General features: G+C 42.0%; 3 protein-coding genes and 1 long non-coding RNA gene across 7 annotated transcripts in view; all 4 read left to right on the forward strand.

Annotated features, from left to right (window-relative positions):
* The first annotated feature begins 5,059 nt into the window (after positions 1-5,059).
* LOC106608715 (calpain-5) lies at positions 5,060-28,028 on the forward strand. Its single transcript, XM_045722579.1, has 11 exons — positions 5,060-5,224; positions 7,010-7,141; positions 7,402-7,613; positions 9,281-9,473; positions 10,178-10,380; positions 10,553-10,630; positions 10,760-11,987; positions 12,950-13,072; positions 19,507-19,644; positions 27,577-27,773; positions 28,019-28,028. The coding sequence occupies exons 1-11, from the start codon at positions 5,060-5,062 to the stop codon at positions 28,026-28,028; spliced, it is 2,679 nt and encodes an 892-aa protein (XP_045578535.1).
* Positions 28,029-32,758: 4,730 nt separating this feature from the next.
* LOC106608768 (uncharacterized) lies at positions 32,759-36,991 on the forward strand. 2 transcript variants are annotated; one of them, XR_001329577.2, is made up of 7 exons: positions 32,759-32,888; positions 32,979-33,046; positions 33,383-33,429; positions 33,864-33,914; positions 33,996-34,166; positions 34,669-34,733; positions 36,723-36,991. It is a non-coding gene; the product is annotated as an uncharacterized lncRNA (long non-coding RNA). The 2 variants fall into 2 exon arrangements; XR_001329576.2 differs by lacking the exon at positions 36,723-36,991 and having other exon boundaries at positions 34,669-35,897.
* Positions 36,992-44,608: 7,617 nt separating this feature from the next.
* On the forward strand, positions 44,609-45,810 carry LOC123743746 (transmembrane protein 272). Its single transcript, XM_045721709.1, has 3 exons — positions 44,609-44,755; positions 44,830-45,036; positions 45,564-45,810. The coding sequence occupies exons 2-3, from the start codon at positions 44,835-44,837 to the stop codon at positions 45,770-45,772; spliced, it is 411 nt and encodes a 136-aa protein (XP_045577665.1). The 5' UTR covers positions 44,609-44,755; positions 44,830-44,834; the 3' UTR covers positions 45,773-45,810.
* A 10,133-nt stretch (positions 45,811-55,943) lies between these two features.
* Positions 55,944-57,230, forward strand: part of LOC123743747 (transmembrane protein 272) — a 3,963-nt gene continuing 2,676 nt past the window's right edge. Inside the window, exons 1-5 of one of the 3 annotated variants that reach the window (XM_045721711.1) lie at positions 56,073-56,193; positions 56,323-56,344; positions 56,569-56,652; positions 56,743-56,793; positions 56,940-57,131. In XM_045721711.1, coding sequence (XP_045577667.1) covers positions 56,598-56,652; positions 56,743-56,793; positions 56,940-57,131 — 298 coding nt within the window. In that variant the 5' untranslated portion in view covers positions 56,073-56,193; positions 56,323-56,344; positions 56,569-56,597. Of the gene's footprint in view, positions 56,194-56,294; positions 56,345-56,568; positions 56,653-56,742; positions 56,794-56,939; positions 57,132-57,230 lie in introns of those variants that run through there. The other 2 variants (XM_045721710.1, XM_045721712.1) reach the window with 2 other exon arrangements.

The raw sequence follows: 57,230 nt of genomic DNA on the forward strand, positions 1-57,230 counted from the left end.
GTCAGTAAGTTGCTCAATAAAGAGATAACCAAACAGCACCTTAACGTGTGCACTGTCTGTCTTTGCATGGAATGGCCTTCACAATAACAGTAATAGCCTTGGATGGCCTCAGATCTCAAGTACTTTTGATTGGTTTGTTTGTGTGGGCTCCCCGTGTCCTATGGTCCTTGGACAGCTTGCTAACACACTTGGTCCAGAGGACGAAGTGTTCTTGATGTAATGCACTGAAACAGCATGTCTGAAGTAACCGTGTGGTTTTCCCATACCTCTATGGGTTATCCCCAGTGTGTGAGGCACTGTTGCTAATTGTGTGTTATCGCAAAGAGCGATGGAAGGAGTATCCATTGTCTGTCAAGGGATACGGTTACAGCAGCACACAGCTACACAGGTCTACTGATGTTACCGATGCCCTGTCAATCAAGCCCACTTTAGCTGGACTTAATTGAATAGACACAAAAGAGCAATCCCCGCCCATCTGGCACTCCAGGCAGGCTTAAGCAAACACTGAAAGTATTTAACAGATTTTAAATAGTATTTTAACCCAGGTGTGACACACACACGCATCAGATTAAGTCGTAGGGAAGGCACACATTTTGACACACCCCATCAAGGGTCGTCATAGGTAGAAAATGGACATTATACATACAGAGTGACTCAACTACACTCTGTCACGCATGAACAAACACACTTATATGCTATAAAAAGTCACAAGCGACGTCGCTCGTGTCAAGACTACATACACAAAGCGGTCAGACAGAGGCGGTCACACACAGATACACTCACAGATACACACACACACGGAGAATTAAACTAAATCAAATGAGAACAGCCAGATATTACTAGTCGTCAATCCATGCTGTAATAACAATATGCTGACTAACTGAAATAATCTTTTAATTCACCGATTTCTTTTAATTTAACTTTTATTTCTCTCCTTCCGGAAACAAATTGGATTATCTGACAAGCCATCTAGAACAGGTATGCCTTATAGTTACAGTGCCGTTGGAAAGTATTCAGACCCCATGACTTGTTCGAAATTTTGTTACGTTACAGCCTTATTCTAAAATTTAGTAAATATTTTTTTTCCTCAATCTACACACAATACCCCATAATGATGAAGCAAAAACAGGTGTTGGGAATTTTTTGCTAATTTATTACAAATCAAATTTACATAAATAGTCAAACACTTTTACTCAGTACTTTGTTGAAGCACCTTTTGCAGCGATTACAGCCTCGAGTCTCATTGGGTATGACGCTACAAGCTTGGCACACCTGCATTTGGGGAGTTTCTCCCATTGTTCTCCGCAGATCCTCTCAAGCTCTTTCAGGTTGGATGGGGAGCGTCGCTGCACAGCTATTTTCCGGTCTCTCCAGAGATGTTTCGATCGGGTTCAAGTACAGGCTCTGGCTGGGCCACTCAAGGACATTCAGAGACTTGTCTCGAAGCCACTCCTGCGTTGTCTTGTGCTGTGTGCTTAGGGTCATTGTCCTGTTGGAAGGTGAATCTTTTCCCCAGTCTGAGGTCCTGAGTGCTCTGGAGCAGGTTTTCATCAAGGATCTTTCTGTACTTTGCTCCGTTCATTTTCCTCTCGGTCCTGCATAGTCTTCCAGTCCCTGCCGCTGAAAAACATCCCCACAGCATGATGCTGCCACCACCATGCTTCACCATAGGTGTAGGTTCTCCCATCTCCACAGAGGAACTCTGGAGCTCTGTCACCATCGGTTTCTTGTTCACCTCCCTGACCAAGGCCCTTCTCCCCCGATTGCTCTTGGTGGTTCCAAACTTCTACCATTTAAAAATGATGGAGGCCGCTGTGTTCTTGAGGACCTTCAATGCTACAGAAATGTTTTGGTACCCTTCCCCAGATCTGTGCCTCGACACAATCCTGTCTCGGAGCTTTACAGACAATTCCTTCAAACTCATGGCTTGGTTTTTGCTCTGACATGCACTGTCAACTGTGTGACCTTAGGTAGACAGGAGTGTGTCTTTCCAAATCATGTCCAATCAATTGAATTTACCACAGGTGAACTCCAATCAAGTTGTAGGAACATCTCAAGGATGATCAATGGAAACAGGATGCACCTGAGCTTAATTTCAAGTCTCATAGCAAAGGGTCTGAATACTTATGTAAATAAAGTATTTCTGTTTCTATTTTTAATACATTTACAAAAATGTCTATAAACCTGTTTTTGCGTTGTCATTATGGGGTATTATGTGTAGATTGATGAGGAAAAACATTTATTTAATCAATTTTACAATAAGGCTGTAATGTAACATAATGTGAAAAAAGTCAAGGGGTCTGAATAATTTCCAAATGCACTGTAGTTAGAATACTTTATTATCTGGAAATGATGCTGAATCGTTACAGGTATCATAGAAACATAGTACACATTATATTGCAAAGAAATACTGTCAAAAGGCTTATCTCACTCTTACCTTTGTCATGCACAGAGAATATTTTCAGTTCACAGTCATACTCTCACAGACAGAACCCATGTTAGATCATTTTAGAGCTGTTAATGTGAAGGAGCGCATAGTTCCCCTTAAGATAGGCGTCCCGCTAGCGGGACACCAGTCGACAACATCCGGTGAAATTGGAGGGCGTGCAATTCAAATAAATAATCGTAATATTAAACATTCATGAACATACAAGTATCTTATATCATTTAAAAGCTTAAATTCTTGTTAATCTAACTGCGTTGTCCGATTCACAATAGGCTTTACAGCGAAAGCATACAATTGTCTGAGGACGGAGCCCCACATCAACATATTTTTCAACCAGCACAGGCTTCATAAAATCACAAATAGCAATTAAAGAAATCACTTACTTTCGAAGATCTTCCTCTGTTTGCAATCCCAAGGGTCCCAGCTACAACATGAATGGTTGTTTTGTTAGATAAAATCCTTCTTTATATCCCAAAAAGTCTGTTTAGTTGGCGCCATCGATTTCAGTAATCCACTCGTTCAACATGCAGACAAAGGAGTCCAAAAAGCTACCGCTAAACTTCATCCAAACAAGTCAAACGAAGTTTCTATTTAATCCTCAAGTACTCTAAAATGTAACTAAACTATAATATTTCATACGGAAAATAATATGTTCAATAGTAAAGTAAAATTAGTAAGCACGCGCCCTCTTCCTCGCGCTCTGAAAGACTGATTGTTCCGGTGCTCTCTTCACCAAAACTCCAAATTCTTGCTAGTTTTTCAAGAAAAAAGCCTGAAACCTTGATTAAAGACTGTTGACATCTAGTGGAAGCCATAGGAATTGCAACCTGGGAGCTGGAATTACATAGGACCCATAGCTTTCCATTGTAAGAGCATGGGACCTCAAAAGAAAATCCATTCCGGTTGGTTTTTCTTCAGATTTTCGCCTGCCATATCAATTCTGTTATAGTCTCAGACATTATTTTAACAGTTTTAGAAACTTCAAAGTGTTTTCTATCCAATGCTACCAATTATATGCATATATCTGGGCCTGAGTAACAGGCAGTTTACTTTGGGCACGCTAGTCAGGTGGAAATTCAGGAAACTAGACCCTATCTTAACATGGTGGCCAGAAACGGCAAGCAAGAGGTTTAATTTACTAACGCTGGCGTGTGTGTGTGTGTGTGTGTGTGTGTGTGTGTGTCGGTACACAGCACCACTAGATCCCACAGCCACCTACACCACACACACACACACACACACACACACATTGGCTTCTGGCGTAAACGCTGACACAGAATCGCACCTGGCTAACACACACTGATGCACACACACACACACACACACACACACACTGCTGGCTGGTGTCAGGGCCTCCTTGGCAGTAGCTAGGTCTAATGACCTAAACTGTGTCCCCTGACCCCTATGACCATAACGTTAACCCTTCTAGCTCCACACTTCATGGATACTATGTACAGTGCCTTCAGAAAGTATTCACACCACTTAACTTTTTCCATATTTTTTGTCTTACAAAGTGGGATTAACATGGATCAATTGTCATGCGCAAAAAAAATCTAACATTTAAAAAATGTTTAAAATACTAATATAATCCCCTGAGTCAATACATGTTAGAATCACCTTTGGCAACGATAACAGCTATGAGTCTTTCTGTGTAAGTTTCTAAGAACTTTGCACACCTGAATTGCACAATATTTGCACCTTATTCTTAAAACAATTCGTCAAGCTCTGTCAAGTTGGTTGTTGTTCATTGCTAGACAGCCATTTTCAAATCTTGCCATAGATTAAGTGAAAACTGTAACCAGGCCAATCAGGAACATTCAATGTTGTCTTCGTAAGCAACTCCAGTGTATATTTAGGCTTGTGTTTTAGGCAATTGTCCAGCTGAAAGATACATTTGTCTCCCAACGTCTGTTGGAAAGCAAACTGAACCAAGTTTTCCTCTAGGATTTTGCCTGTTCTTAGCTCTATTGCGTTTATTTTTATCCTAAAGAAACACTCCCTAGTCCTTGCCGAAGACAAGGATACCCATAACAGTATGCAGCCACCACCATGCTTGAAACTATGAAGAGTGGTACTCAGTGATGTGTTGTGTTGGATTTGCCTCAAACACAACACTTTGCATTCATTTTTTTTTTCTCAGTATTACTTTAGTGACTTATTGCGAACAGGATGCATGTTATGGAATATTTTTTATTGTGTACAGGCTTCCTTCTTTTCACTCTGTCATTTATGGCAGTATTGTGGAGTAACTAATGTGTGTTGATCCATATTCAGTTATCTCCTATCACTGCCATTCAACTCTGTAGCTGTTTTAAAATCAACTTTGGCCTATGGTGAAATCCCTGAATGGTTTCCTTCCTCTCCGGCAACTGAGTTAGGATGAGCGCCTGTGTCTTTGTAGTGACTGGGTGTATTGATATACCATCCAAAGTGTAATTATTAACGGAACCATGCTTTCTCTATAGACACCAATAGGATGAGAGGACTTTGTAACATCATGTTCTAACTACTGAAATGAGCAGACATTCTCTTCGCTGTTCCCCCTCTCCTCTCTCAATCCCCATCTTTTTCTCTCTCTATCCCGCTCTCCTCTTCTTCTCTCTCACCTTTAGTATGCCAGAGAGAGTGTGTTGGTTCCAGGGGCAGAGTTACCACAAGCTGAAGAGGGCATGTCTGCAGCGGGGCAAGCTCTTCAAGGACCCCCTCTTTCCCCCATCCGCACTGTCACTCTTCTACAAACGAGCCCCACCCCCTGGACTCACATGGAAGAGACCACGGGTGAGCGGATCGGGGATGGGACGGAGGGGGAAGGTGGAGGAGAGAGAGATGGGGTGAGGCAGTGAATGAGGGTGAGAGATAGGAGAAGTGGAAAACAGAGGTAAAAGAGACAAGCACACTTAGACAAAGGGAGAGAGAGAAGCGGCACCAGAACAGAATTTTCCATCAAAATCAATCATTCGCTTTCTCTCTTCCTCTACAACCACACACACACTTTTGAACCTCTGGACTCCCCTTTATGCCCTTTCCCAGGAGGCACCAGTTTAAGTCCCCAGTCTAATTCTAGTCGTCCACTCAGCAGGTTTTATTCCAGATATAGTTAACTAAAGCCTTTCTAACAGACCAGAGGCGTCAGGACAGTGTAACCCGACACCAACGGGAGTGTGTGTGGTGTGTGTTGCAGATTTGGACCTGAATATGACCAGGGTTTCAGCGTGTGTTAATAAAAGCATGTGTTTGTGATGACGAGTGGAGAAGGGCTGTGTAGTGGTGTAGCTTCAAGGGTTGCTATTTATTGGACATTAGGTTGTGGTTGTAGTCTTTCTTAAGTATACATAGAAGATATACAAAAAACTAAAACAATATGAGGAACGAAATGTTCCTATAGGAGGTCAGATTTTTGTTGTTGATTGCATTGATCGATAGAATACGGGACTGTACAGGTATTCTCTTTGCTCACTGGAGTGTGGGGGGGCTAACCACAAAGGGTTAATGGGATTGTGTTTCTAATGCTCTGCACAGGTCATTTAAGCCTGCATCCAACAGGAGTCGAATGATAGGATGACATCTGTCACCTCACTCTGCAGTGAGACATACGCACTCGGACTCTTGTATACACACAAACACACACACATGCACAGGACGCTCGTATACACACACACACACACACACACACACACACACACACACACACACACACGCACAGGACGCTTGGACACTCTGAACTTCCTTCCTCAGCTATCATAACTGTTATAAAATCCGGTCAGCATCATATTTCATACAGTACTTAGCTTGAACATGATGTCATCTAAGGGGAAATTGAGTTCATAACTTTTCTAGAGTTACTTGTGTACAGGTTATGACCTGTGTGTGTGTGTAGCAGTGTGTATGTGTTTAACTATTCTAAGATTAGGAAACTGGGGACATTTTGTTAGTCACCACAAGGTCAAATGCTATTTCTAGGAGGTTTAGGGTTAAGGTTAGGATTAGTGTTAGCGTTAGAATTACGTTAAGGGTTAGGAGCTAGGGTTAGTGTTATGGTTAGGGTTAGGAGCTAGGGTTAGGTTTCGAGTTAGGTTTAGGGTTAAGATTAGGTTTTTAGTTTAAGGTTAGGGTTAATGTTAGGGTTAGGGTAAGAGTACGGTTAGGTTTAGGATTAGGGGTTAGGGAAAATAGGATTTTAAATGGGACTGAATTGTGTGTGTGTGTGTGTGTGTGTGAGTAGCAGTGTGCTTTAATGTAGTAAGGTGCGTGAATGTGTGTATTAGTGTATGAGTGTATGAGCGTGTGTATCCTTATAACTCTATTGTGACCTGATACTGTCAAAACTAACATCAACAGCTCTATGTGGACAGGATCTCTCTCTTCTACACTGCTCTGACATCACAGTTTAATGAGCATAGGCTGGATTGACACTTGTCCTGACAAAAACACTGGCACCATGTCAAGATAAACTAGATTGAATAGGCTTACTGTACTGTACTGTACTGTATGTTGCACCCAATTTACTGCTGATCTTAGCATATGTTAACAGGTTATATATTTATTTCTCTTTCTCTCTCTCAGGAGCTGTGTAAGGACCCTCGTCTCTTTGTGGATAGGATCAGCACATGGGACCTGCACCAAGGCAGCTTAGGTAACTGCTGGATGGTGGCGGCCACTTCCTGTCTGGCCTCGGAGCCATCGCTGTGGAAGAAGGTGAGGGGTCAAAGGGCAGAGGCCAAATCCCTATAGGTCACCCTCAGTGATTTACTTCCTGGTCACTGATTTCATTTTCATTTCACTGAAGAGGTCTTAATGATATGTTTCTTATAGCTGAATCAGACATGTTAGTGCTGGGCTGGAATAAAAGCCTGCACACTCTGTAGCTCTGAACGACCAGGAAGCTGGCCGCTTCTGTACTAACACATTCAAAGACCCCAAAACCCTTGTTCAATTTGATTGGTCTAAACCACCAGGTGATTCCTGACCATGTGGAACAGGAGTGGAAGCCCAAGCATCCGGACCTGTACGCCGGAATCTTCCACTTCCGCTTCTGGCGGCTTGGCCGCTGGACAGACGTGGTGGTGGACGACCTCCTGCCTGTCAGCGAGGACGGAACGCTGCTCTTCTGCCGCTCAGCCACGCCACGGGAGTTCTGGAGCACCCTGCTGGAGAAGGCCTATGCCAAGTGAGACTTTACACTGTACTAAAGCCAAGACACAGCTGAGAGATTAGATTTCAGGTTGGCTAGGAGGAGGCTTGTTAATCACTCAATCAGTATTAATTTATTGTCCCAATTGCACAGAGGGATTTTAGATATAATGAATACAGTATACACCACACAGTATCCACCACACAGTATCCACCATCACAGTATCCACCACACATTGTACACACCACACAGTACACACCACACAGTACACACCACACAGTACACACCACACAGTATACACCACACAGTATACACCACACAGTATACACCACATAGTATACACCGCACAGTATACACCACACAGTATCCACCACACAGTATCCACCACACAGTATCCACCATCACAGTATACACTACACATTGTACACCACACAGTACACACCACACAGTATACACCACACAGTATACATTACACAGTGTACACCGCACAGTATACACCACACAGTATACACCGCACAGTATACACCGCACAGTATACACCGCACAGTATACACTACACAGTATACACCACACAGTATACACCACACAGTATACACCACACAGTATACACCACACAATAGACACCACACAGTATACACCACAGAGTATACACTACACAGTATCCACCACACAGTATACTGTACACCACACAGTATACAACACACAGTATACACCGCACAGTATACACCACACAGTATACACCACACAGTATACACCGCACAGTATACACCACACAATAGACACCACACAGTATACACCACACAGTATACACCACACAGTATACACCACACAATAGACACCACACAGTATCCACCACACAGTATACTGTACACCGCACAGTATACTGTACACCGCACAGTATACACCGCACAGTATACACCGCACAACATACACCACACAATAGACACCGCACAGTATACACCGCACAGTGTACACCGCACAGTATACACCGCACAGTATACACCACACAGTATACACCACACAGAATACACCACACAATAGACACCACACAGTATACACCACACAGTATACACCACACAGTATTCACTACACAGTATACACCACACAGTATCCACAACACAGTATACACAACACAGTATACACCACACAATATCCACCAAACAGTATCCACCACACAGTGTACACCACACAGTATACACCACACAGTATACACCACATATTATACACCACACATTGTACATCACACAGTATACACCACAGTATACACCACACAGTATACACCACGGTATACACCACACAGTATACACCACACAGTATACACCACACAGTATACACCACAGTATACACCACATAGTATACACCACATAGTATACACCACATAGTATACACCACATAGTATACACCACATAGTATACACCACACAGTATACACCACATAGTATACACCACATATTATACACCACACATTATACACCACACAGTATACACCACACAGTATACACCACAGTATACACCACACAGTATACACCACACAGTATACACCACACAGTATACACCACACAGTATACACCACACAGTATACACCACACAGTGACCACACTTGACAAAATAAACCAGTAGCTAGTCAACATTCTTTCCTTATCCTCACCCATTTAACATTTCCCCAGTCTTCCAACCCTTTCCTCCCCTCTTCCTCTCCCCCAGGTTGAATGGCTGCTATGAGGCACTAGAAGGCGGTAACACGGCAGAGGCCCTCATAGACTTCACAGGGGGGGTATCGGAGCCCCTATGCCTGGACAGGGAGGCCCTCACCCTGCACCCCGATCAGAGGAGGGCGCTGTTCCAGACCCTGGCCAAGGCCCACGGACGCAAAGCCCTCATCACCTGTTCTATACGGGTCAGTGACCAATACACTTTTCCCTGCATAACCACAGATCTAGGATCAGCTTACCCTTCTCTCCACAGCGTAACAGTAACCATGTGTGCGGAAGATTTTCAATTGACCTTAGATCAGTGAATTAGTACTGAAAGATCAGCTTGACAGTTGATCTTCAATCCATGACAATACCAGAGACCATTACTAGAGGCCTCAAAATCTAGGCTTGTGCCCACCTGCCCTAGATGTGATATGACCATGTGCATTCAGGGTGGTAATGAATGGTTTGGAATTGGGCCAGAGAGCTTCTATGAATGTCGTCCTACCAGAGAGGTCACCTCTACCTACTGTACAGTAGGGGGTTATAGAGAGACAGGTGGCTATATAGTGGCTGTGTTGGGCACAGTCCAGCATTAACAATGCTAACGCTTACATTTACTGTATTACAGAATGCCACTGAATGCTATCTATCCTGTCACGCCTCTTTCTGTCCTTTCAATTTCCTGTCCTGTCCTCATAAACACTCCAGCCACATGCCTCTATTGATTAATGATCTGTATTGTTCATTGTGTAGTTATAGTATTGTGCAAGATTCCAATTATACACATCAGGGTGTCTTCATAGAGTGCCTGTGGTGTGTATTGGTATTAGCGTATCTATATTGTGTATCTGTATTGAGTCTCTCTCGCTCCCCCTCCTCCCTCCCTCACTCTCTCTCTCTACAGCCAGCGGAGGGAGAGAGAGTAGAGTCGGTGCTAGACTGTGGTCTGGTGCGGGGCCATGCCTACGGTATCACCGCGGTGAGGAAGGTGCGTCTGGGGGAGTGGTCACTGCTGCCTGGCCGTTGTAGCGGGACGTCCCGTCTCGGCATGGTGCGCATGAGGAACCCCTGGGGTACAGCCGACTGGACCGGGCCCTGGAGTCAGGGGTGAGGGGGGACAGTTACTGCTGTTCTAGTCTATCAGGATACGGTATATTCAACAAAGAACTATAGGCCAAGGGTTGTCCCTTTTGGGTAATGGCAAAAACCAGGAACGGGCTAGAAACAAGGTTGTGTCTATTTGGTCCCTTGACATAGAGCTCCTTTGCGCCCCCTTCAGGTCTCAGCAGTGGCAGCAGGTTGGTCGTGGTGAGAGGGAGAAGATGGGCCTCATTGTCAGAGATGTGGGAGAGTTCTGGTAAAGATATAGTAAAATAAGCATCACTCTTTTGACAGAAAATAATGCTCAATGCACAAGTCACTACAAATACACTGCAATTCCTGTTGAAAAACTGAAAAGATACTTTTTCACCTCCCCTTCCCTCAGGATGGAGTTTGAGGATTTCTGCCGCTACTTCACAGATGTGGTGGTGTGTCGTCCGGTAGAACGAGCCCTGCTGTGGCCCAGCACCCACTGGAGAGAGGTTCGCTGCCATGGGGAGTGGGTCCCAGCCCCCAACACTCCCGGGGCAACCCCTGCCACCCTCCTCCCCGGCCGCCAGGCATCCAACCTCGGGAAGAACACAGCCAAGCGTGGGGAGGTGAACCAGACTCTGAGAGGGGACCGGAAGGAGGCAAGATTGGGGAAGAGACGGAGAGGTCAAGGAGGAGGAGGCGGAGGAGGGAGGGACAAGGTGGCTGTAGCGAAGAAGGAGGGGGCGAAGAAGACAAAGAGGAAGGAGGAGAGTGTGAAGAAGGAAGGAGAGGTGGATGGACGGTGGGATAAACACATGGATAAGAGGAGTAGGTGTGGAGGATGCATCAACCACAAAGACACCTTTCTACACAACCCCCAGGTGAGCTTACCCTATATATTTCTACACAACCCCCAGGTGAGTTTACCCTATATATTTCTACACAACCCCCAGGTGAGCCTACACTATATATTTCTACACAACATCCAGGTGAGCTTACCCTATATATTTCTACACAACCCCCAGGTGAGCTTACCCTATATATTTCTACACAACCCCCAGGTGAGCTTACCCTATATATTTCTACACAACAACCAGGTGAGCTTACCCTATATATTTCTACACAACATCCAGGTGAGCTTACCCTATATATTTCTACACAACATCCAGGTGAGCTTACCCTATATATTTCTACACAACAACCAGGTGAGCTTACCCTATATATTTCTACACAACAACCAGGTGAGTTTACCCTATATATATATTTCTACACAACAACCAGGTGAGTTTACCATATATATTTCCACACAACCCCCAGGTGAGCTTACCCTATATATTTCTACACAACAACCAGGTGAGCTTACCCTATATATTTCTACACAACAACCAGGTGAGCTTACCCTATATATTTCTACACAACCCCCAGGTGAGCTTACCCTATATATTTCTACACAACCCCCAGGTGAGCTTACCCTATATATTTCTACACAACAACCAGGTGAGTTTACATATATATTTCTACACAACAACCAGGTGAGCTTACCCTATATATTTCTACACAACAACCAGGTGAGCTTACCCTATATATTTCTACACAACCCCCAGGTGAGCTTACCCTATATATTTCTACACAACAACCAGGTGAGCTTACCCTATATATTTCTACACAACAACCAGGTGAGCCTACACTATATATTTTTACACAACATCCAGGTGAGCCTACACTATATATTTCTACACAACATCCAGGTGAGCCTACACTATATATTTCTACACAACAACCAGGTGAGCTTACCCTATATATTTCTACACAACCCCCAGGTGAGCTTACCCTATATATTTCTACACAACAACCATGTGAGCTTACCCTATATATTTCTACACAACAACCAGGTGAGCTTACCCTATATATTTCTACACAACAACCAGGTGAGCTTACCCTATATATTTCTACACAACCCCCAGGTGAGCTTACCCTATATATTTCTACACAACATCCAGGTGAGCCTACACTATATATTTCTACACAACAACCAGGTGAGCTTACCCTATATATTTCTACACAACAACCAGGTGAGCCTACACTATATATTTCTACACAACATCCAGGTGAGCCTACACTATATATTTCTACACAACATCCAGGTGAGCCTACACTATAGCTATGTTTATGCCCATAGCAACAGGTTAAATGGTTCCAGGACAAGGTTCAGTCCACTCAGAGTGTGTTTTGTAATGACTCGTAGTTACATTCTGACGGTAGTGATAAACACGTTCTTTATGTTCTAAGGACTACACTCAGTATGCTAGTATAGTATCTCATTATATAGTATGCTTATACCACAAGCATGTAAATCATTTGTGTTGCTATAACTGTAACGACTCAACATGTACTATTTTGGCAACTGCTGCAATCTTAATGGTGTAGAAATAGACCTGTGAAAGCCTATTCAGAGTGGTGCAGTTGTAAAACAACATTGCTAAGCTAAAAACAACATGGCTGACACTAAGCTATATTAGTGTTACTGCTATTCTAGGGACGCTCTGCCTCCCTTCTGTCCCTTCTCCCGCTTCTTTCTCTTCTCCAACCTCTCCCACTACAGTTCATGTTTGAGGTGCAGGGAAAGGAGGATGAGGTGTTGATCTGTCTGCAGCAGGAGGACAGGAGGATAAAGAGGAAGGACGGAGGAGGAGCAAATCTGCCCATTGGCTTTGAGGTGCTGAGGGTGAGTCACAGGCAATGTTCCCTCTAAGCTGCAGAAGAAATATTAGCCCGCGCAGAGAAGCACGAGATTGAACTTCCCTGTTAGTTAACACTATCAACATTTCCCTTTACTTTGGGAATTGTGATCGAATCAATGCAACATTAGCCACTTTCAATGCAACATATCAAAACAAAGCAAACTGTGCAAGATTTAATATGCAAAAATAATTATGGAAGAGATTTTGTTGTAGGCACAACGCATCAGAGTAGGATTCTATTGCATTGACAGGCACGACTCAGGCTCGTACTCTACACAGACCGGTGCACCATAACCAAAGAGCTGCAGTAGGCCTATATGCAAATAGACCACTGCCATATATGGATCTGTACCATTCACATTGAACTGGACTGTTTTTACAGCATGAGCGGTCCTGAGTAGATGCGCTTGTTTTGAGATCAAAGCGAGAGCTACATGTAGCAACGTGTGCACATTTGTACATTTGTTCATATCCTTTGCTAGTTACTGAGTTATTAGCCCAGTTATAGATCCTTTGTAATCAGCAATGGGGCCTGATTGCTTCCTACAAGAGCACAAAACCTCTGTATTTCTAGACATCTTTGAAAAGCAAGTCAGGTAAAGAGCTTTTTTTTTGTCTTAATGGGGCAGTGTCATATTTTGAGATAGTTTTGAATAAGCTAAGTAGCCAATAGGCAGAGGGTAGCATAATTTGTCTAATTCTCTGTAATAATGGTATGGGGATAATGATGCATTTTATTTCATGAAGTGGTTTCTTGCATCAAACAACACAACATTTTCAGTCACCTCCTTGTCTGAAGGACAAGTGGATAAACAGATTAATGTCAAGCCCTGCATGTTTTCTTTAAAAGTCTCATGAAATGTAGCCCTGCATGGAACACCACACATTGGCTTCCACTGTATGCTTAACAAAATGAACAGCTATTTCCATTTTTGTTTTGGATGGTAGGCCACTCTGGTAGGCCTACATTACAATCAAATAGCCACAGCAGCCTACTTGACCACTGTTAAAATTAACTTAAAGTGGGTACAGCCTCAGTGTTCACAGTAAACATGCGGTGGAAGTTTGCGCTCAGCAGACCTGAAATTTGCTCCAAATAATTGAAGGAACATTGGTCACAGGGTTTAAAAGGGCCACCATAGAATGCTGTAGTACACCCAAGGGTGTGTGTGTGTGTGTGTGTGTGTGTGTGTGTGTGTGGACGTGTTTAACTATTCTTGTGGGGACCATATGGATTCTTTAGACATTCAGAATAGTGAAAAAAATGCATGCTGAGGGAAAATAGAACCATTCTACAAAGTATTACTAACCCAAACACAGTGGGGAACAATGAGCCTTCAGAGAAGGGCTAAGGATTTATAAAATAATGATTATATTAGTAATGATAATGATATTATTATTTTCAGTGAAGTTCTGATTTAATCTCTTCAGTTTTTGTTGGAAAAGAAAGGGTTAACACTGAAGGGGGAAAAAAATCCAATCAGGTCTCTAGCTAGCTAAGTCAGGCTTTGGCTAGGTAATCAGAAGCTAGATAAAGGCACCTGCCATTCAACTGTATTAGGGAAAACATTTTGAGTGACAGTGGAATCAACCAATCACATTTTGACTTAATGGGTGGGACCGTTTTTACAAAAACATATGGAAACTTCTGCCTTCTTGAAGGCCAACAGGTCACTGCGCAATAGCGAGCAGAAGTTTTCCCACGGTCTAGCTAGCTAGCTAGCTTTTGTTGTCTGCTAGTTTGCAGCGGCTGCAGCAAGTGTTATCAAAGAGGATGTTGTTGCTAATTTGTTAGCTTCTCCCTTTTCAAGAATACGTTTCAACAAGAAGTTTAAAAAAAATCTGACAAGCAGCCAATTAAATATGGCCATTTTCAATTTTTCATAAATTCTTAGAAATTTTGGAAATTACGTACAGTATACTAAGACATTTGTGAAAATTATATAGTAATATAGAGTGGGAAAGTGGCCTTGCGTTTGAACAATTAATAGACAATGGAGTTAATAAAACCGAATAAAAACATCTGTCTTGTCCAGGACCAGAGTCTACACAGACCGGTGTGCTATAGCCAATTATAGCTACAGTAGGCCTTAATAACAATCCATTTGCCACACGGGCCTGCCATCATTCACTTTGAACTGGACTGTGTGTTTACAGGCAGTTGCACAGCACAAAAGCCACAAAATACACCTGAATGGATTTCTGCAAATATGTAAACACCACGGGAGTCCTCTTACATTTGGGAACTTTACAGTCCTATTGATCAAACAACCATGAAAGGTAGGCTCTCTCTCCATCAGTTATGCACATCAACAACAACAAGATCAACAACTAATGCTAGCCTGAGCAAGATGAGCTAAAATCTAATGAAGGAACTTTAGATAAACCCTCTCAATCTTTTTCAGCTAGTTGGCCGTCAAAATTGCACTGATAAACGATGGGGAATTGTAGCCACCTCGTCCTTCTGCAGCTTGCCTGTCAATGCATGCTTGTCCCAACCAAGCACCCAATCTAACTGGCTAAAGTTAGCTAGCTTGCTAGCTAGCTACTTCTAGACATAAATGAGAAAGAACCTCATTCTGACCATTTTACTCGCCGTAGCAGAGCTGGATGGGCTGTTTACATGTTAACTAGAGCGTTCTTGACTAACTATTACTTTTTTTGCCTACGTTTACTGACGCCGGTCATATTCAGTTTGTGTTGCTCATTTGTAAATTCATCAGTTGTTCTGCGCTCTGGCACACTCAGACGAGAGTGCTCTGAAATTGGAGTAGATAGCCAGAGTGAATTTGCGAACGCAAGAGATATGTTAACTGGATAACAGTTGTTCAAGTTCTTGCTGGCTAACCAAATGGCACCTGCATCTCTAGCTGTGTATAGCCACTGAAAAATGATATGAGGGAAAAAGTCAGTCACTCACCTACTCCTCCAATGGCATGACATGACATCTTCCTAGCACCTAGCTAGCTAGCTAGGCTCCGTGTTTTTAGCATTCCCAGCCTTGGTTACATTCGTCTGTTTTTGTCCAGAAAATGTTGTCATTGCAACTGAAACAGTGCATCCCGAATGGAGGCAGCAAACAATGTACCAGGCCAGCTGTGGTTTACAACCTGATAGCAATATTTTTTAGACTATCAAGAAATGTATTGGTGAATTTGTATTAATCATTCATTGAACTGCATCCATCTTTTCTGCCAACAATGCCTTAGTGTACGTCATGGAATGTTGAGTCAAATATAACCTATTTTTAAAACCTCTTATGAAGTTGGTTTTGTAAACTGGGAATTTGATATTTTTTACTGATGTTATGATTGTCCGTTTGTTTAATATCTGCAAAGTAGTTAAAATGCTGTCAGTTACACTTTAAACTTTAGGTCACTGGTTACTTTGTGTGCTAAACATGAAATTTATTTTGCAATGTGAAGTAATAGTTGTACATTTCGATTGGGAAATGCTTAATGATTGTGTTTTTGGATTCTTATAATTGGGATTTACTGGCTTATTATGTCCGAGTTTATGGACTGCTTATCTTTTAACATCATGCTGTGTGTGACTGCTGTCTTTCCATCGGCCCTATGCAGTGGTGTAGTGGTGCCTGGAGAAGTGGGTATACTCTAATTTTGACAAAAAGTTCCCAAAGGCCCGCCCAGCGTAGGAAAGGCACCATGTGTGAAAAAAATCGATGTTTTCCTACGTTTTTTCAATGAGTTGTCCTGTATCTTTTTCAGATTTTCACTCTCAAAATTACATTTTTTTTGTATAGAACAAAGACAACATTTTGATGGTCTAAGTCCACAACAATGGTTAAACCACATCAATCTAATTGGATGGGCCTGTCAGGGTCTGGCTCCCCAGTGGTTGGGCCTCTGTCCACCCAGGCCCATCCATGTCTATGCCCCTGATGCTAACAGCACATCATGACAATTGCGCATCACAAATAGCCAACTAACCAAGACTTCGGATGAAACTTTTTCAATACCTGGTTTGTATACCCATTGTTGCCTTAGTTAGCATTTACTGGTAGATATCATAAGTTGAAATGTCTTTCCTACCCTACCAGCTATCGATGTCATTCTTTGTGAGCTGCTCCATGCCAAAACCAGTTGGGAACTGCACACTCTTTCTGCTTGCAGATGATATTCCACTGGATCTAGGCTATGTGTGCGGCGGGCATGTGAATATATTTCACGTGCTTTGCGATTGTGTTGACTACTTTGTGCATGATTTCTCCATTGTACTGCATAATTGATAAGTCGTATCCCAGGTAGAAAAAAATGGTTTTATAATAGGGTTTTTTAGGTGTTGGATTGGTTGTCTAAACATTCTGAATGCATTCAGATAAACGTTCAGTTTTGGTTAAAGTGTAGGGGGACAGATTACGTTTTGTAAACATTTGTCATAGGTGTCATCAGCGTTTGGTAAACATTGGCATTAGTGTCATTTACAACGTTGGCTATTAGTTCTCTTTTAAACGTTAATGAACAGCTGTTTAACAAACGTTGGTATTAGGTGTATTTTACTACTTTTAGTAAAGTACTACTTTTACTATTTCCCTAGTATTTCACTAGGGAAATGTCCTCTTTAGTCAAAAAGCATTCAGGTCAACTCCGTGCTTGTGCTCCTTCTCTCTCTTGGGCTTCTGTCTCTTGGGCTTCCGTCTCTCTCCATTATTTCAGGTGCTGTCGTCTGAAACAAAGTAACTTGAGTGTTAAAACTCATCATTGGACTAATAACATTTATTTGAGGGGCACAGTTAACTCGTGCTCTCTCACACCATTTGGGCACACAGATCTCTTTCTGTTTATTGGCGACTCTCTTCTTTGGAGACAGATGTGTCAATTTTGACAAGTAATGTTATAGAAGAAGAAAGTTACTGTCACAAAAGGTGACGTGTTGAAGGGAAGACCAAAATGCAGTGGGTATGTGGATACTCATTCTTTTAATGGAAAAAACGAAAAGCATCCACAGGAAAAACAAAACAATAAACAGTACTCACGACTAGACAGTGTAGCAGGCTCTATAAACGCAGTGCTCACAAACAATTACCCACAAACACACCCTACTAATATAGGACTCCCAATCAAAGGCAACTCAACACACCTGCCTTCAATTGGGAGTCCAATCCCAATTAACTCTACATAGAAAACAAACCTAGAACCTATACCCACAACTAACTAACTAAACCTAGAAATACATAAACACAGAGCAGTGCCCAAAACCCCCGGAATACATAAATAAAACAACCTACTACCTACACCACCACCCCGAACCATATAAAACAAATACCCTCTGCGTCATCCTGACCAAACTACAACAACACATAACCCTTAACTGGTCAGGACGTGACAGTTACCTAGCATTATGGGATAGTGGTGAAGTAAACAAACATGGCTGTACCCATGAAGTGCGTACGTGGCAAACGTTGGAATAAGTTTCAAATATATTTATTTATAAATGTTTATTTTGAAACCTACTGAAAATGTTCATAAACGTTGGCCAAGAGTTACTTCTTGTACGTGTCAAAAAGTATCAAATCCCAACCTATTAGCTACGTTGGAATAGGTTTCAAATACATTTATTTTTAAACATTCATTTTGAAACCTCCTGACAATGTTCAGAAACGTTGGCCAAGAGTTCCCTTTCATACGTGTCAAACAGTACCAAATCGAGGAGCACGTGATGCCGCGGAGCTGAGCAGATGTTGACAAACCAAGCTCTTCAAAGTTATTCCATTATTACCTAAATAACAACGTTGAAACAATATTCTAACATCGGCTGATAAATTGTCAAGTACTTACCTTCCCAAAGAGCCATGGACCTCCGGCCGAGAGGCAAGAAGGACGACCTAAACGTAGTTGATTCCCAAGATAACTCTGTAGTAGCACCAACAGAAACCCCTAAACACCTCCCTGAGCACTCTCGCGACCGCCCCGTGAGAGCCCTCTGTTGCCATGAAATGGTGGGGTCATGAAGAGCTAACCAGGGAAGGCGTAGTACCACAGGAAACGCAGGAGAGTCAATGAGGAAGAGACTGATTCTCTCCTCGTGACCCCCCTGCGTCACCATGCCCAGGGGGATGGTAGCTTCCCTAATTACCCCGGACCCTAATGGTTGACTATCCAGAGCGTGAACTGGGAAAGGCCTAACCACTGGAACAGTAGGGATCCCTAACCTATGGGCGAATGCTCTGTTGATAAAATTCCCAGCTGCGCCTGAATCGACGACCGCCTTATGCTGGGAATGTGGGTAAAACTCAGGAAAGTAAACATGCACATGCACAAACAGGTGTACAACAGAGGGCTCTGGATGAGAGTGGTGCATGCTCACCTGGGGCGACGCCAGAGTGCCCTGCCTGCTGCCTCGATCCCTAGAGGAACCAACCCAGCACCGACCAGCAGTGTGACCTCTGCGGCCACAGATGGTACACGTGAAAGCCCCTCCTCCGGCCTCCATGAGCGCAGCACCTCCCAGCTCCATAGGCACCGGAGCAGTGGTGCTGGGAGAAGGAATCGACAGAGCCCTCTCTGGACGTCCGCGGGTGACCAGCAGGTCGAAGGTGAGGGTGGTATCCTTGCAGGCAAACTCCCGACGGACATCCTTGCGCAGGCTGCAACGGTAGTGGTCGATAAGGGCCCTGTCGTTCCATCCCGCTCCTGCGGCCAGGGTCCGAAATTCCAGGGCAAACTCCTGGGCGCTCCTCATCCCCTGCCACAGGTGGAAAAGACATTCACCCGCCGCTCTACCCTCGGGTGGGTGGTCGAAGACTGCCCGGAAGTGGCGGGTGAACTCCGTGAAGTCGTCCAACATCCGCATCTCCTTCTCCCCACAGGGCGTTAGCCCACTCCAGAGCTCTCCCTGAGATGCACGAGACGAGGGCGGACACCCTCTCCCTTCCCAAGGGAGCCGGGTAAACGGTGCACAGGTATAGGTCCAGCTATAGCAGGAACCCCTGGCACCGTGCCGCCGTCCCATCATACTCCCCGGGAAGGGCGAGACGCATCCCACTGGGACCGGGTACAGGAGGGACGAGTAGTGGGAACCCTTGTTGTGCTGTTGGAGGCGCTGGAGGGACTCCCTGTCTCTCCCAGCGGTCCATGGTCTGGACGACGCGGTCCATCGCGACGCTGAGATGTTGTAGCATCGCCGCGTGTTCTCTGACACGCTCCTCAACTCCTAGAACCGGGGTACCTGCTCCTGCTGACTCCATGGTGAGGTGTGGAATTCTGTAAAGGGGTGCGTAACTGGTGGCAGTGAAGTCAGACGCAGGAGAGCAGAACTAGGTAATAGCCGGAGTAGTTTAATTTCAAAACCAACGGCATAAAGCAATAACCAACATGGGTACAAAACCCGACGCGCACCAGTAAACATGTGCACAAGCACTTACAACAAACAATTCCACACAAAGACATGGGGGGAACAGAGGGTTAAATACACAACACTTAATGAGAGAAATGAGAACCAGGTGTGTAGGAAGACAAGACAAAACAAATGGAAAATGAAAAGTGGATCGACGATGGCTAGAAGACCGGTGACGCCGACCGTCGCCCGAACAAGGAGAGGAACCAACTTCAGTGGAAGTCGTGACAAACAGGGACTTCTATAGCTACCTACAACTACGAAATTCTCTCAAGGGACAATGGAACCTACCTAAGATGTCACCTATTGAACAACTGCCACGCAGACCAACCACTGTTCAAGACCATTTCCCATGTTTACGATGCTCTTATGTCAGGACTAACACTGCCTGAGCTAGATAAACCCCGACTTAGATGGGAAAAAGATCTGGGTATTAATCTTGATGAGGGTCTATGGAGTGACCTATGCAGGGATGGTGTTACTTCCACATTGAACTCCAGATACAGACTGATCCAGTTTAATTTCCTCCATCAGCTCTATATCACCTAGGGCTGGGCGATATGGACCAAAAGTCATATCCCGATATATTTAGGCTGAATATCGATATAAGATATATATCCCGATATTTTTTCCGCAAAGTGAGAGCAAATGTTCAGTCAAAGTCAAAGCCAGATATGACATGTCTCAAGTAGTTTTATTGAAACCGGCTATTTCAGCGAACAGTTGAAAAATCAAATGAATAAATAAGAAACAGGGCTCTTCACCTGGTTCAGATTAAATGCTCAGCTGTTCAAATAACAATAACATGTAAACATAAACACTGTATAACAACAGGAGTACCTTTTTTGAAATCAAAGCTCCATAAGGTGCCTGACTTCAGTGTACATTTGTGGCAGTGCTTCTCGTGCAAAGTAGTTGCGACTGGGAAGCTCATATCTCGGGTCCATAGTTTTCAGTAGCTTTTTGAATCCGACTTGTTCCACAGTTGCAACAGGGACCATATCTTTAGCAATGTGATAGGACACCGCTTTAGTTATAGTACACCACTTGCCAATTTTATTTTCATAAGGCACACTGCGGGAAAATGAAGTTTGCAGTGAGCTTTGTTTCGGGGCTGGAGCTTTTTCGGGTTGTCGACGGCTTGCGGCTGGGGCTTCTGCAGCGCGCAGTTTCACACTCTTCGTATTGCAGTTTGTGCCACTGTTTTAGGTGGTGAAAAAGATTTGTAGTGCTTCCACCCCTGGCTGTAACTTTTTTATGGCACTGCCTACATATAACGTGATTTTGTTGCTCATCTGATACTTTGAATCCGAACCATCTCCAAATTACTGAGCCAATGCTTTTTTTTTTACTAACCAATTCCTCCTCAAAACGCTCCGCAGACGCTGTTGCTTCCTCCATGTTTGTTGAAGTGTCTGTTCCTGCCCCTCTGTGCATGAAAGAGGAGGTGCGGGGCGCGGGGAGCAGCGCAGAGAGCTCCGGGTCTGCAGCTTGCTTGGAGCAAGGATCAAAGCGCAAATTTGAACTATATCGATATATGCGAAAAGGTCTAATTTCATATCACATTTAAAATATATCGATATATTTTTTATATCGATATATCGCCCAGCCCTAATATCACCCCATCTAAACTGCACAAGTTCAACCCTGATATCTCCTCCCTATGTTTTAGATGTGGCTCAGATGAAGGAACATTCCTCCATTCCACTTGGCAGTGTTCAAAACTACATGGTTTCAGGGAGTATGCGATACCATATCCTCAATTCACAGGGTTGCATTCCCTTTAGACCCGGAGGTCTGTCTACTAGGTAACTTTACTAACTCCAATTTTAGGCAAAGCCATACTATAAAGCTAACAGAAATATTGCTAGCGATTGCCAAGAAATGTATTGCCTTGAAATGGAAATCGGATTCCCCCCTGCCAGTTGCAATGTGGCTATCGGAAGTTAATAGTTGTATCCCACTGGAGAAAATCACTTACTGCTTGAGGAATAAGTTAGAGCCATTTTACAGAATTTGGCAACCTTTTATTGACAGTATGGAGAATCTCCCCTCACATCACATTGATTGAATCTCTATATAATCCTCACATAATGTTTCACACGTAATGTATAATATGTAGCCTACGGCAGGTGACCATATAATCCAATGTCTCATTATTATTATTATTATTTTTATTTTACTTTTTACTATGACTTATTTATTGTATGTTTGTTTATATAATTATTATAATAAAAACATTTTTTACTGTCACTTTGTCATTGTTGTCTAATATCTTTTAACTTTTGTTTTGAATGTTCTTAATTGGAAATTACAAAAATAAAATATTTTTAAAAAACAGTAGCAAATCTCAACCTATTGGCCACGTTGGAATATGTTTCAAATACATTTATTTTTAAACGTTTATTTAGGAATGTTGAGAGAACGTTGTTACAATGGTTGTTTTTTCAACACCAATATACAACCTTTCCCAACCTAAGTCCAATGTTGGTTTAGGTTCCAGGAACGTTTTATGCTACCTGGGATTTAGAGGTCGACCGATTAATCAGCATGGCCGATTAGTTAGGGCCGATTTCAAGTTTTCATAACAATCGGTAATCGGCATTTTTGGAGACCGATTACATAGCAATCCACGAGGAGACTGTGTGGCAGGCTGACCACCTGTTACGCGAGTGCAGCAAGGAGCCAAGGTAAGTTGCTAGCTAGCATTAAACTTATCTTATAATAAACAATCAATCTTAACATAATCACTAGTTAACTACACATGGTTGATGATAGTCCAACGCTCTAACCACTAGGCTACCTGCCACCCCAATTGAAGAAATGATGGATGGCGCTAAATACAGGGAAATTCTTGAGGGAAACTTGTTTCAGTCTTCCAGAGATTTGAGGTCTGGGACAGAGGTTCCCCTTCCAGCAGGACAATGACCCTAGGCATACTGCTAAAGCAACACTTAAGTGGTTTAAGGGTAAACATTTAAATGTCTTGGAATGGCCTAGTCCAAAGCCCAGACCTCAATCCAATTGAGCATCTGTGGTATGACTTAAAGATTGCTGTACACCAGCGGATCCCATCCAACTTGAAGGAACTGGAGCAGTTTTGCCTTGAAGAATGGGCAAAATCCCAGTGGCTAGATGTGCCAAGCTTATAGAGACATACCCCAAGAGACTTGCAGCTGTAATTGCTGCAAAAGGTAGCTCTACAAAGTATTGACTTTGAGGGGGTGAATAGTTATGCATGCTCATGTTTTCTGTTTTTTGTCTGATTTCTTGTTTGCTTCACAAGAAAAAATATTTGGCATCTTCAAAGTGGTAGGCATGCTGTGTAAATCAAATGATACAAACCCCCCAAAAATCCATTTTAATTCCAGGTTGTAAGGCAACAAAATAGGAAAAATTCCAAGCGGGGTGAATACTTTCTCAAGCCACTGTAAGCAGGCAATGAAAGCTCTTACAATATTCGATGATTACATTTCTCTAAAACAGGCTATAGGCTACATGTGCACCACCAAGTCAGAACAGTAGGCTAAACTATGAAAAAACCAGATTTCACTAAATCATTAGGAGTGTAGTATATCCTATAGGACACCAAATTTGGTCAGAGAGCAACGCCTTCATGGCGCGCCGATGATGCGGGTGGTCTTCACTTGATTGACTGTAACTTTGTCAAATAAGCACCAATCGAGGTCAAACAAAGCTTGCTAGATAGCCAATTTGCTGGGCTTTACAAGAAACCCCGTATATGTCACAAAATGTTGCTGCTTACCTTGTGCGACAGCAAACATTTTCCTATTGGACAAACATTATAAGAATATGGAGAGTTATGAAGTTATGAAAACTGGGTGTTTTGCAAATGTTGAACATACAATATGGCTACTAATACTGGAAAAGCATTAAGCATTTCCCAATCGAAATGTACAACTATTACTTCCCATTGCAAAATACATTTCATAATAGGCACACAAAGTAACCAGTGACCTAAAGTTTAAAGTGTAACTGACAGCGTTTTAACTACTTTGCAGACATTAAACAAACTGACAATCATAACATCAGTAAACAATATCAAATTCCCAGCTCATTAAGCTACAAAACCAACTTCATAAGAGGTTTTAAAAATAGGTTATATTTGACTCAACATTCCATGACGTACACTAAGGCATTGTTGGCAGAAAAGATGGATGCAGTTCAATGAATGATTATTACAATTCACCAATACATTTCTTGATAGTCCAACATTTTTTGCTATCAGGTTGTAAATCACAGCTGGCCTGGTACATTGTTTGCTGCCTCCATTCGGGAAGCAGGTACAGGGAGTGAATTTAATAAATAACGGAACATTGAACGAAACAAGAAACACAAATAGCGTACAGACAGGAAACACAGAAACAGAGTCAACAACGCCTGGGGAAAAATCCAAAGGGAGTGACAGATATAGGGGAAGTAATCAGGAAGGTGATGCGCCGAGAGCAGGGAGCAGGAGTAGATGTGACAGTAGACATCATGAAAAACTACAAATCCCTGCAAGCTCCTGCACGTCATCTCTAGCTGACACCTTTGCTAACAGATATTGTAAACTTGCACAAGACAGTTCACAGAAATGTCAATTTAAATACATTTTGCCAATTTATTTTTTACTAAGGCATCAGTCAAAAGTTTGGACACACCTACTCATTCAAGGGTTTTTCATTATTTTACTATTTCCTACATTGTAGAATAATAGTGAAATAACTATGAAATAACACATGGAAATATGTAGTAACCAAAAAGTGCTAAACAAATCAAAATATATTTTATATTTAAGATTCTTCAATGTACCCACCCTTTGCCTTGATGACAGATTTGCACATTCTTGCATTCTCTCAACCAGTTTCATGAGGTAGTCACCTGGAATGCATTTCAATTAACAGGTGTGCTTGTTAAAAGTTCATTTGTGAAATGTCTTTCCTTCTTAATGCGTTTGAGCCAATCAGTTGTGTTGTGACAAGGTAGGGTTAGTATATAGAAGATTGCCCTATTTGGTAAAATACCAAGTCCATATTATGGCAAGAACAGCTTGAAATAAGCAAAGATAAACAACAGTCCATCATTACTTTAAGACATGAAGGTCAGTCAATGCGGAAAATTTCCATAACTTTGAAAGTTTCTTCAAGTGCAGTCGCAAAAACCATCAAGCGCTATGATGAAACTGGCTCTCATGAGGACCGCCACAGGAAAGGAAGACCCAGAGTTACCTCTGCTGCAGAGGAAAAGTTCATTAGAGTTACCAGTTTCATAAATCGGCAATTAACTGAGTTGAAGTAACAGAAACATCTCAACATCATCTGTTCAGAGGAAACTGCGTGAATCAGGCCTTCATGGTCGAATTTCTGAAAAGAAACCACTACTAAAGGACACCAACAAGAAAGAGAGACTTGCTTCGGCCAAGAAACACGAGCAATGGACATTAGACCAGTGGAAATCTTCTGTCCTTTGGTCTGATGAGTCCAAATTTGAGATTTTTGGTTCCAACCGCCGTGTCTTTGTGAGACGCAGAGTAGGTGGATGGATTATCTCCGCATGTGTGGTTCCCATCATGAAGCATGGAGGAGGAGGTGTGATGGTGTGGGGGTGATTTTCTGGTGACACTGTCAGTGACTTATTTAGAATTCAAGTCACACTTAACCAGCATGGTTACCACAGTATTCTGCAGCGATACACCATCCCATCTGGTTTGCGCATAGTGGGACTATCGTTTGTTTTTCAACGGGACATTGACCCAAAACACACCTCCAGGCTGTGTAAGGGCTATTTGACCAAGAAGGAGAGTTATGGAGTGCTGCATCAGATGACCTGGCCGCCACAATCACCCGACCTCAACTCAATTGAGATGGTTTGGGATGAGTTGGACCGCAGAGTGAATAAAAAGCAGCCAACAAGTGCTCAGCATATGTGGGAACTCCTTCAAGACTGTTGGAAAAGCATTCCAGGTGACTACCTCAGAAAGCTGGTTGAGAGAATGCCAAGAGTGTGCAAAGCTGTCATCAAGGCAAATGGTGGCTGCTTTGAAGAATCTCAAATATAAAACATATTTTGATTGAACACTTTTTTTTGGTTACTACATGATTCCATATGTGTTATTTTATAGTTTTGATGTCTTCTCTATTATTCTACAATGTAGAAAATAGTAAAAAATAAAGAAAAACCCTTGAATGAGTAGGTGTGTCCAAACTTTTGACTGGTACTGTACATTTAGCTAGCATTAGATAGTTAATCCAGAGATTCTTACTTTTGCCTCGATTCGGCAGTCTCGTCCAGATCTTCATGGCATTTGTAATTCTTTATGATAGCCACATTATCAGCTAATTAGCATTTCATTTTGGGGGGGTAAATAAAGGTGAATATATTGATAGAAGTCACCTTGTCCTAGAGTGATTTACATGGTTATCCAAACGTCACGCCATAGTAAGCCTACACGAAACACAGCCATTATTTTAAGTGTTTCTAAAATCCCCTATAGGAAAAATGAATGGTGAAAAAACGATTGTAATCATTTCCCTGTTTGACCGCTAGGTTTTATAGGCATTATGACTCATACTGTTGTACTCTATAGCTGGTGATGCCTCATCATGACTGTTTATTCCCCATCTTTTGCATCAATGTCAATGAGGATCATCACTATCTTTACTTTGCAGTACATCAACCTGTCCCAGCTCAGATCAACTTTTTTCTGGATACGGGCCCTGGGTTCAAATGCATGGGAGTATTTATTTGTATTTGAAAATACTCTATTTGAGTATTTCTTTTATACATGCCAATACTTTCCAAGTGTATTATCAAATGCATTACAATATTCAACTACTTGTCCTTTCAAGTAAAAGATATGCGAAAGTCAAACAAAAGAAGGAAGGGAAGCACTGCTAAGGTACACAATAGTAGATTTTGGTAGACAGAAGGTGCTCTTTGGTAAAAGGGGTAAATTGTTCATCAAAAAGAAAGGAGGACCAAGGCACTCTTCATGTAATTAATTAAAATGCCCTTATTTGTATGGCATGTTCAATGGATACAAAGTTTAAAAACGACATATGTGTTTCCGTATGTCATATTTACTGTGCGTTTACCCGCATATTCATTCACCCTCCCCCATTGTTAACAGGTGGAGATGAACCGTCTAAGCCGTGTGCAGTGTGTGGTAGAGCAGGCTGCAAGCTCTGTGTACATGGACTCCCGTAGCGTTGCCCTGCGAGTGACCCTGGTCCCAGGCCGCTACGCCCTCCTCCCCACCACCTTCCAACCTAGGGCCACCGGACGCTTTCTGCTACGCCTCTTCTCACATTCACACCTCAGACTCAGGTGAGGGGGAATGGTGTGAATGTTAAGAATGAAGGAATGGAACGTATGTTAGGAAAGAAGGTGTAATGTCAAGTGTGTGTGTGAGATTCCCTGTGAATTTAGCATGTCAGCACCGTATAATGACTGATAATATTACTATCATTCTTCCTCTTTTCCACTTTTATTCTCTCATATATTAATATATATATAGTGAGTTGAGAGAGGAGTTGCCTGCTCTCTCAGTGTGGCAGTGTTGTCTCCCCCAGTCCAGTGTAGTGACCACCGTCCACCTGCGCCGAGCCTGCGGACTCAGCCAGCCCAAACAGACAGGTAGTGTTACCTCACTGGGGCATTATTAACATTATCACAACATAAATTATCATAACATACATTATTATGACATACATTATCATAACATACACTACATTCAACATAAATGATCATAAAATACATTATTGTGACATATTATTATAAACATACATTATCATAACACAGATTATTGTTACATATATTATCGAAACAGATTATTATGACATGTATTATCATAACATACATTATCATGCTATACATTATCATAACATACATTATCACAGCAAACGTTGTTGACAAATTATTATAACAAACATTTCTTTTTTATGATATACATTATCTCAACAACAAAAAATTGTAGCATACATTGTCGCTACAAACATTAGCATGACATACATTACCATAACATACATTACCATCCCACTGAATTGTGGCTCATACCAGTAACTGACCACATCAAGTCTCATTGTATACAAACCTCGATATCCATCTTTCCAAAGAATATGAGACGAAGTCTGACAACACAAGAGTAATTGTCTATGCATTGTGTCTGTATCTGTGTTGTGTAGCACCAGATGTGTATGCTGTGATCTGTTGTGAGGACGACACCATAAGAACACGAGTGTTCAAGGAGGATGGAAATCCAGAGTTCAACATGAGGGCCATTTTCTACAGGAGATACCCAGACACACACATCAGCATTAAGGTTAGAAACACACACACACACACACACACACACACACACACACACACACACACACACACACACACACACACACACACACACACACACACACACACACACACACACCTCACAAAGATGATACAGTACTGAGGGCTAGTAGTACTGAGGGCAAATCGTTTGTGAGAGAAAATAGTATTGAGGGCGAATACCACTGAGGGAAAATACCACTGAGGGTGAATACCACTGAGGGTGAATACCACTGAGGGTGAATACCACTGAGGGCGAATACCACTGAGGGCGAATACCACTGAGGGCGAATACCACTGAGGGCGCATTCCACTGAGGGTGAATAGTATTGAGGGCGAATAGTACTAAAGGGCAATTAGTAAAATGTCAAGTTTAATGATTCAAGTTATAATCACTGGCCTAATATTTGTTTGTCGTTGTTTGTGTGTGTGTGTGTGTGTGTGTGTGTGTGAGTGTGTTTAGTTGTGGAGCCGTGGTCTACTTTGGGACACGCTATTAGGAGGGGCTCGACTCCAGACCGGCGACAGCGAGAGAGGGCGGAGCCAGGGGATTGACCTGCAGGGCGGCCAATCACGTTCAGGATACCGGGGATGCATCTATGTGGAAACCTCATCCAGCAAATGCCTGACAGACTTGTGACAGACAGCTGTGGCTTGTCCCACCCACTATACAACCATGGCAATCACTGCTTTTCTGGATGAAGCAGCAGATTTTAATGAGGATGGATCCAATTCAATAGCTTTGAAGGAAAATGGACATTGGTCTTCGGCGTCCATGAATTACAAAGACAAATACCTCTTTGAATTAAATATTATGAGAACTCAGTACTACTGCGTTAAGGAACAGAGAAGCACAGTGATCTATCTGTTTGTTGTTCATTACTAGCGCAGAGGAGATCATAAAATCATAAAAATATCTCCTAACTTTACATCTCTGCTGGTCAGACCATGTAAGAGTACAACATTATCCAAAAAACATCAACATTTCAACTGTAAAAAGACATTGATTACCAGCTGCCAAGGTTATCTAAGGTTTATACATAATATATCTAGGCCTACTCTTTTTTTATGTGTCATGAAATTTTAGGAAAAACATTTTGATCAATTAAAATGTCATTTTCCTCAATAACCTCACCATTATATCGATGTTTTATCTCACCTTAATATGGTATGCTAATATGGTAAGCCACTGTAAGCAGGCAATGAAAGCTCTTACAATATTCAATGATTACATTTCTCTAAAACAAGCTATAGGCTACATGTGCACCACCAAGTCAGAACAGTAGGCTAAGCTATGAAAAAAGGGAAAGGGACCAAATTATTAGGGTGAGGGACATGGGCTACTAACAGCTTACTACACAACATACACCTAGTATTCCTTTATAGCTACAGTATACATATCTCCCTGGCATATTACATAATTTATGCAGCAGCATACAATACATTTTTGGACTCACCTTGTTGTGCTGTCCTCACATGAACAGGAAGGTGGCGCAGCAGTCATCAAACTTTGTCATCAAAGCCTGGCCATCTCTGGATTTATGGTGCTTTCAAGACAACTGGGAACTCAGAAAAAAACCAATGTTGAATCATGACGTCAGTGATCTTCAGGTCGAAGCTCTAGAAAGAGGCTAGAGCTCCCGATTTGGAATTCCGAGTTGGATGACCGTTCCCAGTTATCTTGAACTCACTGAAGTCTGAGATTTCCCAGTTCCGAGTTTCCAGTTGTTTTGAATATGGCAGAAGTCATGCTCGATTGACAGCATGGCCAATATATTCCACTTTTTCTGGCCTATGCTGTTGAATGTTTATCCTTTTAAGCTTGGAAAAGAGACCGTTAAACCCAGACTTGGACCACACACCCACTCCACTGAATAGCAGGCTAGTGATTGCTTTGCAACACTTGCAGTTAGCCACTAATTCCTTCCAAACAACTCATTGTTGAATTTGCGATTTCCAACTTGTTGTGTAATGTTTATGTCCAATGGCCGATGAGCACCGATACATTTTATCCATCATTTCGCTTCATATGACAAGAATTGAAAGGATTTGCCAGTCGATTGTCGACGTGATTCATGATAATGACTGCATGTCTAGCTTGCTTGCTAAGATTTTGAAAGTAAGATGTTGACATGATCAGTCCAATCAAAGCTACGGTAGATATAGCATGATTTTACATAATTTTATCTGTGGCCAATGACCTTGAGCCTTCTTGGATTGGCATTTCTAATGTAACTCTATGGCAGCATCCAAGGCGCTTGAATTTTCCAGCTCTCCCCGTAGATTTTCCCGTGACGTACAGTAGTGTCCCCATGAGTGACAGAACACTGAGCCAATCACGTCACAACTAGAGAACATTACCAACCTGGCTTCCCCACCACCACAGAAAGCACTGAGCTAAACTGAAACGCCTGCATTTTGGAGCTGCCTTACTCAAGAAAGCAAAAAAGAGACCATGCAGCTTTATTAACTGAATAATTCAAAATATATATATTTATATGTGACACGTATTAATGCCACTGCTAAATACAACTGCAACTTTAAATCAATATAGTGTTTGTGCTTGAATTAAGATGAAGGATTAACTTGTTATGGATAGGGGGCAGTATTTTCACGGCCGGATAAAAAACGTACCCGATTTAATCTGGTTATTACTCCTGCCCAGAAACTAGAATATGCATATAATTAGTAGCTTTGGACAGAAAACACTCCAAAGTTTCTAAAACTGTTTGAATGGTGTCTGTGAGTATAACAAAACTCAAATGGCAGGCCAAAACCTGAGAAGATTCTGTACAGGAAGTACCCTGTCTGACCATTTCTTGGCCTTCTTTGTCATCTCTATCCAAAACAGAGGATCTCTGCTGTAACGTGACACTTTCTAAGGCTCCCATAGGCTCTCAGAAGGCGCCAGAACGTTGAATGATGACTCTGCAGTCTTTGGCTGAAAAACAGTAGCGCATTTGGATAGTGGTCGATCTGAGAACAATGAGACGGGCGCACGCGTGCACGTGAAGAGGCCATTTTACATTTTCAGTCTTTGAACGAAAACAACGACTCCCGGTCGGAATATTATCGCTATTTTACGAGAAAAATCGCATAAAAATGGATTTTAAACAGCGTTTGACATGCTTCGAAGTACGGTAATGGAATATTTTGAATTTTTTTGTCACGAAACGCGCCGGCGCGTCACCCTTCGGATAGTGTCTTGAACGCACGAACAAAACGCCGCTATTTGGATATAACTATGGATTATTTGGAACCAAACCAACATTTGTTGTTGAAGTAGAAGTCCTGGGAGTGCATTCTGACGAAGAACAGCAAAGGTAATCCAATTTTTCTTATAGTAAATCTGAGTTTGGTGAGTACCAAACTTGGTGGGTGTCAAAATAGCTAGCCTGTGATGGCCGGGCTATCTACTCAGAATATTGCAAAATGTGCTTTCACCGAAAAGCTATTTTAAAATCTGACACCGCGATTGCATAAAGGAGTTCTGTATCTATAATTCTTAAAATAATTGTTATGTTTTTTGTGAACATTTATCGTGAGTAATTTAGTAAATTCACCGGAAGTGTTCGGTGGGAATGCTAGTTCTGAACGTCACATGCTAATGTAAAAAGCTGTTTTTTGATATAAATATAAACTTGATTGAACAAAACATGCATGTATTGTATAACATAATGACCTAGGAGTGTCATCTGATGAAGATCATCAAAGGTTAGTGCTGCATTTAGCTGTGGTTTTGGTTTTTGTGACATTATATGCTAGCTTGAAAAATGGGTGTCTGATTATTTCTGGCTGGGTTCTCTCCTGACATAATATAATGTTTTGCTTTTGTTGTAAAGCGTTTTTGAAATCGGACAGTGTGGTTAGATAAAGGAGAGTCTTGTCTTTAAAATGGTGTAAAATAGTGATATGTTTGAAAAATTGAAGTTTTCGGATTTTCGAGGGGTTTGTATTTCGCGCCACGCCCTATCATTGGATATTGGAGCGGTGTTCCGCTAGCGGAAAGTCTAGATGTAAGAGGTAGTTAAGACGTGAAATCTGCTGCCACCCACAAGATGCAGTAGTGATAAAGTCCAGAGAATGTGGAGTTCCTTATCATTCATCAAACTGAAGGTACTACCTTTAAATTCATACTGTTACAGTAAGGTCACCGTAGTTCTGTTTTAGCGACGTTCCAATTCACTTTCACTTCTGCATTTGTAGTTGATTTGGTGTTCAGCAGCATAAGTGTCTGACCACTGAAGAGAACGCAAGTTCTACAGCTACAGCAGGTAGGAAATGTATTAACTCACAGGATTTCTGCACTTCTATTCTCTCTCTCATAGAGGATAACTCTGATCTATATGAGTTAGCAAACCAGCAATGAACAATTAAGTAATTATGGTTCAACTGTAGCATTGTGTCAACAATTGATATACATATTTAGTTAGCCACTGTGGGGAGTGTGACTGTGGGGAGTGTGGCTGTGGGGAGCCTAGAAACTGACGGGAGCGGGAGTAAAGATAAGATAATGCCATAGTTCAGAAGGGATACACAACGACTACAGTGCTATCACTTCTTGTCTTCATGAAAAAGTAAATTTTACATTTGTCTCATCCACCATTCAGGTCAATCCACCAATATATGTCATGCACCATGGGCAGATGTATCGAAGGTGCGTACCTGAGCTATTTTTTAGAAAGTATTAGCCACGTTACAATTTGATGACATTACAGAAGCCTCACAATAGGTGTTTAACGTACCAGCAAATCTGACGCCCGACTGTGCAGTCGATGACGTGGCACGCAACCATTGGTTGATGAAATGTAGTCAGTCTGGAATGTGACTCTTGTAATGTGACATCATAACTCTTAATATACATTTACACCCCTTTAGAGAACAGTTAGTCATGATATGGCTGTGCTGTTGATGATAACTGAAGGGTGGGGAAACAATGACTGACACATGTCTGTTTATAAATGTGCAGGATTATAAATGTATACATTTATAAAGGTTTATAAAATGTAAAGATGTTATATCATCATGCTATGCAACCATAGATAGGACATGAAACAAAAAAAATATATTTTGTGTTGTCTAATTCTGCAGTTTGCAAGCTGGTCTTATGGGTTGCAGTTTGTGTGACCTTCATCGTCTTGGGTAAGTAGCTAGTAAGAAAAACATATCGTTATCATACCGCATCACCCTTCGTCAACTAAACTCCTCTACTTCTGCACATAGGTGCCGTGTACATTGATGACTGCCCAGTGAAACGTATCATACCTATCCACATGATCATTTCTGGATCTTTCGGTCTCCTCTATGTATTCTTCTCCTGCTACAAGGACCGTGTTGTGTGCCAACATTTGTCTAAACTATTTTGGTTCATGATCATCATCTGGCTCATTATTGGTAAGAGACATCAAATTACAAAACATGTTGCCCTGTTTGAGTACTTTTAAAATGCTTCCTTCCTCACACCTTTCCTCCCGCCTTTCTTCCCTCCTTCCTTTGAGGTAATCACCGATCTGTTTCTGTAAAGTATTGCTTCCACCAATCCAACATTATCTGCTCAGTGATTACTTCACGGAAGGAAGGAAGGATTTAATGTACTGAAACTGTCTTTTCAGCAAGCACCATGTCAGATTGTTCTGAAATCATTTCTGTAGTTAGAACCAGATAAGATTAGGATTTCTGCAACATTACTATGTTGAACAATTATGTGATCTCTGAGAAGCTAATTGATTGCCAAATTGGCCATTTTAATTTATAGTATTCATATAATATTCTATAAATAAAGTCTGATTTGGACCAAACTTTTTTCTAACTTAGCCTTAACTCGACACTGAACAAAGCTACATAAGATCTCTCAAACTGTGTATATTGATTACATTTCCTACTGCTTTGTCTACAGGCCATTTTTGGACCTTCTCTGTATTCCAACCCAACTACGAACGGAAAGAGATCATCGGCAACACGGTATACTGCAACAAATCTCTATACCTCTTTGTGGCCTCTACCACCATCATATTGGACATTATTATATGTGTGTGGCTGCTTGTGTTGTTCGATGTATGTAAATGCTTCATACTTTGTCTGTTCTGCTGTGTCTCTTTATGCATGTCTGACGATGTCAAACCTGTGGAGGTTGTTGAGCCTTTGAGGGTTGTGGAGACTGAGGACTGTGTTGAACCTAAGGAGTGTGTGGGGACTGACGGAAGTGTGGGGACTGAAGTGTGTGTGGGGACTGAAGTGTGTGCGGGGACTGAAGTGTGTGCGGGGACTGAAGTGTGTGTGGGGACTGAGGTGTGTGTGGGGACTGAGGTATGTGTGGAGACTCAGGAGAGTGTGGGGCATGACGAGAGTGTGGGACATGAAGAGAGTGTGAGTCCAACACTGCTCAATATTAATGCAATTCACTATTCACAATACCAATAGTAATTTACATGAATTTGTCTCTTTTGGGGGTGAGATAATGTAAAAAATGTAGATGTCATCATAAAAAATAAGCAATCAATGGGTAAATTTGTGCCATTATGTTGCCAAAGATCAGAAGATTCAAATAAAAATATTAATTCCCACTTTGATTTTCAAGATTTAAAATATACCTATTTTATCATTACCATTTTTGAACAGAATGATAATCATTTGGCTAATAGGCTTAACACACCCGCCCTGAAATAGTTTAGTGGAACGGCCCATCAACGAAAACGCATACCCAAAGAAAATGGACAGGTGTGTTAAAATGCCTGGGCCGACTTTTGGTCCGATTTTGCCCCTGCTGTGGTTCGTAAATCATTACAATTATAATAACTAACTGGATCAAATTGTGTGACCATCATCTTAGTGCTTGACAAATACTAGGCCTAAGCACAATGCCTCTCCCCTATTTGACCTAGATAGTTTGTGTACGTATTAATATGTAGGCTAAGTGTGCCTTTAATAAAAAAATATATAATTTACGTAGTTCTGTCCTTAAGCTGTTGTCTATTAATGTTCTGTATTATGTCATGTTTTGTGTGGACCCCAGGAAGAGTAGCTGCTGCTTCACTAGCACAGAGAGGCTGCTGCCTATTTACACAGACTTCAAATCACTGGCCACTTTAATAAATGGAACAATAAATGTTTACATATGTTGCATTACTCTTCTCATATGTATATACTGTATTCTATGCTGTTCTACTGTATCTTAGTCAATGCCGCTCTGACATTGCTTGTCCATATGTTTATGTATTCTTACAGTTTTTCACAATTGCTAAAACACAATTTCTGAAACCTTGCTCCATTTCCTGAAAACATTAAACACAAAACCTCATCTTCAAGCACTATTTACATAACCTCTGACTCCTCTCGCAAAATGAAACATTCGCCTCAAAACAGTTTTACCTGTGTTCAAAATCAAACACTGCTCTCAAATCATAAACAAAGTGATCAAAATGATATACACTCTCAAGCAGTCAGTAAACAATATACCGAAAAATAGAAAACACATTGTTCAAAACATACAATTCTCAGGGAGAAGTACATTTTTAATCTAAAAAAATATTCATATTTTTCTGTCATTGTCTTTTGATGAACGAAAACATGTTCTATCATAGTAGCTCAAAATTAATCAGAAATTACTACTCTGCTTTGCTCTTTGCAATTTTGTTTTTTGTTCTTCCTCCTCCTTGTACCCCTATTTTTACAGTACTGTACCCTGCATCTCACAAACTTGTCCTTTGTCTCTGTGATACTGTAATTCTTGTTCTTTGTTGATATGAACCTGCAACCAGTCAAAATCTATTGAGCAGTCAGTACTGTTAATAAATGGAAAGCACAATGTTCAGGGCCATACAATTTGTCCATTGTACAGTATACAGCCTACAATGCACTCACTGTACTACAGTATACAATACTAAAAGGGACAAAAATCAAAGGAGTAAATATGTGATCAATGTGCTTCTTCTTGTCTTTCGGCTGGGTCAGGCCAGAGCATTTCGTCGACATCACAAGCAATATTGTCCCTCCTGAGGCAACGGGGGAAGAAGTCTCTTGTGTGCCGTATCCAGCCCTGACCTGATTCCTCACCTATATCACCACAGGCTAAATCCATGGCTTGCAGCAGATTTACTCTGGTGTAGGGTTGTCTATCATACACTTTCCATCTCCAAGAGGAGAAAAACTCCTCAATCGGATTCAGGAAAGGTGAGTATGGAGGGAGGTACAAGTTCATAAACTGCCCATTGATGTTAAACTATTCCCTTACCTGAGCAGCTCGGTGGAAACTGACATTGTCCCACACTATCACATAGGTGGGAATGGGATTCTCATTTAGCTCTTGACCCTGCTGCTCTTGAACCTGCTGCTCAAATAAAATATCTCTTAGATTGGCAATAAATCTTAGAAGGTGCTGGGTGTTATATGGCCCGAGTGTAACATGGTGATGTAGAACACCATGGTTGCTGATAGCAGCACAGATTGTGACATTGCCACCTCGTTGACCAGGGACTTCAACAATGGCCCGCTGTCCAATCATGTTTCGGCCTCTCCTTCTCCTCTTTGTTAGATTGAAGCCTGCTTCATCGACAAAGATGAACTCATAGGGTCTGTCCAAGGATTCCAAGTCAAATATTGTCTGTGTAGAAATACAATATACTGTATGTAGGATTTTGTAAGACATACAGAGACAGTGCTATACTGTAGAGTACAATTAGGCCTACTGTATGCACTTCTGATTCACATACATTGTATGTACTGAAGAGTAATGTCATTCACATAGTATGTGTTAGTACTGTAGACAATCTGGATTACAGTAAATGTTTCTGAATGTACACTTACTTGCACATACTGAGCTCGCAGTTCTTTCACCCTTGGTGAGTTGCGCTCAAAAGGTACTCTGTATACTTGTTTCATTTGCATCCTGTTACGATGGAGAACACGGCCAATTGTGGAAATGCTCACACTGTCGATTCCCTGGAAGTGTGTGTTGTCTTGTATCACTCGTTCCTGGATATCTCTGAGTCGTATTGCATTATCTTGAAGGACCATGCCAACTATAACGGTCTCTTGCTCCCGAGTGAATATAGCTGTCCTTCCACCTGCATGTGGCAGCCTTGCAATTCTACAAAAAGTAGTTGTGCAGTTACAAAACATATTCATGCAGTACAATACATACAGTGATTAACTTTACAAATGTCTATTGAAACAGCTGCATATAGTGTAGTACAGTAAATTTGCAATTACAAAAATACAGTAGCATACTGTACCTGTTCTCTTCCCTGAATGTCCTTACTATGGTGGACACAGAAAATCGGCTCAAATTGGGTTGCACTCTAAGTCCTGCTTCCCTCATTGTCAGTCCATGGACAAGAACATGGTCTATAACTGTTGCTCGAATTTCATCAGATATTTCCACTCTTTGTCTTCCTCTTCGTCCTCCTCTTCCTCTTTCTTGCCCTCCTCTTCCTCCTCGTCGCCCACCTCGCATACGCACTCGTCCTCTCACATTGTTTCTTCTATCCATTCTCAGACTTTCTCCTTCCCACCTTCAACAACCTGTTTGCTCTCTGAACTGGCTTATATTGGTTGTGTCGCATCATTTGAAACAGGTTAAATCAATTTTGAGTGGTTGTGTTCAATCAATGACATGTGTTCTCTATTTGTATTTGATTGTTGCCACTTGTGTTTACCAGTATGGATGACATGTGCATTAGAGTGCAGAATGTGTTTTGAGAATGAGAACGTGTTTAGAGTTTTGCTGAAAAGTCTAAGTGAGATCTGCAAATTGTGTTTTACCATGTGAATAATTAGCTAAATGAGTCCAGGCAACTGAGAACTTTGTTCAGCCAATGGGTTTTAGTGTTTTAGCAATTGAGAAAAACTGTAATTCCATTCCTTAACTTGGACTGTGTGTATTGGGTATATGTTGTGAACTTGTTAGATGTCACCTGTTAGATAGTACTGCACTGTCAGAGCGAGAAACACATGCATTTCGCTACACGCGCCATAACATCTACTAAACACATAGATATGACCAATAAAATGTGATTTGATTTGCTTTTGCAATAGCTAATGGGGATCCTAATAAAATACCCCAAATACCAAGCTTATGGGTCTACTGTCTGTTACCAATATCAGCAATATTATATGCAGCAGCTTGTTTACTTGGAATAAACAGAGCAAATAATGCAAATGAATACAAGTCAGACAGAGACTAAATCGAAGTTTGAACGTATTATGGCTCAATTTAATTGATCAAATGTGTGTTGTGTTCTTCCATAATAAAAAGGCCAGGGCTTCTAGGCTGGTGTGTTTCATTTTACCTACTCTATATTTGAGTTGGCATAATTCAAATGGTTGCCAATCTATTCAAATGAAGTTGTGCTGCCTAACTGTAACATTGTAAATTGTCAGTCATCCTTACCGTTTCGATAAGTTAGCTAACAGTAGCTTGTGATCTTGGCTGCTTTCAGTCGCCCGCAACACCAGAAGAGGGACTGCAAGAGCATGCGCTGTCGAGAGCGGTGGCTCTGTCAGTTAGCGAGAAATAGTGAAATGGAATTATTTTCTGACTCTCCCCAAGCGCAGATCTCTCAGTAGTAGTGTTAACGTCACTGACACGCACAACCAAGGTAAGTTGACCATATCGCAATTAAATACATTTGACATGTTTTGCCTAATTCCGTAAAGGTTTTTAATTTATATGTATATATTTTTATCATAGCCTACATTCTATTGCCTACAATCCATGGAGTTAAATTCATTCATTGGACATAGAGTAGCCTAAAAGGAAGAAGAGGCTGATCATTACTGACTATCAATTGTGTGCATAGATTCTGGGTTATAGGTATTAACTTAATATTATTCAATGACATAGTATTAGCTAAATATTATTCATTGTATTGTAGAACTGTCCTACCGTGTTTTATTGAAAACATATAGTCTGTGATGGACTAACAAAATGCTAACGTGAACAAGTGTGACAGGTCAGGTTACTTCACTATTTAATGTAACTTCAACCAAACATAAAACTGTATGAAAAAAAAACACAACGAGAGGTGACATTGCAAAGCTAAGAAAATAAAATATAGTTAAGGGGGAGCAAAGACAGCCAGGTGTGTGTGCGTGTATAGTTATGGGTTTGTTGATTGTGTGATTGATGTTTGTGTCAACTTTCATGGTAGATATACGGCGCATTCAGAAAGTATTAAGACCCCTTGACTTTTTCTACATTTTGTTACTTTACAGCTTTATTCTAAAATTGATTAAATAGTTCCCCCCCCCCCCTAATCTACAGACAATACCACATAATGACAAAGCAAAAACGGAAATAACTACATAAGTATTCAGACCTGTTACTCAGTACTTTGTTCAAGCACCTTTGGCAGCCTCGAGTCTTCTTGGGTATGACGCTAAAAGCTTGGGACACCTGTATTTGGGGAGTTTTTACAATTCTTCTCTGCAGATCTTCTCAAGCTCTGTCAGGTTAGATGGGGAGCATCGCTGCATACCTATTTTCAGGTCTCTCAAGATGTTTCGATTGGGTTCAAGTCCAGGCTCTGGCTGGGCCACTCAAGGACATTCAGAGACCTGTCCCAAACCCACTCCTGCGTTGTTTTGGCTGTGTTCTTAGGGTTGTTGTCCAGATGGAAGGTGAACCTTTGCCCCAGTCTGAGGTCCTGAGCGCTCATGAGGAGGTTTTCATCAAGGATCTCTCTGTACTTTGCTCCGTTCATCTTTCCCTCGATCCTGACTAGTCTCCCAGGCCCTGACGCTGAAAATCTTCCCCACAGCACAATGCTGCCACCACCATGCTTCACCGTAGGGAATGTGCGAGGTTTCCTCCCGACGTGACGCTTGCCAATCTTGTCTCGGAGCTCTACGGACAATTCCTTCGACCTCATGGCTTGGTTTTTGCTCTGACATGCACCGTCAACTGTGGGACCTTATATAGACAGGTGTGTGCCTTTCCAAATCATGTCCAATCAATTGGATTTACCACAGGTGGACTCCAATTAAGCAGCTTGGGTGTTAGAGAGGCACTGCGTGTCAAGAAAGGGAAGTACTATACAACCGTATTACAAATGGTGCTGTAAAGATAATCTCAAGGATGATCAATGGAAACAGGATGCACCTGAGCTCAATGTCGAGTCTCATAGCAAAGGGTCTGAATATGTATGTGAATATGTTATTTCTGTTTATTGTTTTTAAGAAATTTGCAAACATTTCTAAAAACCTGTTTTTGATTTGTCATTATGTGTGTAGATTGATGAGAAAAAGGTTTTATTTAATCCATTTTAGAATAAGGCTGTAATGTAACAAAATGTGGAAAAAGGGAAGGGGTCTAAATACGCTCCGAATGCACTTAAAGTTTGTGTATGATTGGTAGATAACATCATATCTCATCATCACAAACATGAGTTGTACAGGTGACATCATGTATGTTTATACATACAGTACAAGTCAAAAGTTTGGACACACCTACTCATTCAAGGATTTTCTTTATTTTTTATATTTTCGACATTGTAGAAAAGTTGTGAAGACATCAAAACTTTGAAATAGCACATATGGAATCATGTAGTAACCAAAAAGGTGTTAAACAAATCAAAACATATTTTATATTTCAGATTCTTCAAAGTAGCCACCCTTTGCCTTGATGACAGCTTTGCACACTCTTGGCATTCTCTCAACCAGCATTACCTGGAATGCTTTTCCAACAGTCTTGAATGAGTTCCCACATTTGCTGAACACTTGTTGGCTGCTTTTCCTTTCCTTTGCAGTCCAACTCATCCCAAACCATCTCAATTGGATTGAGGTCGGGTGATTGTGGAGGCCAGGTCATCTGATGCAGCACTCCATCACTCTCCTTCTTGGTCAAATAGCCCTTACAAAGCCTGGAGGTGTATTGGGTCATTGTCCTGTTGAAAAACAAATGATAGTCCCACTATGCGCAAACCAGATGGGATGGCGTATCGCTGCAGATTGCTGTGGTAGCCATACTGGTTAAATGTGCCTTGAATTCTAAATAAATCATAGACAGTGTCACCAGCAAAGCACCCCAACACCATCACACCTCCTCCTTCATGCTTCACGGTAGGAACCACACATGCAAAGATAATTTGTTCACCTACTCTGCATCTCCCAAAGGCACGGCAGTTGGAACCAAAAATGTCATTTTAGACTCATCAGACCAAAGGACAGATTTCCACCGGTCCATTGCTCGTGTTTCTTGGCCCAAGCAAGTCTCTTCTTCTTATTGGTGTCCTTTAGTAGTGGTTTCTTTGCAGCAATTCGTGTCACACCCTGACCTTAAAGATCCCTTTTATTCTCTATTTGGTTAGGTCAGGGTGTGACTAGGGTGGGCAATCTGTTTTCTATTTCTTTGTTGGCCGGGTATGGTTCACAATCAGAGGCAGCTGTCTATCGTTGTCTCTGATTGGGGGTCATATTTAGGCAGCCTTTTTCCACCTTTAGTTTGTGGAATCTTGTTTTTGGTACTGTGTTGTTTAGCCCTACTAACGTTACATTTGGTTTGTATTTTTTTTTTTCGGTGTTCATTTAATAAATTAAGATGTACACCTACCACGCTGCACCTTGGTTCAATACTTCCATCAACGATCGTAACAATTAGACCATGAAGGCCTGATTCACGCAGTCTCATCTGAACAGTTGATGTGATGTGTCTGTTACTTGAACTCTGTGAAGCATTTATTTGGGTGCAATTTCTGAGGCTGGTAACTCTAATGAGCTTATCCTCTGCAGCAGAGGTAACTCTGGGTCTTCCTTTCCTGTGGCGGTCGTCATAAGAGCCCGTTTCATCAAAGCGCTAGATGGTTTTTGCGACTGCACTTGAAGAAACTTTCAAAGTTCTTGAAATTTTACGGATTGATTGACCTTCATGTCTTAAAGTAATGATAGACTGACGTTTCTCTTTGCTTATTTGAGCTGTCTTTTACCAAATAGGTCTATCTTCTGTATACCACCCCTACCTTGTCACAACACAACTGATTGGGTCAAATGCATTAAGAAGGAAATAATTTCCACTATTCCACTAAGTCACACCTGTTAATTGAAATGCATTCCAGGTGATTACCTCATGAAGCTGGTTGAGAAAATGCCAAGAGTGTGCAAATCTGTCATCAAGGCAAAAAGGGTGGCTACTTTGAGGAATCTCAAACATAAAATATATTTTGATTTGTTTAACACTTTTTTGGGTTACTACATGATTACATAAGTGTTATTTCATAATTTTGATGTCTTCACTATTATTCTACAATGTAGAAAATATTAAAAATAAAGAAAACCCTTGAATGAGTAGGTGTGTCCAAACTTTTGACTGGTACTGCATGTATACTTTGGGTGCAAGAGTTCCTCTGTCCAGTGTCTGTGTTCTTTGGCCCATCTTAATCTTTTATTTTTCTTTGCCAGTCTGAGATATGGCTTTTTCTTTGCAACTCTGCCCAGAAGGTCAGCATTCTGGAGTCGCCTCTTCACTGTTGACGTTGATGCTGGTGTTTTGCGGGCACTATATTATTGAAGCTGCCAGTTGAGGACTTGTGAGGCATCTGTTTTTCAAACTAGACACTCTAATGTACTTGTCCTCTTGCTCAGTTGTGTACCGGGGCCTCCCACTCCTCTTTCTATTCTGGTTAGAGTCAGTTTGCACTGTTCTGTGAAGGGAGTAGTACACAGCATTGTACGAGATCTTCAGTTTCTTGGCAATTTCTCACATGGAATAGCCTTCATTTCTCAGAACAAGAATAGACCGCCGAGTTTCAGAAGAAAGGTCTTTGTTTCTGAACATTTTGAGAGGGCAATCGAACCCACAAATACTGATGCTCTAGATACTCAACTGGTCTAAAGGCCAGTTTTATTGCTTCTTTAATCAGCACAAAAGCTTTCAGCTGTGCTGACATAATTTCAAAAGGGTTTTCTAATGATCAATTAGCCTTTTAAAATGGTAAACTTGGATTAGCTAACACAACGTGCCATTGGAACACAGGAGTGATGGTTGCTGATAATGGGCCTCTGTGTGCCTATGTAGATATTCCATAGAAAATCACTTGTTTCCAGCTACAATAGTCATTTACAAGATTAACAATGTCTACACTGTATTTCTGATCAATTTGATGTTATTTTAATGGACAACATTGTACTTTTCTTTCAAAAACAAGGACATTTCTAAGTGACCCCAAACTTTTGAACGGTAGTGTATGTTTACAACTGAAATCATTACTATTCATTACCTATCATCTCTTATCTATTATCTCTGTTGTGGCTAATTGAGAATTGTGAGAGCTATACATTACATTTCTATCTCCAATCAAGCGTTGCACACCATTGAATTAATACAGCGTCCTATGTAATTTTTCTGTCATGGCTCTCTATCACCCTCTGTAGGCCTGACTGTGTCGCACAAGATGGAGAGGGGAAATCTGCTGCAACACATGCGTCACCCTTCCAAACCAACCATATTAGGTGGAATGAAATACGTCCGATTGCATCACTTAAGAGTTGCTCAGATCAATTGAATGGTGCATTTAGGGTCGAATCCTAACTTCCACTTAAAGCGCCCTTCAGCAGTTGAAACAATAACATAGCTATCGGTAAACAGCTGACGGATGGGGCTGCAGAAATGTAACCACTATCGATTAAATCCTAGACATTTCTATGGATGCAAGGACTGACCATCCATGCTATCGATTTACATTTACTTTATATACAAACATTGGAGTAAAATTCAAACAAGCTTATATTTTGGGTTCTGAGTACAACAGCTGAACTAAGCTCATGAGGCATTTTTAAGTTATATTATTTAATAATCAATGGGTACATATCATTAATTTATAGGTCCAAAAATGTATGTAGTAACTGCAGATTACCACTTTAAATCATAGGGAAAATGTAGCTAAAATATGTAGATTGGGTTTAGGGCAAAAATCGTAACCTCTATCTTCTCTCTCCCCCAGGTATCTCTAAACTACTTGCATGTGCCATTCCTATCGCTCAGATCACCATAGGTGAGTAGCTGAAGTAATACTCTTGCTGCAACTGACCATCCCAAACTCTCCTACCACTATGTATTACTTTATAGGTGCAATGTACCTGTATGACTGCCCCCGGCAGCACTACATCCCCATTTACCTGGTGGTAATGGGGGCCTCCGTCCTGGCCCTAGCCCTGCTCTCCTGCCTACCATGTGCCCAGGACTCAGAAGACATGCCCCCCAACCTCCTGAACCATCTCTGCACCACCTGGAGCACCCTGGCCTCCCTCTTCCTCTTATGCTGGTTCATCAGCGGTAAGTCTGAGAGACCGTGGGAGAGAGAAACACGGTGTGGTTGGATAGAGAAAGAACACTGTGTGTGTGTGTGTGTGTGTGTGTGTGTGTGTGTGTGTGTGTGTGTGTGTGTGTGTGTGTGTGTGTGTGTGTGTGTGTGTGTGTGTGTGTGTGTGTGTGTGTGTGTGTGAGAGAGAGAGAGAGAATAGGAAGAGAGAGAGAGAGAGCGAGAGAGGAGGAAGCGTTCCAGCACACTTTTAACCTCTTCCAAGAACTAACTGATTCCCACCAAAAATACAACGTTACGGTATCTCAAGCTGTGGAAGTGAAAGACTTGCGAAAATAACAGACTCATGAGTTTTAAACTCTGTTAGGAAACATTTACTTGATATAATGACAGTCTTTTCAACTTCTTACCAAAGGCCTCTCTCTCTCTCTCTTTCTCGTTCTCGCTCTCACTCGCTCTCTCTTGCGCTCTCGCTCTCACTCTCTCTCGCTCTCGCTCCCTCTTGCTCTCTCGCTCTCTCTCTCGCTCTCTCTCTCTCTAGGTAACGTGTGGATCTACTCCATCTATCAGCCCAATTTCAACCAGACACTGACTGAGGACCCCTACTGCAACAAGACCCTGTACCTGTTTGCCTTCTGGACCACCACGCTAGCCTACGTTGTGCCGGGCCTTCTGCTGCTGGGGGGATGCTGTATGCTTGTCTGTGCCTTTATACTGGGCAAGACGGACCCTGATGACAACAGAGCATGAGGGAGAGGATGAGAAGAGGGGAGGAGAGGAGACAACAGTACAAGACAGGAGGAGGAGGAGGGGAGAGTAGAGGGCAGTAGAGGAGAGGGGAGAAGGGAGGAGCGGAGGAAGATAGTATTGGAGAGGAGAAGAGGGGAGGAGAGGGTATAATGTTGACTTAACAAACTAGAGAAAACCAATGGAATCCAGTTATCAATTGAATAACGAATGATGTGTTTAAACTGTTATTATATATTACTGTTTCTGTATGAGAAACGTTGTTGCATTCATTCTCATTAGCTCGATTTTAAACTATTTATACATTATTAAATGTATTTAAAAAAACGTTCAAATTGTGAATAATGCGCCTGCGTTTCATGTCTTTATGATCCTAGTCTGGTGTGGGTGTATGATTGTATCAGTGATTCAGTTTAATCTGCAGGACAAAACTGTTTTTGTATCACAATTAGTCAGTGATACAGGTCTGTCAGAGCCACATTATTACCGGTTCTTTCCTTCTGGGTAACAGTTGCATTTCCATGCCTAAGGCATATTGTTCATACATTATATATCTCTATGGATAGCTCTACATAATCATTGACTAACAAACATATCAGGCTTACTGTTATGTGTTTGACTGGGAGCCCTACAACCCCTGAGATCAAAATGAAGCCGAACGATTCAGTTACTTGAGAATCCCAGATGAACCTTGTTCAGTTTTAATGTTACTCCATTTTGAATTACAAATGATTTTCAAATGTATTGTTCATACATGCTATCCAACTCATTATTACATAATCATTGACTAATCAAATGTATTCTCCATTTGATTCACCCTATGTGAGACTTCAGTTGTCTATCAGGTGTTCAAGAGCACAGTACAGGAGGTAGGAGATCATTTTTACTGATCAACTCTTTGTACATCTGTTTTCTTTCATTCAATGCTTTCAAAATGCCCTATTCACTGATAACATCACAGGATACTTGTCAATGGTGTGCGTACTGGGAGCGGAGTCAGGTGCAGGAGAGCAGAGAGTTGTGAACAGGCGCACACTTTATTTAGGCAGGAGAAACCAACAGACGGACGCACTGCGTCGAAAACCTCCAGCCAATATGCCAAAGTGCAAAACGCGCAAACAGTCCCAATAATAAGTACAAGCAATTAAACATACCTCGTGAAAAAAACAAGGAATAAACGCACGCCAGAAAATAGCGCGTCAAACATGACACGTAACATGAAACAATCTCACACAAAGACATCTGGGGGGAACAGAGGAATAAATACATGTAGTGTGATTGGGGAATGAAAACCAGGTGTGCAGGGAACAAGACAAAACAAATGGATAAATGAAAAATGGAGCGCCGATGGCTAGAAAGCCGGCGACGTCGACCGCCGAACGCCGCCCGAACAAGGAGAGGAGCCGACTTCGGCGGATGTCGTGACAATACTTCTTATCTGTATGATTTGCACAAGGCCTATATGAGTTGTCTTACTTGGCACATAATATTTTGGTGTCCCTGACCTGGCTTAAAATATGTAAACTCCTTTCAAATACTTGAGCTGCACTGATTGAGTTGGGAATCAATTGAATAATCCCAAAAGTGCAAAGTCCATGCTAAATCAAACGCCACTCAAATACTTGCCAAATTACCAAGACAGTTAGAAGCCTTTCAAAATCACTGGGTTTAAATATACAATCATTAAAGTCACATTTTGAGCAATATTGTCACAGCTGTCGTGGAAGATAGAATGGGACACACGGCGCAGCGGGTTGCGTGCTCAACATCTTTATTATAAAAATGAGAACACCACGAAAAAACAATAAACAAACTAACAACAGGAACAGAGTAGCATGCTCAACAAAAGCAGTGCTAACAAATAACTACCCACAAGTGACAAACAAAACACACACCTACTTATAGGACTCCCAATCAGAGGCAACTAGAAACACCTGCCTCCAATTGAGAGTCCAGCACCCAACCTACACATAGAAAAACTAACCTAGAACATACCCATAGAAATACAAACATAAACCAGTGACCAAAAAACCCCGTAATACATAAATCAACTACCCTCTGCCACGTCCTGACCAAACTACAATAACAAAATATCCTCTATACTGGTCAGGACGTGACAAATATGAGTGATCAAAATTACATTTAGTAATAATAGTAATAATAACATAATACAATGTTGAATCAGTTTTTATTACAGAATGCCAGTGTTGTATTGTGATTGGATCTCAAATTCACCATGCAGACTGATGAGAGAAAAATAAACTGCCTGGACATTGTTGGATTCGGGGTTAAACTTGGAACATTGTTATATTAAACTCAGAAGTATAGAAGTATATACGTACAGAAGTATAGGAACATATTCCCTCCGCAAGGCAATCAAACAAGCTAAGCGTCAGTATAGAGACAAAGTAGAGTCGCAATTCAACGGCTCAGACACGAGAGGTATGTGGCAGGGTCTACAATCAATCATGGACAACAAAAAGAAAACCAGCCCCATCGAGGACCCCGATGTCTTGCTCCGAGACAAACTAAACAACTTCTTTGCTCGCTTTGAGGACAATACAGTGCCTCCGACACTGTACCAAAACCTGTGGGCTCTCCTTCACCGCAGCCAACGTGAGTAAAACATTTAAACATGTTAACCCTCGCAAGGCTGCTGGCCCAGACAGCATCCCTAGCCGTGTCCTCAGAGCATGCGCAGACCAGCTGGCTGGTGTGTTTACAGACATTTTCAATCAATCCCTATCCCAGTCTGCTGTTCCCACATGCTTCAAGAGGGCCACCATTGTTCCTGTTCCCAAGAAAGCTAAGGTAACTGAGCTAAACGACTATCGCCCCCTAGCACTCACTTCCGTCATCATGAAGTGCTTTGAGAGACTAGTCAAGGATCATATCACCTCCACCCTACCTGACACCCTAGACCCACTCCAATTTGCTTACCGCCCCAATAGGTCCACAGACGACGCAATCGCAATCACACCGCACACTGCACTAACCCATCTGGACAAGAGGAATACCTATGTAAGAATGCTGTTCCTCGACTACAGCTCAGCATTTTACACCATAGTACCCTCCAAACTCGTCATTAAGCTTGAGACCCTGGGTCTCGACCCAGCCCTGTGCAACTGGGTCCTGGACTTTCTGACAGGCCGCCCCCAGGTGGTGAGGGTAGGAAACAACATCTCCACCCCGCTGATCCTCGACACTGGGGCCCCACAAGGGTGCGTTCTCAGCCCTCTCCTGTACTCCCTGTTCACCCATGACTGCGTGGCCATGCACACCTCCAACTCAATCATCAAGTTTTCAGACGACAGCACAGTGGTAGGCTTGATTACCAACAATGATGAGACGGACTACAGGGAGGAGGTGAGGGCCCTCGGAGTGTGGTGTCAGGAATATAACCTCACACTCAATGTCAACAAAACAAAGGAGATGATCGTGGACTTCAGGAAACAGCAGAGGGAGCACCCCCTTATCCACATCGACGGGACAGTAGTGGAGAAGGTGGAAAGTTTTAAGTTCCTCGGCATACACATCACGGACAAACTGAAATGGTCTACCCACACAGACAGCGCCTCTTCAACCTCAGGAGGCTGAAGAAATGTGGCTTGTCACCAAAAACACTCACAAACTTTTACAGATGCACAATCGAGAGCATCCTGTCGGGCTGTATCACTGCCTGGTACAGTTAACTGCTCCGCCCACAACCGTAAGGCTCTCCAGAGGGTAGTGAGGTCTGCACAATGCATCAAAGCAAACTACCTTCCCTCCAGGACACCTACACCACCCGATGTCACAGGAAGGCCAAAAAGATCAAGGACAACAACCACCCGAGCCACTGCCTGTTCACCCCGTTATCATCCAGAGGTGCATCAGTACAGGTGCATCAAAGATGGGACCGAGAGACTGAAAAACAGCTTCTACCTCAAGGCCATCAGACTGTTAAACAGCCATCATTAACAATGAGTGGCTGCTGTCAACATACTGACTCAAATCTCTAGCCACTTTAATAATTAAAAATTGGATGTAATAAATGTATCACTAGTCACTTTTAACAATGCCACTTTATATAATGTTTACATACCCTACATTACTCATCTCATATGTATACACTGTACTCTATACCATCTACTGCATCTTGCCTATGCCGTTCGGCCATCGCTCATCCATATATTTATATGTACATATTGTTATTCATTCCTTTGTTGTTGTGAAATTGTTAGATTACTTGTTAGATATTACTGCATGTTCGGAACTAGAAGCACAAGCATTTCGCTACACTCATATTAACATATGCTAATCATGTGTATGGTCCCGTGTGGCTCAGTTGGTAGAGCATGGTGTTTGCAACGCCAGGGTTGTGGGTTCGATTCCCACAGGGGGGCCAGTACGGAGAAAAAAATGTATGAAATGTATTCACTACTGTAAGTCGCTCTGGATAAGAGCGTCTGCTAAATAACTGTAATGTAAAATGTATGTGAGCAATAAAATTTGATTTGATTAGTTACAAAAGAGGGATACCATAATGAAGCATGCGGGGGCAGAGTGTAGGGAAAACAATTGCATGTGACAGTACTGATAAGGGGAGAAACTGTTAAAGGCTCAAACCACTTAGTTCCCTGCTTAGCAAGAACAATGCAATGTTTAGTGATAAGGAGGAGACTCCACCTAAAGTGTGGTATAAATACCACCACGGGGGAAGCGATGTCTTTGACTGAATACAGCTGTGTCGACCCTTTGGGAAGAATTAAACGTGTCTGTGAGTTATTTACTCTGAAAATTAGAACCTAACAACATGGATCATAAAGGAGAATGATGCAATACACAAAGCTCACAGACCACAATACCCTGCTACGTGTGGAGAGTATGCTTCCCCTCAAGAATGGTCTAACATATAGCCAGTTATGCAGGGTGAAACTAATCTGTGGCCACCAGTCAAATTTTGACAGCAATGCTAAGAAAATTACAGATCGATTCAAAATGAGAGGCTACAAAGACAAAACTCTTGATGCTGCAATGATGAAAATATCTCAAAAACCAAGAGAGGTATTGCTAAAAACTAAACCAAAGAAGAAAAACAACGCAACAGTCTTTTGCACTAAGTACACCAAGTGTTCGGAGAAAATGAAAGCAATCCTGAAAAAGCACTGGCATATTCAGCAATCAGACAACAAAATTGCAAAATGGCTTCCTGAGTGGCGCAGAAGTCTAAGGCACCACATTGCAGTGCTTGAGGCGTCACTACAGCCCCGGGTTTGATCCCAGGCTGTGTCACAGCCGGCAGTGACTGGGAGACCCATGAGGTGGAGCACAATTGGCTCAACGTCATCTGGGAGGGTTTGGCCTGCCGGGATGTCCTTGTCCCGGGCTGACTGTGCTTCCTCCGGCTGGCTTCTGGGTTAAGCGAGCAGGTGTTAAGGAGCGCGGTTTGGCGGGTCATGTTTCGGAAGAAGCATGACTCGACCTTCGCCTCTCCCGAGCCCGTTGGGGAGTTACAGCGATGAAACAAGATCGTAATTGCATCGCAATTTGATATCCCAAAATTGGGGAGAAAAAGGGGGTAGACATTTTTTAAATAAAAAATACAATTCATACAAAAAGATATATATTAATTGCACATCTTTTCAAAGAACCCCCACTTGTAGTCTATAAGCGTGGTTGCAATATTGGGGATAGCTTAGTGAGATCTGACCTGCCCCTTCACACACTCTTGACACCCATTCCAAATGGGAACTGCAAATGTGGCACATGCGCACAATGCAATAGCACTACAAAAACATCCTTCCTCAGACACCCACAAAAATCCCTGTTAGGGATATCATCTCATGCAAAACAAAGGGAGTAATCTATCTCATCACCTGTTCATGTGGGAAAGCCTACGTAGGACAAACGAAAAGACAATTAAAACAACGCATAGCTGAACACCACAGCTCAATCAGGAGTAAGAACACTAACTCCACACACAGAGATGCATACAAAGCTCTCCCTCGCCCTCCATTTGGCAAATCTTACCAAAAGTCTATCTTCCTGATTCCTGCTTACAAGCAAAAACTAAAGCAGGAAGTACCAGTGACTAGATCAATACGGAAGTGGTCAGATGATGCGGATGCTACGCTACAAGACTGTTTTGCGAGCACAGACTGAAATATGTTCCAGGATTCATCCAATGGCATTGAGGAATACACCTCAGTCACCGGTTTCTTCAATAAGTGCATTGGCGACGTCGTCCCCACAGTGACCATACATGTACATTTTCAACCTCTCCCTGACCGAGTCTGTAATACCTACATGTTTCAAACAGACCACCATAGTCCCTGTGCCCAAGAAACCGAATATAACCTGCCTAAATGATGTCGGTAGCCATGAAGTGCTTTGAAAGGCTGGTCATGGATCACATCAACACCATCATCCCGGAGACCCTAGACCCACTCCAATTTGCATACCACCCAAACAGATCCACAGATCATGCAATCTCAACCACACTCCACACTGCCCTTTCCCACCTGGACAAAAGTAACACCTATGTGAGAATGCTGTTCATTGACTACCGCTCAGCGTTTAACACCATACTGCCCACAAAGCTCATCACTAAGCTAAGGACCCTGGGACTAAACACCTCCCTCTGCAACTGGATCCTGGACTTACTGACGGGCCGCCCCCAGGTCGTAAGGGTAGGCAACAATACAACTGCCACACTTATCCTCAACACTGGGGCCCCTCAGGGGTGCGTGCTTAGTCCCCTCCTGTACTCTTTGTTCACCCACGACTGCATGGCCAAGCACGACTCCAACACCATCATTAAGTTTGCTGACAACACAACAGTGGTAGGCCTGATCACCCGACAACAATGTGACAGCCTATAAGGAGGAGGTCAGAGACCTGGCAGTGTGGTACCTGGACACCAACCTCTCCCTCAACGTGAGCAAGACAAAGGAGATGACCTTGGACTACAGGAAAAGGAGGGCCGAGCACACCCCCATTCACATCGACGGGGCTGTAGTGGAGCGGGTCGAGAGTTTCAAGTTCCTTGGTGTCCACGTCACCAACAAACTATCATGGTCCAAACACACCAAGACAGTGATGAAGAGGGCACGACAGCATATTTTCCCCCTCAGGAGACTGAAAAGATTTGGCTTGGGTCCCCAGAGCCTCAAAATGTTCTACACCTGCACCATCGAGAGCATCCTGATCGGTTGAAGATATGTGTATATAATGAATATATTCTTTCTACAGCTTATCAGCATACACCCAATATGTTCCCCTTGTTGATGATGCTTATTATGCATTATGGTTGAATAAAAAGATCACAAAAATGTAAGGAAATTGGAAACATTTAAATATATATGTGAAATTAAATTAAACAATAATGTATGTTGATGAAAATGTTACAGTTTGCACAATATCTAATTACGTTTTTTTAATTAGTATTATTCACATTTTCAAACCCATTTATATTTTCCAACGTGGCTATACATTTGGGTGAGTTTTTTTTGTCGCCTGAGTAGCCTCGTTTCACTGCCAAAAATGAAATTAAACCATCTAGTGTTCATCGAAATAACAACACAATGTCAAATACAGGTAGCCTAGTCAAATAATTAACATCCAAACACATTAACCGTTACTCTCTCGCGGGAATTCCACTAATGGTCGTGATGAAGCCAAACGTAGCTGCTGCTCATGTTGGTATCTGTACTGATGGTGCAAAAGCCATGATGGGAGACATAGTGGAGCGGTAACGTGCGTGCAAGCAGTTGCTCCCGACGCCACTTGGGTACACTGCAGCATCCACTGAGAGGCTCTTGCCTCCAAGGGAATGCCTGACAGCTTGAAAGACGTTTTGAACACTACAGTGAAAATTGCTAACTTTATTAAAGCAAGGCCCCTGAACTCTTGTGTATTTTCTATATGGGCAGCGACCATGTAACGCTTTAACAACATAGAGAAGTGCGCTGGTTATCAAGGGGCAAAGCATTGACACGTTTTTTTTTAATTGAGAGACGAGCTTAACGTTTTCTTTACTGACCATAATTTTCACTTGTCTGACCGCTTGCATGATGACGAGTTTCTCACACCACTGGTCTATCTGGGTGATGTTTTTTCTCGCCTGAATTATCTGAATCTAGGATTACATGGACTCTCCACAACTGTATTCAATGTTCGGGACAAAATTGAGGCTATGATTAAGAAGTTGGAGCTCTTCTCTGTCTGCATTAACAGGGACAACACACAGGTATTTCCATCATTGTAAGTTTTTTTTGTGTGCAAATGAACCCAAGTTTACGGACAATGTCAAATGTGATATAGCGAAGAACCTTAGTGAGTTGGGTGCACAATTACGCAGGTACTTTCCCGAAACGGATGACACAAACAACTGGATTCATTATCTCTTCCATGACCTGCCTCCAGTCCACTTACCGATATCTGAACAAGAGAGCCTCATCGAAATTGCAACAAGTGGATCTGTGAAAATGTTATTTAATCAGAAGCCACTTCGAAATTTCTGGATTGGGCTGCTCTCAGAGTATCCTGCCTTGGCACATCGTGCTGTTAAGACACTGATGCCCTTTGCAACCACGTACCTCTGTGAGAGTGGATTCTCTTCCCTCACTACCATGAAAACTAAATACAGGCACAGACGTGTCTGTGGAAAATGATTTAAGACTGAGACTCTCTCCAATACAACCCAACATTGCAGAGTTATGTGCATCCTTTCAAGCACACCCTTCTCATTAACCTGTGGTGAGTTATTCACAATTTTCAATGACCAAATAAGGTTTTATATGTAAGATGGTTACATAAAGAGCAAAATTATTGATTATTATTATATTATTATTTGTGCCCTGGTCCTAGCTGGGTTGTGACAAAAACTCACACTCATTCTTATGTTTAATAAATGTATCGTATGTGGCAGGCTTACAATGATGGCAAAAAACAACATTTGAGAGTGCGCTGACCCTGGTGCTAGAGGGGGTACGCAGCTGGATGTTGAATGTTTGAAGGGGTACGGGACTATATAAAGTTTGAGAACCTCTTGTCTACATAACCTGGTTCAAACATTCATGACATTACCCTGAGGAAGGCACAGTGATGTATGTACATGTATATAGAGTGTGCAACTCTCTTTATTTATTTTTATAGCTTGGAGTTTATTCGCAGTTAGTCAGCACCTCGACACTAAATCATGTTCTCTGGGGGTGCTCCAGCTCGTGCTTTCTATTAGAGTATTGTGATTTGATAACATGTTTTGTTGTTAAAGGCCCTGTACAGTGAAAATAAGAACTTTCCTAGAATTACAAATTATGGGACAAAAATGCATTTTAATTCAGGGCCATGTCGTTATCGTCACAGACATAGGAGCCAGCCATTCTAGCATGGTCCTCCTTAAGTCATCAATAATAATTCAGTATTATTCTTTTTTTTCTCTTTGTCTACAGGGAATGGGATGACCTACAGTGTATATCCACCCAGCTATGATCAGACCTACGGGAGCAAAACATACTGTGACAAAACTGTTTACATTCTCTACCTCTATCATATTGGACGTTGTTAGTGCAGTGACACTGTCCGCATGGATTATCAAGTTCTTTCAGCAATTTGATTTCTGTGGTGATAGTTTCAGTGTTACTTTCAGTGTTACTTTCTGTGAGTGCTGCTGAAGATGTTATGGGAGGAGGTGTGTGCTGTAAACACTCCAAACTATGGGAGTGCTGTGGAGACTTCAAACAATGAGGGGACGTTAGTACCTTGGCAGGCTGTGGGGAATGTAAGGAAACATGCCCAGCAGTTTCAAATAAATGTCATACAAGCTGACAATGTTTACGGGCTGCCTGGACAGGAGTGATCTCGGGAGTAATTCTTGGGGGGTTTTGAGACTTTTTGACTAAAGGGTTTTTGACTTGCCTTGATGCTGAACCATCCAGTCTATTTGTCATATACTGTAAATCAACACATTGGTATGCTAATAAAATCAAATAACATCTTTCCCATTGAGTTCAATGAGAAATATACAGTACATACTACATGCATTATCACTGGGAAACACTAATTTGAAGTGTTGCAATGATCAAGTGGTGTCTTGAGGACTATTTCCAAACATCCTGCCTTAATAAAGATATTACAAACTAGCGTTCTGTTCAGTAATGTAAGTCTGGTAACTCTGGCTTTAGCAATGTTAGTCTTTGAAAAGAGAAAATGCAAAGGCAACGGCTGCTAAGAATAATTCTCTATGCAGGGTATGAGTTGTGTTGTGGCGTGTGGTTATGTGGTGTTGCAATGATACTGCTTTGCCCATAGGGTGCATTTCAAAACATCCTACCTCAATGGTAGAAGTTTCAAAGTTGACTAATTATGGCACAAGCTGTGAGGCTACACGGTAACGGAAAAGCAAAAGTCTTGACAGATTCACGCCTTCACAAAAGAGACAGGTAAGAGATACTCACAAAATAAAACAACATATTTGATGTATTGAATACTGTCTACTTTTATCAACAACTAATTTGAGTGCTCAGTGTTTATTTCCACGCCACTTGACAACCATTCATTTATGATTTCAGCATTTGACATAAAGTCAATCAAGTAAGAACTGCTATCTATGCTGAGTTTTTATCTTATTCATTATTTATTAGTGGCACATTGTATAGAAGTGAATATAAACTGCAACTGGTATATTTAAATGTCAGAGTCTTTGCTGTCTGCAATTTGGTAAATAAAAACTTTGAACCTGGAACCATCTATCAAATATTTTAAGTCTGATTGTTAGTCCATTGAAATGACTGTTCAGAGACCAATCCTGTGTCTAGTCCTTTTAGAGTTAAAGGACTCACAAAAGATGGAGACTTCACAGAGGTCTCCCGTTCAGTCATCCTTTCTGATCTCAATAATAGGTACAGTAGTTACCTCTCATATAACAAATGAGTGTTCAGTGTTTTCAGCATGTTGTCGAGTTTGTGATCTCTCACTCTCTCTGTCTACAGTTGTGCTGAATATCATCGTATGGATGTTTCTAATGTCAGCAGTGGGATTAGGTGTGTACATCAATTTTCCTTTCCTCTCCATAGTCCTTACTGCGAGAATTACATTGATGGTGGATAAGATACTGCAAGATGCCTAAAACCACCCATTGAGAGAAACTGACATAGTGTATATAATCAATCTCCACTTTCTTCTTTAGGGGCTATGCACCTACATGACTGCCCCTTACAGCCTTATATCCCCATCTACCTGCTGGTGTTCGGGGTGACGTCCATCGCCTCCCTGCTCCTATCCTACCTCAATAACACACTGGAGACTGGCTTCCTGAGCCTACTGTGTTCCTCCTGCATCTTCCTGCTCCAGCTCTTCAACCTCGGCTGGTTCATCACAGGTAAACAAGAGGGATGAGGAAAGGAGATTGAGGGAAGCGAGAAGGAGGTGGCAGTAGGCACATAGGGGCAAATCCTATCATCCACTTAAGTCAAATTTT

This window comes from Salmo salar, chromosome ssa07, assembly GCF_905237065.1.
Source record: "Salmo salar chromosome ssa07, Ssal_v3.1, whole genome shotgun sequence".
Taxonomy (NCBI): domain Eukaryota; kingdom Metazoa; phylum Chordata; class Actinopteri; order Salmoniformes; family Salmonidae; genus Salmo; species Salmo salar.

Excerpts from the sequence above, each read along its gene's own strand:
- LOC123743746 (XM_045721709.1), top strand. The coding sequence starts at position 44,835 with ATGTACCTGTATGACTGCCCCCGGCAGCACTACATCCCCATTTACCTG. Across the intron at positions 45,037-45,563 it reads CTTATGCTGGTTCATCAGCG|GTAACGTGTGGATCTACTCC; the intron begins GTAAGTCTGAGA and ends CTCTCTCTCTAG.
- LOC106608715 (XM_045722579.1), top strand. The coding sequence starts at position 5,060 with ATGCCAGAGAGAGTGTGTTGGTTCCAGGGGCAGAGTTACCACAAGCTG. Across the intron at positions 7,614-9,280 it reads CTGGAGAAGGCCTATGCCAA|GTTGAATGGCTGCTATGAGG; the intron begins GTGAGACTTTAC and ends CCTCTCCCCCAG. Across the intron at positions 10,381-10,552 it reads ACCGGGCCCTGGAGTCAGGG|GTCTCAGCAGTGGCAGCAGG; the intron begins GTGAGGGGGGAC and ends CGCCCCCTTCAG.